We start from the raw sequence: 72089 nt of genomic DNA, 5'->3' as shown, positions 1-72089 counted from the left end.
GAACGTAAAATGATTTACACGTTACAACGGACAAAACTGAGGCTCAATCCAGGCGAAATAATCGTTTGTTTCCTGGGGTCCCAGACTCAAAAGGTGAAACTTGGGATGAAAGTGAATCCAGAGTGAGAACCGTTCTTAAAGATTAACTTAATATAACCCAGGTTGAGGACATGCCAATAGAAAGAGCTTATCGCCTTCCTTGAAAGACTAGCACCCGTCCTATAATTGTGAAATTTGCCAACTATAAGGACAAGTCAATCATTCTTAAATCTGAGAGGGACTGTTTAAAGGGGGACAGAGAGCACCGAGTCTCTGACGATTATACTGAGGTCATGTCTCTTCCCGTTCATGAAAAAAACCCAGAGAACTACGACAAACTCATAATCGAGGGGAAAGTGTTCATTTATGATGAAGAGAGCGAGTCGCTGCTCCAAACAGGTCAACGCCGAAACTGGAAACCCAACAAAAGACCACCAGGGACGGTTGGTACATTACGGAGAAACGAGAAATGGTACATTGGGGATAAACAGCCAAAAGGTGTTACATATTATAAGTACTTAGGGTTGATATTCTCCTAAAGGCTGTCTTGATCAAACGCTTGTAATACTCTTGCTGCACAGGCATCTAAAGCAATGGTTTCTGTATTTCATTTGTTTAATAAGAACAGATATATCTAATTCACTACAACGTGTGAAATACTTGATAAGAAAGCAGTAATTACCATCTTGTAACAGAGCAAGTGCAAAGAACAAATTTTAAACGATACTTAAGGGTGGGAAAGTTTGCATCTAACAAGGGGATGCTTGGTGAGACTGGTAGATGTGACATGCACATACTAACTCAAGTACGATGTATTAAGTATTGGATGAAGTTGTTGCAAATGAAAATAAATCGGATCGGTATCCTAATCAATGTTATGTACTACTAAAAAACTTAGATGAAAATGTAAAATGTAATTGGGTGTCCAACATTATAACTATATTGTTTAGAACAGTTTTTTTATTTGTGTGGATAACACAAACTGTTGGTGATGCTGATATGTTTATACGACAGTTTAGAGAAAGATTAACTGATATGCATAAACAATCTTGGCATGATTCTATTTGTAGCTCGCATTATTTAACACACTACTCTAAGCTGAAAGCAATTCTTGAGCTTGAATGTTATATTTTGCAGCTGAATGATAAGTCTCTCCTGAGAGTAGTTTGTGAATTTAGAATATCCCTAGATAATTTTAAAATTGTTTCTATCAGGAGAAATAAAGACAGCTGTATAACCAGGTGTATCTGTATAAATTGCAGTCTTGGAGCGATTAAAGATGAATACCATGTTTTTATGCAGTGTACAAAATGTAATGGAATTCGCAAAAAGTACTTGGCGCAGCTGAATGCCATGTCTCAGTGTGAACAAACACGTTATTAAATCAGTTGCTCTAGTTTTGAGACACCCGGTTATGCACTATTCCTGAAAATAACACGTGGCATTGTAAAATATGGTATCTGTCAGTTGTATTATAGGCCGTTAGGCCCACATTACTGAATAAATATGTCTGTCTGTCTGCCTGTCTGTCTGATTATGATCAGCCTTTCATAGAGTCTGTTATGGGTTATTGGTTTGCGAGCTAGACTGCAATGCAGTTCGCTTTTGGGCCAAACGGACTATAAAGAACTACACAAACATGACATTTAGGACATTGCATGTCCTTATTTAAAACAACAGGCACAAAATGACAGTACTCTTTTGACCTGTTTGGTACATATCCAGTGAATTCATCAGTGCCACTTATTCGCAGAGTACAGTGTACTGAAGGCACCACCCACTAGTTGCACAGTCTACTTGAATTATAAATTGGAATTCACTTAGAGCATACAAATGTTGCCAGAAAAGCACACTTAAGTGTCAGCAAAAGGACACAAAATACAATGTAATCATCACTCATCATTCTTTCTCCCAAATACCTAACAAACCCAAATACTTTATACTACGATAGTATTACCACATTTTATAGGTAAGAACAGTATTAATTATAACTGTGTGATGAAACAATGAAATCAGCAAAACAACCGCATCAATATTCTTCCTATTCATTAACAACAATGTTCACCGTGCAGTTTGTGCAACGAAAAAACATAATGACTAATTGGCTATTGCACGTCTTTAAAGTAGAAAGCGTTTGATCTCTTCTCAGAATGATTCCCAAGTGTATATGAAACGAAGCAGTAGCTACTCCACTGACATATGTCCAGATAAGTAAAATAGACTCTCTGAAAAACATCACGGAAAGAATGGGGTTAAACGAACATGAAATCTATCTTGCAATGTGGAATCAATATTGTACTCAACTGAAAGGATATCAAACCAAGAGCTAACATTACTTACGATACGTTCCACGGCCCCCTTCTCCAACGTATCCAGGTATCCCACACTCATGTACAGACTTGTCTGCTTGAAATGTTCAATACATGCTATTGTATGTCGAGAATTGCAGCATACTGTTATTTATCTTGCAAACCTTTCAAACAACTTCAGGCTCAGCCCTTATCCTCACCCTGGTGTTTTTGGCTTGTCTGTGCGTCACTGTTGATGTTTGCCACACAACCAAAAATGCACTGCACTAACAGGACGTATGTTTGCATTTTTTACTCTTGCCCTGCATAGCTACAGTGTTGTAAATACTAAACTTTGTTATCACCCAATTGATTCCGCCAAGGGGACAGGTAAGACGGAGGGATTACTGAATGTAACGACGGGTTTTCGTTGGAGGGGACACGACGAACAATGTCGTGGTGTTCCTTATGCTGACATATCTACATATAAAAGTAATCAAGGGTGAATCAGAAGACATATTACAACTGCATGGTTGTTACGCCATTTCGTAAGTGAAAGGTCGACTAAGCAAAAGTTTGTTTTGTTCATAGGCTTCATGTTGTGTCATTGGTTAAGCTTATGAGTGACAATCCCGTGATCAACAACATGAGCATCGACCTGCGCAATGGGCACGATAGGCTTTCAGCAACCCATGCTTGTTATAAAAGGCGACTATGCTTGTCGTAAGGGGCGACTAACGATATCGGGTGGTCAGGCTTGCTGACTTGGTTGACACATGTCACCGGTTCCCATTTGCGCAGATCGATGCTCATGTTGTTGATCACGGGATTGTCTGGTCCAGACTCGATTATTTACAGACCGCCATCAAATGGCTGGAATACTGCTGAGTGCGGCGTAAAACTAAACTTACTCACTTTTCTTCTCAAATGAACATAGCATGAAACACATATTCTTCTCAAATGGATATGGCATCAGACACATTTTTCTTCTCAAACAGACACAGCATGAGATACAATATTCTTTTCAAACAGACGCAGCATGGGATACATTACACAGTTTAACTGAACATAACATGATACATACTACTCTATCCAACTGAACATAAGATGATACATGCTACTCTATCCACCTGAACATAACATGATACATACTACTCTATCCAGCTGAACATAAGATGATACATGCTACTTTATCCAGCTGAACATAAGATGATACATGCTACTCTATTCAACTGAACATAAGATGATACATGCTACTCTATCCAACTGAACATAAGATGATACATAGTACTCTATCCAACTGAACATAAGATGATACATAGTACTCTATCCTACTGAACATAACATGATACATACCACTCTATCCAACTGGACATAAGATGATACATGCTACTTTATCCAGCTGAACATAAGATGATACATGCTACTCTATTCAACTGAACATAAGATGATACATAGTACTCTATCCTACTGAACATAGAATAAGGCCACAGAACGGACATGTATACCTACGCGCGCATATAAACGATATAGAAGTGAAATGATATTGTAGTCTAAAATAGACTTTGTGAAATTTAATCAGATAACGGTGCTTTTGTGTTGTTTTGTGTACCTCTGAACTAATGTGATTGCAAAAAGGGCTGTATATGATCTGTACTCAGTATAATGAATATATGGGCTGGATGGCATTTAACATTTGTCTTATCACCATGACAGCATGGCACACCACTACGTGTAATTGTACCCGAGAAGTCCAAGGTAGCAATGAATCATCTTCTACCCTTGAATGACGAGTCGAGTGACGGTGTCGGACAGTCAGTCTCACTGACTGGGTCGATGGTAAGCACATCACAGTTGCGTGGACCAATGCTCATTATGTCAACCACTATATTCGATCATTTACATGAAACATACCTTCTTATCGGTAAGTATGGTTATAGAAAAACCAGGCGCGTTGCAAGCCAGTTTGTCGCATAAGCTCGATAGGTTGCACAGATATATATTTAGATAGTATTTCGGGCTTGTCCAACCATTTTAGCAGCAATCATGTGAAAACCCGGGCCTTTTTCATAATGGTAGCTACGCCTCTGAAAACAACAAATAACAAAGGAACCTGTTGTTTCATATATACGAGGCCGTGTTACTTGCAGCGTCGTAAAATGACATTGCTAACACCTGGTGCTTGTCAAGCTGAAACAGATGTTAGAATGTACTATTAACATTGTACATTGCAGTACAGTATGATCCTGTATGTTTCAGGTGTGCTTCTGCTGTATCGAACACGACAACAAAGTATGTTCTGAGCAATTGTATATTTATAATGCAAGGGCACTGAAGCCTCAGTAAAAGAGCCACGAACGTATTCTATCACCGGACCGTCTACTGTTGAGCTGCACATTGCACAAGACAGGTATTCTTGACAGCGACAGTCAGTGTCACTATGTGATATTTTAACTGCCATGGATGATATTTCACTCATATTATTCTGCGACAGCTTAATGGGAGTCCCAAAGTGACATAGATCTAATTAAACTGGAAAGAAACAAACAAAACAAACCCAGCGGCGGCACAAACACAAAAAAGAAAGAAACAAACAAACAAAAAGAACACGATAATTCGAACAAAAAATCCCCCAAACCATAACTGCTTCATATAAAGTTCAATAAAACACATGATATTTCTGAATGACATAAAAATATGTCTAAGGATATTGATACAGACGTTCCTGATTCACAATGTGCATGTTCACGCTGCGCAAGCTGCTCGTCTGTTGTTTGTAGGTGATGTGATGCTCTCATATATGGCTTTTAAAAAGTAAACAGTGCTCAGTGTTATGAATAAGACAGTGGAATCCACAGAGTCAGGATGGAAGGATGGGTAGCTAAATGAGTGACTAGTTTCGCTCCTGGGTGTAACTCATAACACTGAATGCTGCAGACGTGTGTCCCTTGCATAGTGGAGAGGGTCTGTAAATGTCATTGTCACGGCATTAGAATTGTGCCGGTTCAGGCACTTTATTGCAAGTATCACGTTGTGTATGTCTTGTTTAGTGTTTAATGCTAGTTTAGTTAATTCGTGGTAATAACAAGACCTTGGCTTAAAACCTCGTCCTGTGTACAGGACATGTGCAAACTGATTTGCCAAGGCGATATATGCATGTGTGCGTTTGAGTGTGCGTGCGTATGTATGTCAAATGTTTACACAATAAATAACAGACTAAATTTGTACACAAACAGAAAAATATAACTGCGTTATATAAAGTTCAACAAACCATAAATTATTCTTCAAAGACATCATACTTTATTTAGACATATTTATTTATTTCGTGATCCTGATTCTTAGTATGCATGCACATCTGCATGTATGGTGCATTCTCGACTTTTGTCTGTAGATGGCACAATGCTCTCTTATATGTCTTAAAAAGAACCGATACAATAATAGTTAAGGTATTCTGTGCTAATAAACAATGCCTTTGCTGAAACATCAACGTCCTGTGAACAGTTAATTGGAAGCTGATGAATTCAGATTTCTTCTGGACAACTCGGCAATTTTCCATATGCGTTAAGGAGGGCTTTCCACCATCTTTACTCAACAACATCAGTTAATAGGCTTGGCTCATTTCAAAACACAAATCATCGTAAATTTGCAGGTTGAGTGGTATATGTATCGGGACGAATTCAGTTCGTATTCTTCCATTTGCGCTAATGCCGCGTCGTCTCGTCAGCATCCTAATGTCTGCCCCTATATTGCACGTCTTGCATCAGCCTTTTGGGTGAGCACTAACATGGCCGGATATTTGGCAAGACCCCTCTAAAATATCCGGGTATTTGAACTAGTATTCAGTAACTCTTGTTTATCGACTAGCGAGATTTGTGGTCAGGCCCCCTGACTTGGTCGACTCATGTCATAGGTTCCCAAATGCGTAGATCGATGCTCTTGATGTCTGTTGTCACACTAGCACCTTTTTACACAACTTGAATATTGCTGTGTGCGGCGTCAAGCAACATCTAATGTGCATAAAGGGGAGATCTTGAGCAAACGACTAGACTGACTGAAGTGTCGTAAAAGTACGATGCAAGTATCAACTGCTCGTAAACCCCTCAAATGGGTGTAATATGTTACCGACCATACACTAGATATCAGTCACGTTCCACAAGATATATACGTCCATCGTCATACAAACGACAACAAAGAACTTTGAGGCTAACTTGAAATGTGTGTGCCTCAAGAAATGAAGCTTCCATTAAATCACGTGAGAGTTGGTGACAAGCAACCTTGAAAATTAGTTTAGCATGTATTACCAGTGTAGACTTAATGTGTGAGAAAATCCCGATGTTAGATTACAGGTGTTAGACGTCAAATGTACATAAAACCCTTGTGGTTACGGTGCTGACAACGTTTGAGTCACTTCTTATGAAGGTGAAAACTTGATTTTTTACCCGTTTCAGTTGTTTGAAACTGAGATAACTGATTTCTCTGAAATTCTGTAAGCATGTGAGTGAGTAGAGTATATTTTTACGCCGCACTCAATATTCCAGCTATAAAAATCGAGTCCGGACCAGGGATCAACGTCATGAGCATGTATCTACTCAATCTGGATACGAAGGCATGTGTAAATGTAGGAATAGTTCATACCGGATTCATCTCCCGAATGTGACAGTTCACAAATGAATAATGAGAATAACAACGGGCTTAGGGCGTATCCTTGGCGCACTCCATTTGGGGTTCAAATAAATTGGTGATATCCGAAGGAGAACATTTTACGCAAGCTTGTACACATATGTAAATTGACCTCAACGCTGACATACTCCCCCTACCTCCCACCCCCAACCCTTGATTTTAAAGCAAAACCAAAGAGTATTGCTTTTCAAATTATCAAACGCCTTGTTGGATTCGTGAAGGCGACAAAAATTTTGTTGTTGTTTTTTTCCCCCATAATTTAGAATGAATATGTCATCTGTGGTTGAATGACCAGATCGGTGGGCCGCTGTGATTCTGAGGCTTTATGTCAAGTCAAAACATTGACAATAGTCTTGTTGCCTGTTGACTGGGTTCCATCTTATTGGTCAACTTAGTGCAATAACCTAATAACCTATACTTTATACACTAATTCATTTAACGGATTATATAATTACATAACTATTAATCACTATGATCTGATACCTCTAAGCAATTGTATGTTGCACGACTACGCTCCTTCTAATCTTTGCAAACATGTCGTACAGCGTGCTCTATCGTAGAGCGAGCAAACAAACGACAAACGGACGCCTGAAAATATCAAAACGAGGTTCTGCTGCTAGGAAAGTTTGGCGGTCTGGTACTTATATAAATCTCATTGTGCCTTACACAACTACACTGAATCAGCGCGAACAACACACAGCGGTGTAACCAGTGAGCCAGATGCATTTTGAATCAAACAGGGTGACGTCTTAGTCAAGGACATGATGCCCACACGTCGCCATGAAATATGAAATATAGAAATACGATGTTATTAAAGTGTTAACATTCATATTAAAATTAACATTGATTTGTAAATGCCATTTCCTTATGAAACAAGAAAAGGGAATTCAATGTAAACAGAGTTGTTTATGTTGTCTATTTTCACTTTCACACGAGAAAGTTCGGATCGGCTGAAATAAAAGTAGGTTATGGTCTGAATAGGTTAATGAGACTCACGTTTCTGTTTGTCAGCTCTATCAACACTTTCAGTCTATTATCGAGCACATCAATATAGATTTTGCTTAATCTATGTCACATACATGGCCACTTACAGTCCGATTATTCACAAAAGTTCACATGCCCCCCGTAACGAATTCACTGTCACTATCTTGGTCAGGAAAAGTCATAGCTTGATCGGCACGGTGTTGCTACCGAATTCCATAACGAAATGTCAGTGCCAAAACACACAACCTTGCAAGGTTGGACAGTATGATCTGGGTATGGTACCTCGTTGCGAGATGGAAGTAGTCCGCACATGTGTAGAGTGTCATCGGCACAAAAGTCCCCTGTCTGGAGATCAACAGAGACTGTACAGCATCGGTAATGTCAAAACGATTACAGGAGCCAGGCAGTGTTGTGGCGTATGCAGTGCATGTGCTCAGAATATAGCTGTTATAGCCGATCGCATGCAGTGTTCATCCAGACGATTGATGTTGAAGGATCTGCACGTACTCTGCCCCAACAGAATGTGGACCTGAAACACGTGAAAAATGTATTAAGCTACGACAAACATAAGTGTGATATCAGGCGGGTGCAAAACATGTATTTAGGCATGGGTACCATGAAGTACAACTACAGAATATTATGGAGGTAGGTATTAGAAAAGACCAGCTTTATAAAGACGAGTTATACGATACTGACGGCCAGTATCGAATCATCGGACGACTCGTTATCCACTTCACACTTGTCATGTTCATAATTTTTGAAATCACATAAAGTGATACAAGTACTAAGCCATATAACGTGATCTGTAATCGTAGACGAAAGGGTTCGGGATATAAGGTACAACTTCCAGTAAATGCCTTGTGATGTTAGATAAGAAGGAAACTGCATATATGAATGTGTGAGGGACTGAGGGCATACACTGGATTGAAACGCGGATGAAAACAGATGTTCATCATTCTCCTACTGAAAGGAAGCACAAACAGAAAGATGTAATATACGTAACTACAAGTTATCCATAATATGTGAGAAAGCAAGTATTATCTCTATGGAAACGTAATGCAATATTGTCATGGGAATAGATAGTATCATATGGCTGAAAATCCATGTTGTGGGTGGTAATAGCGACAAAGACATGATCGTATTTATTGTTAAAACAGAGAACAATGTGTTAATGTAACTTACGAACATGGAATATTTAACTGCTACTATCACCCATCAAGTTTTAAATAGTCTTAAATGTTCAACTCTCCAAATGACAAGTGTTTAAAACGCTGACAAATGACTGGTCGTTAAGAGGTTGTCGAACTCCATCACAGTATAACTTATGAAGTGCGCGTAAGCATGAACAGCAGGGACAAAGAAAACATGGCACAAATGGCAAAAACTGAGCGTTCGCTTTAATAACATGGACAGGATGCTGCCTGCGACACGGATTATGTCAGAGGTAACGGGCATGTTACTTACCCCACAATGTTGGAGGACATTGGATTCACCTGTCGTAGAAGGAAGTAATACTGTTTCAACTGAAACGTTTCTAAATAGCTGAACTAGAACTACATAGAAAGTCTGCCTTTGATGTAACGGAAAAGCTACTCCACAATTTTGGAGGAAAATGAGATCATAATTTGCAAGAAGGGACAAAAGAAATGTGCATTTGTCCACACGTGATAGATGGCAAAGACTGAGAGGTAAAGGCTGTTTTCATATGATAGGCACGATGCTGACTGCCTCTAAATGTGTCAGAGGTAACGGGAAGAAAGCTGCTGCACAATGTTGGAGGACTATCAATCAATCACCTGTCATAGTAGGAGCAAAGGCTTTTAACCAACTGATATAAATCGTTCCAGGATTATATATGAATTGTGTTGGGTTGTGTACTTGAGACTGAAACTGCAATGGCGCAATATTCGCGCACCTAACAAGTTTCGGCGCGGTATGGGAATTAACAAGACACATGAAAATCAACAATTACACAAACCTTCATCAAGGTAAAATGTATACACAAAAAAAATCAGTTTTAACCTTTGACCCATCTGTATCGAAGCGGGACAAAGCTATCATACACATGACAGTATCAAGGTCAGCTGTGAGCTACTCCATCATTATTTGCGATAACTAGCCTAAGAATTCGGACAATCTGCAGGTTATGTCAACAGCTGATAAAGACGAAATATTGAAATTCATGCCTCACAATGCTGATAAGACGTCATCGAGGCCAAACGTATGTCTGCGCACGTAACATGAAAGGTGAAGTAGCAAGGCATATAAGTAAAGTGAAGCGTCTGTACAATATCCATATTGCCCTTGTATGGACTGTTTCATAGCTAGCTTCTTTTTCGTCCGAGACGTGGTAGAGAAAAAAGTCTCCCTGATTCTCTTTTATCTCCTACCATTTGTATTTTGTTTTGCTGGCAATGCAAAAAATCACATTCCTCATTCAATTTACATTCAAATGTTACATGGATTTCATTTGCGCCGTATACCACGTAGCTTATGTACATATCGTTCGCCCGTCTCGCCAAAGGCCCGAGTTCGATTCTCCACATGGGTACATTGTGTTAAACGCATTTCTGGCGTCCTCCGCCATGATATTGCTGGAATGCTATAAAACTCTAATAAACTATGAATATAAGATCTTCCCCAGTAGTGTTTTTGATGAAGAATGTGTATTTCCCTATTCCCAGATTTAAATACGCATGAGCATGCGCAGTCTATTTTTCTTGATATTATAATGTGAAAACATGCTACAATACTAATACAACATTCGGGAATATCATACTAAACAAAATCTTGATATAGATGATAGTTCTGTGTTAAAGTAAAGAATGATGTTGTGTGAGTGATGTAGAATCGCATTCAACTTCGTATTCCGTATTTTATTTGCCCAATTTAAGAACGCATGGGCATGCGCAGTCTGTACGATGTCGTAATTTTCAATAAACCTTTAATGAGAAGCAGCAACCCATAGTTTGTCCTATACTTTGTCCTATAGTTTGTCACAGGCATACATGCGAACTGGAGACATAACTTGCAACACAAGTGTATTTCACGTGCTACATGTACAGAAGTTGACGGTCTTTAGGCAACTGTGACACTGATTGAAGCGTCGTAACATTATGATGCGAATGACAAACGCTCGTAAGACCTAACATGGATATAACAGGTACTTCCACTGTAAACAAACGACTTCAATGAGCGTATGCGCCATCTGACATTTATTGACCAGGGCGTTGTTCCTAAAACCGATCGTAGCATAACGTCTGTCGTAAGTCTATGTTAAAGTATGGAAGTTACCTTAGGGTTACGAATGGGGAGCGGGGTCCTGACTTTGGAACCGAAGAGCCAGTAGAAGCGCTACTGATCACAACAGAATCCTCTGGCAGTCGATAGATAACATACAAACGTCCGTGATTTTTGAAAGCTGAATTACAAGAGTGAATTTGATTAGCGCAGCTTTGAAGAGTAGTTCGTTAAATGTCAGGTTATTGCGTGAGGAAATCCTGATGTTTGACGTCAGACCCACGAAAAACCATCGGGGCTGACGACCTTTGATTCACTTATGAATATGGTGGTGGTCTGTAAATAATCAAGTCTGGACCAGGCAATCCAGTGATCAATCACATGAGCATCGATCTGCGCAATTGGGAACAGATGACATGCGTCAACCAAGTCAGCGAGCCTGACCACCCGATCCCGTTAGTCGCCTCTTGCAACAAGCATAGTCGCCTTTTATGGCAAGCATGGGTTGATGAAGGCCTATTCTACCACAGGACCTTCACGGGTCAAACCCGAAGAGCCAGTAAAAGGGCTGCTTACCACAACAGATTCCCCTGGCAATCGATAGATAATTTTCAACTGTCTATGATTTTTGACAGCTGAATTACGAGAGTGAATTCGATTAGCGCAGCTTTGAAGAGTAGTTCGTTAAATGTCAGTTTATTGCGTGAGGAAATCCTGATGTTTGACGTCAGACTCACGAAAAACCATCGGAGCTGACAATCTTTGATTCACTTATGATAAGAAGATTGAAATGTCTCGTTAGTTGAACACAGTTTACTAAAACCCGATCTTACAACTCTATTTCTGAATGTCTAACAGTTATGTATTCAAAGGCGGTCTGTATGGTGAAAATGTTTCAAGGGTCGACATATGAATGAAACAAATCACATGTATACACAACAAAAGTTGCGACGCCACTGAAGTGAGTGAGTGAGTTTAGCTTTACGCCGCAAGCAGCAATACTCCAGCTATATGGTGGTGGTCTGTAAATAATCAAGTCTGGACCAGGCAATCCAGTGATCAATCACATGAGCATCGATCTGCGCAATTGGGAACAGATGACATGCGTCAACCAAGTCAGCGAGCCTGACCACCCGATCCCGTTAGTCGCCTCTTGCAACAAGCATAGTCGCCTTTTATGGCAAGCATGGGTTGATGAAGGCCTATTCTACCACAGGACCTTCACGGGTCAAACCCGAAGAGCCAGTAAAAGGGCTGCTTACCACAACAGATTCCCCTGGCAATCGATAGATAATTTTCAACTGTCTATGATTTTTGACAGCTGAATTACGAGAGTGAATTCGATTAGCGCAGCTTTGAAGAGTAGTTCGTTAAATGTCAGTTTATTGCGTGAGGAAATCCTGATGTTTGACGTCAGACTCACGAAAAACCATCGGAGCTGACAATCTTTGATTCACTTATGATAAGAAGATTGAAATGTCTCGTTAGTTGAACACAGTTTACTAAAACCCGATCTTACAACTCTATTTCTGAATGTCTAACAGTTATGTATTCAAAGGCGGTCTGTATGGTGAAAATGTTTCAAGGGTCGACATATGAATGAAACAAATCACATGTATACACAACAAAAGTTGCGACGCCACTGAAGTGAGTGAGTGAGTTTAGCTTTACGCCGCAAGCAGCAATACTCCAGCTATATGGTGGTGGTCTGTAAATAATCAAGTCTGGACCAGGCAATCCAGTGATCAATCACATGAGCATCGATCTGCGCAATTGGGAACAGATGACATGCGTCAACCAAGTCAGCGAGCCTGACCACCCGATCCCGTTAGTCGCCTCTTGCAACAAGCATAGTCGCCTTTTATGGCAAGCATGGGTTGATGAAGGCCTATTCTTCCACAGGACCTTCACGGGTCAAAACCGGAGAGCCAGTAAAAGGGCTGCTTACCATAACAGATTCCCCTGGCAATCGATAGATAATTTTCAACTGTCTATGATTTTTGACAGCTGAATTACGAGAGTGAATTCGATTAGCGCAGCTTTGAAGAGTAGTTCGTTAAATGTCAGTTTATTGCGTGAGGAAATCCTGATGTATGACGTCAGACCCACGAAAAACCATCGGAGCTGACAATCTTTGATTCACTTATGATAAGAAGATTGAAATGTCTCGTTAGTTGAACACAGTTTACTAAAACCCGATCTTACAACTCTATTTCTGAATGTCTAACAGTTATGTATTCAAAGGCGGTCTTTATAGTGAAAATGTTTCAAGGGTCTACAAGGGTCATAATCCTGTATTAGTCACGTTTGTAAACGGTACCATAGCCTTGTGAGTGTTGATGGGCTAAGATGGCAGTTCACACAATTTCGGGCATGACCACCAGTGGTGGTGGATCACTGCGGGGACGGCCTCTCCATGACCGGTTTGCCAATGTCGGCCCCTCAGTGTTCCTGTACTGTCAACCAACGAGCAACGTCTTGTTGTGCGATTCCGGCTTGGCGCATTCCAAGCGACATTCATTTTCACACTCACAGACTGACTCATGTTTCCCGAAATAGCACGTGCAAAATCAATTTCACGTGTTTTTCAAACATCCACTTCAACGTTGCGTTTGTACGCTCTCTTGTCTTATTGTTGGTATGTATTTCTAATGGATTTGGTTAAACGTGATCAAATTTATTCATTCTTTCGGTTGAATGAAATGAATTGGATAGAAACTATTTTCTCCTTTGTGGTATGCGAATTTACCAAGACAGATAATATTGTCCGATAGGTGGCGTTGTCTAAGGCATAAATGAAAAGAGAATTTCAAATATTGTCTCTCTCGCTCTAGACACTCCAGTGATCACGTCATTTCAAACATGGATGACAACACTTCTACGGCGGGGAAACTGGACACCATCTTAGAGGAGTTGGATACTAACTGACAAGAGATCGAGTAGGCCTTCGATCATATGATCTTTAATCTAAGAGAAGAGTTCATCTAGTACGTAAGTACGTCTTCAACGAGTTAGAAGACAGTAGATATAAATTTCATTCTACAGCACAGACAATAGAAACTATGTGAAAACAATGGTAAAACAATGCGGTAATTAGCTAAAACAATAGCCCATGACCCACATCCCTCATTTCGTGCTCCAATTAGCAAAGACAATGAAACCAGTGACCGTAAATCCCCCATCCCTCATTTATCCCTCATCCCTCATTTGGCCCACATTTCATCCCAAAAATATCTACACGTGACAGTCATTATCTAATCATATCAATTTCATTAAGCCTAGTGATACATAATATCACCACGATGAAAAGAAGTTAATGATGTTTAAGGAGAAATTATCAATGGATGTTTCACGCTATAGTTGATGGTTATTTGTTACAAAACGATTGGAATGCTGTCTATTCAAATAAGTTGTTTATACAGAACAGTCACGACAGGGTGGCATGACCGGTTGATACCCAGTGCATGGTGTACTCTGTGATATAGAACAACCATGAAAGGTGTCATGTGACTGGTTATCTTGGCGACGTCTCGACAGTGTCTTTATGATCTAGCGTTTTTGATCAAGTCACATACAAACCCTAACCAATCGCGATCCCATTTCATGCGTTGTAATGAAACTTAATCAGCAGCAAGAGAAACGCTGTGTCATGCTCATGCACCACTTTTTCCGCCAAAGTAGGTTTGATCTGTAGGTCAGGATGGTTTGATCTGTAGGTCAAGATGGGTTTGCTTTAAATTACTATTTATTTAACTGAGATGTGCAAGACCCTCCCTGCTACGTTTTCAAATTCAGTAGAATTAGTAATGAAAAAAAATTGTTAGCAGCAGACAGCTCGTTTTCCACATTTAAGAGTCTACTAATTCGATTACGTCTTAAAAAACACCACCGCTCGCAACAGATTTAGTTGGAATATTTCACGTAATGCCTGTTCGCGTTTCATTTAATGCTCAAAGAACAGAGTACGAACTTAAAATTATAAAGAGTACTAACGCTTCTGATTTAATTACTCTGTAACACTTTACCGAATCAAAAAAGTCTGTTATGTGATGTGTATCCTCAATGTTTCCACTCTTAATGAAATTCGTTATGGTAATCATGCTGTAACAAGTGATAGATCGTTAGATAGAATCGTTAGAACGTACCTCGACTTTACACAAATGTGAGAGTGAATTCACTAGCAAAGTGGGAGAAATTTTGATCATTTGATCATTACATGTTAAACCATGTGATTAGTGTTCTGTTGAAAAGTTGCAGAACCTAACGCGCAGGTACTTTGTAACTTTGATCATCATCTATGTTACCACAATCACGTATTAACTATCATGTGATTACTTTATCTGATTGATAAGTGGTTCATAATTCTGTTCGTGCGATCGCCTGGATTAAAGACGATATTCACAAAATGATACATGTTGATAGGTGTACTGATAATGACCTTGTATCCTATTGTAGGCGACTACGAATTTTATGAGAACCAGAAATTCACAAAAAGTGTTCTTACCTACATCATAGTGTTGGATAAATTATTACTAAGATGTGAGAAGTACAAGTTTTAAAATACGTTATTATCACTGCGCTGTTAGTATCATGATGGGTGATAGATATTCTGCGAAGCAATCTAAATGGACACATGAATGGCGGTGCTTGCGCAATGTTTCTCACCAACGGGAACACGTGCTTACCCGCTCACTGAGTTTGTTTAGTTAGTCTTAAAGATATGCGTGAGGCGATTTCATTCTAGTAAGCATATCGTCTTGAATGAAAAGCGGTGAAGGTAGACGAGGGGTGATAGGTTAGGTTACTGCTGTAGCTATGTCTTGACTTTAATCATATTGTTCGCTCAACACCCCTGGTTATTAGACTCGTCCGACGGGTTCATTCCGGTTAAAGCGGCGAGCTGGTGATAGTGATCTGTCAGGAACAGAAACGTTCCTCCGGCTTCGTTAGTTGTGAATGAATTTACTCATGTGTTCACCAAAACCAGCTTCTCACAATGCGGTGTCTAATAAATTTATATAGATTACTGTCTTGAGTAAGTCACATTTTTTGTCTTAAACAGTTCACATAATTGTGTGTGTAAAGTCTAATTATAGCAAGAAGGTTTTTTTTTCAAATTATTTGCAAATCCGATTTAGAACACATTGATATACAGTGCGACGTCACTACCACTCGCCCAATCACGCCCCTTCTCATTAGTCTTGCATGTAATGATGTAGTACTCCTATCGTAAAGTTACTTAACATTAATTCTGTTAAAAACCGTTTACACAAATGCGTTCTTCTTATAATGTTTATTATTTCAGAAGTGGTACGAGTCAGCACAATCACGTTGTCGCTGATTGTGCTGAATGTATGACTGTGTTGAGTGTATTCGCAATCGATGTGGCTGTCTTGATCCGTGCCATCCGAGATGATAAGATCCCTTGTAGTCTGTCTCACAGCCCCTGAACCATATTATTTCCCAAACACCATAGCCCTAGCTGCAGTGCTCAAGCCCTATAATCTCTGGTCTCCCTGATGCTCCTTTTGAATTTAAATGTGTTTGTGTGTTACTATCAAAATGATATGTATTCAGAAACTAAGCGTTAGTCTACATTTCCTGTTGCTGTCACAAGGTATCAAGGGATCTGAACGCGGGGTGAGGTTTGGTCGTCAGAACTACCTGACAATGAAGTCGACGGAGCTCCCCAGCAATTTCTAACTTAATGAAAAGGAATTATTAATTTAACAAAACGAATAATTACTTTGAAAAAGTCTTGTTCTTATTCTTTGTTGGACTTACACCCATAGTCTAGCTGTGTCGACTTCTCACTCTGTGTGCGTGCATGTGGTTCGATGGCTTGTGTGTGTGTGTATGTGTGTGTGCGCGCGCGCGTAAGTGTCCATGTGAATCCGCGCATATACAAGAATATCAGTGACACAGTGTCAGGCACGCATCCCCTACGCTTTCCCCACACGTAGGGAACAACGTCCTTGTAATAACACACGTACCACACTGAACGCGGGGTGAGGTTTGGTCGTCAGAGCTACCTGACAATGAAGTCGACGGAGCTCCCCAGCAATTTCTAACTTAATGAAAAGGAATTATTAATTTAACAAAACGAATAATTACTTTGAAAAAGTCTTGTTCTTATTCTTTGTTGGACTTACACCCATAGTCTAGCTGCGTCGACTTCTCACTCTGTGTGCGTGCATGTGGTTCGATGGCTTGTCTGTGTGTGTGTATGTGTGTGTGCGCGCGCGCGTCAGTGTCCATGTGAATCCGCGCATATACAAGAATATCAGTCAAGACAACATCATGAGTGATGGTGAGCAGTATATATAAGCGACACACCCCTCTATCATTTCCAAAACACGTTGTATCAACGTCCCTGCATGTACCGAGCAACCACGTTGTACTGTTGAAAAACAGAAGCGAAGTAATCGTGACACTTTTTCAAAACGTGGCGACCCCAGTCGCATCCCTCTTTCGACGTGAGAAATAGCAAGCAACATAGCGCACTTACACGGTATAAAAAGGATAAGGTTATGCACGACGGGAAACACACGTCAACAGTCTGTCAAAGACTAGAGACAGTCAAGACTCGACTTCTTCAAGCTAACGTACAAGCAACAGAGAAGTGAGTAACAATCAGAATATTTAGTCTTTGGCCTTTTTTGTGTATCATTTTTTAAAACATTGTTCGAAACGTTTTATCATAACTTTAATTATTTCAGATAAACAAAGTAGAAGTTGGCGCAGAAAAAAGCATGCAATAGTGAATCGTATTCAAATTTTATAGTAGGTGAATAACAACAAATAACAAAATGTCTGAGCAAACTACATGTCCTGTCTTCCAATGTGAAATTTGCAGACATTGTTTCAAACAGAAATGTCATTTGTTAAGACATCAGAGACATTGCGAACTAGTGGGCATATTGTTTACCTGCAACCATTGCCATCGATCGTTTAATCGGGAAGACAATTTAAAACGTCATGTCAAAAGTTGTTCTGAAAATGTTTTTTATTGTCGTCAATGTCCACATTGCTTTGAAAGGTTTAACAGCAAATTCGGTTATCAACGACATTCATGTAACTGTAAAACATCTGCTCCTGATGAACATATTTGTCAAACTTATCATCAATCTTTCCCAACCTCTAAAGCATTAAGAATGCACACACATAAAACTGACCATGACATGTCGGGTGGTGGCAGAGGTAAACGTAGGCAAAGGGCTAAAACGGCTACGGTATCTGTACCTCCCCCAACTTCTCCCCAACCTTACGTCCCTCCCGCCACCAATATCGCCTCACGTCCATGTTCAAGCCACTCCTTACAGGGAGATGTTAGAGACTATGGCTTTGACGGACGGAATAGCACGGACCCACTGAATTTCGTGATCAGTGAACAGAGTCAGGTTATTGATACAATTGAGGATGAAATTCGTGAGAAAAAAGTCGTAAAATGGGGGTTGTGTCTCCATATTAGAATGGCCAAACCTAGTCGGGAAGATGAGAGCACAAGTTACCATAAGGCTTATTTCAGAAATGTCATGACTATAGCTACAGAGGGTAGTGACCTAAATGAACAGTATCTTGAAGCCGTACACAAGATGCTTCAGACGCTGGATGATTATGAGGGGGTTCATTCTGGTTTGAATATCTCCGCCGTCGTACTTTTGAAACTCACTGTGGTAAAGTTTGAACCTTTCAAAGGTGGTAGTTATATTCCACTACCACAAACTCTTGTCAAGAAATCCAAAAGTATTATCAACATAAAAAATGGCGATAATCTTTGTTTTGCTTACAGCATTTTAGCAAAACTGTTTCCAGCTTCTCATAACAAAGAACGCGAGGCAAATTATCGTCCTTATTTAAACCGTTTGAATTAAGAAGGATTCACCTTTCCCATGACTTTAAAACAAATTCCTCGATTTGAAGAAGCCAACGAGTTGAGTATCAACGTGTATGGGTTTGAAGATAATACTTTGTATCCCATGTACATCAGTAATAGGCTGGATGCAGATGAAAACAGGAAGATTGATTTGTTGTTGCTTTCACAAGAAAGTGAGTCGGATGATTTTGAAGGCATCTTAGGGTTAGAAGAAAATGAACGCATGGACGTAGACGTTAAACCAAACACACATTACTGTCTCATTACCAGTTTAAGTGGGTTAGTCAGAAACAAGCAACGTAATAACCGCACTCAGTTCATCTGTCGCAAATGTCTTTGGTGTTATACATCACAACAATGTCTGGATAAGCATAAAGACTACTGTTATGACAAAGCACAAAGAGTCGTTATGCCTAGTCCAGAGGATGCGGTGTGTTTTGCGATCAGTTTGGATTACGTTCTCAAAGCAAAACAGAACGAGCCAAGTTTGTTATCGTGGCTGATTTTGAGTCCTTGCTCATTCCAGAAAGCAACCCGGGTAATTCACGACTGAATAAACATGTACCTTGTGCTTATGCTTACAAAGTGGTGTGCACGGAGGAACGGTATTCGAAACCTGTACAAACCTATATAGGAGAACAGGCAGCTGAGCATTTTATTGAAAGTATTTTAAGGGAATATGACAGCATCCAGACATTGTTGGATTCTATCAAACCCATGCAGCTCACTGTCCAAGATAAGATAACCATCGCCAATGCTACTCATTGTGGTTTGTGTAGTGAACTGTTAGGTACTGATCGAGTGTTAGACCACGATCACCTTACAGGACGTTTTCAACAAGTTTTGCATAATCGATGTAACCTGAATTTTCAGTTACGCAAGAAAGTGGTTATCATGCTTCATAACTCTGAACGTTATGATTCTCACTTGATACTGGAAGTAGCACAACACTTTGGTGACAGAGACATTACAGTCATCCCTCACAACTCAGAACAGTTTCTATCGTTTACAGTAGATAACAATTTGGTCTTTTTGGATAGTTACAAATTTCTGCAAAGTTCCTTAGATGCACTGACACAAAACCAACTGAACAAAGGCGTGGATTCATTTGTCTATTTGAAAGAACACTTCCCCCATCATGGAAACATGTTAACAAGGAAACTTCCCTTTCCTTATGAACACGTGGATGACTGGGGAAAACTGAATGAGACTTGTTTACCTTCTCAAGCATCCTTCTTCAGTTCTTTGTCTGATCAAAATATTAGTCAGGAAGACTATACATTTGTTCATGAATTATGGAAGGAGTTCGACTGTGAAACCATGAGCGACTTTGTTTGGTTGTATGTGAGTGTTGATGTGCTGCTATTAACCGACATCATAGAGACCTTCAGAACAGGGTGTTTGACTGACTATGGTCTTGACATTTGTCATTATTACTCCATGCCAGGTTTTTGTCTGGATGCTGCTATGAAAATCACAGATGCCAAACTTGATCTGTTCACTAATGTCGACACTTACAATTTCACTGAAAATTCCATTCGTGGTGGGGTGTCTATGATTAGCAAGAAATATGCAGTTGCTAACAATTATCACCTATCAGGTTTGATCCACTGAAAGACACCTCCTTTCTTCTCTACTTTGATGTTAAATCTCTGTATGCAACAGTCATGCTCCAACCGCTCCCCATTGGAAACTATCGCTTCATCAGTTCTGAAGAGTATGACAGCATTGACTCGACAACTGTCGATACAGAAGGAGATACAGGTTACATCCTTGAAGCCGATTTGTTGTATCCCAAACACTTACACAAAGCTCATGCTGCTTTTCCCATGGCTCCTACACATGATGACATTCCCTATGATGAGTTTTCACCTGCTCACCAGAAACTGTTAACTCATTTCAACCCACTCAAAAAATCGTTGCGTAAAGGTTCAAAGAAATCATCCGGTAAAAAACTCTTCACTGCTCTAAAAGATCGTTCCCACTACGTGGTTCACTTCAAAACGTTACAGCTGTACTTGAGACATGGATTGATATGTACAAAAATACACAGAGTGTTAAAATTTAGACAAGGAGCATGGTTGAAACCTTACATCGATCTTAATTTGAGTAACCGCAAAAATGCCAACGATGACTGTGATAAAGATCGTTATAAACTCATGAACAACTGTGTGTTTGGACGGTTCTGCATGAATAAACGAAAGCATAAAACAGTTCAGTTGGTAACACAGAGATCTAAACTTCGAAAATGTGCAGCTAAAAGTAACTTCAAACAGGTCAAAATTTTTTCAGAAGACGTGACTGCAGTAGAGTTGGAGAAATTATCTGTACATTTAGATCAACCCATTGCTGTTGGCTTCACCATCTTGGATTTAGCCAAATATGAAATTTACACTTTCTATTATGATGTCATGCAAAGGCAGTATGGGCCAGAAAGACTTGACCTTTTGATGACGGACACGGACAGTTTGTTTATGCATGTACATGCACCTTCACATGAACCCCTTTTGGATCCTTATGTGTTCATGAAATACAATCAACATTTGTTTGACACTTCCAACTATGCACCTGATGATCCAAAGGGGTTATATTCGGATGAAAATTGCAAGGTAACTGGTAAAATGAAGGATGAAGCAGGCGGGGCATCATATTAGAGTTTGTAGGACTAAAAAGCAAAATGTACTCTTTTCTGATGCAAAAATCTAAAAACGTCATTGAAAAAAAGACAGCTAAAGGCATTAAGAAATCTGTCATCAAGAAATTTCTGAGACATGATATGTATAAACAATCATTATTTGAACAGAAGAGGTTCAGTTGTTCCTTTCACTTGATTCGATCATACAATAACACTTTGTACACTGAGAGACAAAACAAAGTGGCATTGACACCAGTTGACGACAAGAGGTATCTGTTAGATGATGCTGTTCACAGCGTTCCATATGGATGTTCACCAATCTAAAACAATTGTATACATTCACTATGTATGTGATAACTTCTTTCCACAAGAAAACAGTGCTCAACAGGTATGTGCTTCCTTCACGCATTTGCCATGTATTGCTTCCTTTACTCATTTTATATATATATATATATATATATATATATATATATATATATATATATATATATATATATATATATAAAATTTATCTAATTATATATATATTGCTCCTTTTATCTAACTATTTATCTAATCATTAATTTATTTTCAGCGTCAAAATGAATGTTCAGAGATATGTGTACAGGCTGATCGGTGCCAATGGCGAAATGCTGCACGAAGGACAAACCTTAAGAAGAACACGAATGGCTGCTTATCAAGCAGCACAGAGGGTTCTGCCACGGCTCATGGAACAGGGTGTGATCCCTGCTAACACTGTATATCCTGTGGAAGTGGGTGAAATTAACACCACAAGGCGGTCTCTTGAGCGTGCACGTGACTTGAGACACCATCGTCAAATGTTCGAGTCTATTCTCGAAACGCTCTACCTGAATGAACTCCAGACAAAAATCACCAAATTGTGTGAAGACAATTGCTATGGATGTGAAATTGATCATCCGTCTCAAATCCATCACCAGTGTGTGATGATGAATAGTGATGAAAAGGTGGAGCGCTATTTTGAAGAAGCTCTGAGTGGAATATCTCATCAAAACATGTTAGAAAGTGCACGTCATCAATGAACACAACTCAGACTAGACTTCCATGATAGGTACACCGTCTGTTATGAAAACATTAACAGTTTGAACGCTGGTTTGCTTTCCAACACAGGAAAAGAGAAACTGCTGATGCTGACCAAACTCAACATGCACTTACGATAAACAACAAGACCAACTAGTCATTTAGTAATCCATTTTTTATTTCCTTGTACATAATATGTATAGAAGAATGGATGTACATTAAAATGGTTCGATTGTTTTCCTTACGTTTGTCACACCAGGCACACCATGAGACGCTTTGCGTTTTAGATATAAAGTATTTACAGTCTTCATCTTTTTGTCTTTCTTTTGCCTGCTTTTCATGAGATGTTTAGGAACGTGTAAATGTCTCAAAAGTTTATAAAACTCTCTATATCCCACTGGTCCGTGACTCTCAGCACCTGCTTTCATGATGAGAAAGCGGAGCAAGTCCACTATATTTGAACCATGTAATACCGCACCATTAGGTAACACAAGTCTTAGATCTCCTGTAAGTCCTATTTTACCATTCAGAATTTTTTCTTTCACAAATATCCACAAGCTCATTAACTTCCCAATGGTCTTTGTAGACGAAACCCCTCGAATGATCTGCTCAGGGACACGAAGCATAAAGTCCATGTTATGTTCCATGACAGATGCAACCGTTTCATCACTAGAACCCTTATTATGATTCATCATCTTCAGATCTTGTCTCGTCAGAGGATTCTGATTCAGTATCTGATTCGCTGTCTGAGGAAGAATCTGTTCTTCTTGATTGTTCATCAACCTCTGGTAGGTCTCTCTTGTCAGAAGAACCATAGGCTTGCTCATTTTGAATCGATGAGAGGTATACTTGAAAGGATTTTATGCAAATGGGTAGAACCGAATGATGTGTCAGAATCAGCTCACATTTCTCGCGACTACTAACTGTCTTGCTGGCTAAAGATCGAATGCACTTCTTGTAGCGTGAGAGACGTATTTTATCACTGTGTGGTAAGGGCATGATTCCTCTCAAAATGTTAAATATAAGAGTAATCACTGACATAAGCTGTTCCCGTGAGGCATGTATTAACAAAGCCTTTCTTTGCCTGACACTAGCTTATTCCAACATTATAAGAAAAGCTGAATGTTTTTGGAGCAGACCACTCATGTTGATGCTGTAGGGTAGCTGTTCCACTTTCAAATGAAGACACACATCTTTGGTTAGTGTTATTTATCTAGAAACCCAAAATCGCATCTTCTTTGTTGTCATCTTCTTTGCACTGACTACAATCATGAGGAGGATCTCTTTGCCAACTTTCCAACAAATCTTCACCCTTAACAGACACAGTGGTACTGTGTTTTGAGTCTTCGTAATCTTGTAAAGACATAACCTTTTGAAAAATATTATTAGCAACCACTCGCTCGTTTTCACTACAGAAACATTCGTAGTCTACCCTTCCATATGTCTTCATCTAATATGTTGGGGCACAGTCTGTTATTCCACAAGAAGTCTTTAATGACTTCAGTCCATGAGTCATAGTGATGTTCTGTTTGTAAAGCAGCGTAATCGTCTCCCCACACTGACACTGTAAACAACATTCGAGAAGCTGTTTCTTTCAATGTTGCATCATCCTTTCTGTGTTTTTCGATAATGTTGATCAGACAATTCCTTTCTTCCACTGCATACATTCTGAGGGAGAGCTGACTGTACAATGGCTGAAGTGACGTGAATTGGTTGTTTTATAGAAGGTTGTCTATGGTGATTAATATTTATTCAAAGTTGCTCACGTCTAACCTTTCTTGGTATCCGTGGATTCAGACACCATGTGTATATAGTTACAGTGTGGAGACAGTCTGAAGTGTTCAGTCATGGGATCATCATCGGGTATCCATTGATGTACACGAAGCCTACATTTGAAGCAGTAGACTTTATCAGATTGTCCTGTGTAAATAAATCCTGCTTCAGCCATGGCTTTTGGCGACTGTTTCATTTGAACAGGCCAGTTGTTGAACGACTTCAGTCTGTCACTAAACTTATAGATATGCTCCTCAGTGTAACGCTCTGTTTCAACACAGTCTGCGAGCACATAATTGAACCGTCCGCACACATCCATGGTTCTGTTCAACTTCAGCGGTGAGTGTGAAATGATGAAAACACTTATAGAGAGACGAATATATCATTTCAGTCCTACTTCTGTGACTGTTGTAAGTAGACTGTACATACTTCATCATCAGGAAATATGTTTGTGCGTAAACGTCCATAGCGTTCATCAGCATGGGGTGAAGCATCCAAAACAAGATACCCATATTGTTTTCTCCCAACTGCATCTTGGAAGGATTCCATAAAATATTTAATTTGACCTGGAAATATTTGCGATGCCAAAATTCTGTATTCGTGTGTTGGGTTAGACAACAGAACAAAGTAATGGGTGTTTAGAGACATGATTCTGTTACATTCGCCTTTAGGAAAGGCTGACTGTTGAATGTTAATGACAGTAATTCCCAGATGATGAGATAGTGTGGTATAAAGATGTAAAAACAGAGGGTTCTTACAAATGTCTTGCATGAAGTCATCTACTACCAGTACACACTGTTTATCGGATTCCGAAGAATATGATTTTAACTCCTCTTCTGTAGGTAGTGCATCTTTAAATCCTCTCAAGTTCGCTGTAGACATCCTGCCACACAGCATAGCAATACACAATCAGGTTGGGTGGTGGATCGAACATGCAGCTAGCTTGTTTTAAGAGCTGTGCAACCCAAAAGGTTTTCCCACTTGAAGATCCTCCCACAACTGATATTGTAGTAGGAGTTTGAAATGGTAACACACATTCTCCCATGATGTAGGTCGATCGCTCTTTAGTACAGAACTGCAATACTAGGCTTGATACCATGGTATTTATACACAACACAAACCTAATCTCATCCAAACTAATTTTATTGATTTATTTTTCATACATATATATAACATCAATTACAATCTAGACAAGAAGCAGAGCAGTATTTGAAATAATTACAAACATATTCAGATACAAAGGCGTCATTCCACATGAAGTTGTGTACATCAAACTGATGAAGTATATGGTTTAGACTCTGGCATGCTTTAAATTTACATAATATATAGTACAAACAATAGAACCCACACACATTTGAATTCACAGATTTTAACCGGTGATTACTGCGTAAGTAAGAACCAGCATAAGTCTTTAAATAGCGAGCAAATGTAACATCAACAGGATCTGCTAAACTATCGAAGAATTCTGCTGTATTGTTTTTCAAGTACATAGCAACCCAGTGGCGACCACTGTTCTGACTGGACTCAGTATTCACAATAAATCCTACACCTTGTCTTTGCATGAAAGGTGCGATTATAGGAAGCGTATCTTTGGCATACACCCCCAAGACGTGAGTCTGTAAGGTTGAATCACACTGAAGGGCGCACATCAACTGTGAAGCTTTCATCTCTGTGTTTACTTGATTAAGACGTTTCGCGCTTGATCGATTTCGATGATGGAGTTTCTTTCACTGAGAATGATGCAGCTCAGCGTTTTGGTTAGTGCGGCTTTGAACTCGATTTCCAACCGCACATTTCCAGTCTTCACCAGATTGAGGTACTCGGATTCTCCACACACCTCTTCCAGTTCAAAGACAAACAGTGCATTTCCTAACAAAAATTCTCCCCTGGATATGAAATTTCCTCGATTTTCTCTCCAAAACCCCATGCCATCAAACATGTTTACTTAGCTGTTCACATCATCAGCTCGAGTTGGACGTCCAGGTACACTGACACCATTCACATAGAGACTGACAGTTTTGAGCATGCTGGATTGAAAGTTGAAAGGATTCTTGTCATATGACCCATTCAAACTCTTGCTTTCCACAAAGGCGATGATGTAACGATTAGCAATGGGGTAACACATTATCAATGGTATGCGTCAGTTGAGAAACAGGGATGCTGTTGACCTTGACCTCAGACTTGGTGAAAGGGTAGAGTGCATTGGAGTTATTTTGGAACAGGGTGTTGTGAGCTAGAATCAGCGCCGGGTTGACTTTGAGTTTGCATACTTGAAGATAAGCATCGAGTAGCTCAATGGTATACTCTTGGTTGGCTTTACCGCTCATCAAACAGAAAGTAGGTGATGATCTGTACAATTTCAAAGTCAAATCTACTCCATTGATTAAATGTCTTTTCATGGTAAACACATCTTCATACAAAGGTCCAGACATGGTCAGTTCATTGCTCTTCTTGATGTAGGTACCACGTGCAATCAAACCGTAATTGGTTCCAGTGACACAATCAGTTGTTTCGATGTCATCATTATCTTCACCCTCATCTTTGTAAAACAGCTGTGATGTCATTTGAGAGCTTTTCGCATCAGCTGCATAGTATAGCAAGGTCTTCATCATGCTCTTGTAAGCATAATGATTGTTGGTCGAAGACACCAGCTGGTTCTGCATATACACTGAAATTTGAGAAAACAGTGCCTGCAAAAGCAAATTGACAGGTGCCACGTGTTCGTCTGCATCCAATACCGATCCATCCGCATGGGTGACTTTGAGTTTTACGTGCAGTTTTGTTCGCTTCAAATCAATGTAATCACTACCCGAATTGGATATGTGAAAATTCCAGTGGAGAAGAGTCATTAATTTGACTGAGCGGGGGTACATCTACAAAAGAGTGTTGCTGGATACTGGTCTGATATGGAGGTAAGGTAAATAGGTTGAGCGAATCCGGTACCAACTCTTCAAAAGTTTTGCTATTCAATAAAGACATGAGGCTCAACTGAAGATGTCGTTTTCTTTCACAGGAGTACACTTGAGCACTTCAGCTGTCTTGGAGGCGGTGTTACTTGCCTGACGTATCTTCTTGGTTGTGGCAATCTGTTCACCTGCAGCTCTTTTTAAAGACCTATGACGCTTTGTTGTTCTGAAGTCATCTGCAGTTCGATTTTAGGTTCTTCCGGTTGAGAAACAGATCGGTGAGATGGAATAACTTTAGGGGGGAGCTTTTCCATTCACAACACGAGAAGTACTTGCCATGTGTTTCTTGAAGTAATTCTGCCATTTGCTATAATCTGGGATATACAGAGGGAGGGAATCCATGTTCAGTGAGCAAAGGGATAACGTCTCAAGTGAAGTGTTGCATAAGTCTGCTCTTTCAAGAATGACAGTGGTGTTCCACTGCTCGCTTTTATACAGATTTCAATGTCAGGTGACTCTTTAACCATCACATGGATATTGTATTCATTAGCAAAGGAAACGTTGGGTCCATTCCTCAGATCAATGCGTCTTAACAGTGGTAACTGGGTATTATCCACCAGTGAACTATCGCACAGGTTACACAGTATATCTACATAAGGATCGTTCACATGAGTGAGGTCTATCTTTCCAAAGTTTAACTCGGATAAAGACACGACCCAAAATCCTTCAAACACCAGTCTTTGATTGAGCTTAATGCGAAAATGATAAGGGCTGTTATCCTTGAAATAAGAATTTTTTGTGTCAGAACTCTTGAGAAACACATATTTCTCCATCGTAGGTTTTTCAGTTGACTTTCTTCCACATATGAATCAAAAGAACTAGGCCAACCTAACCAACGAACCAAAACATACGTTTTTCCTCTCATGCGTTTCTTCTTTAAGATCATTTCCACTTGCCACTCAATATCGTCTCCTTTGTTAACCTTTTGCAGTTCGGCAGTGTAAAAACTCCCTTTAATATGTTCACCGTGAAAATCTTTAATTCTCTACAGAGGTATGTCTTGTTTTTTTAAACGTTCTGTAACTTTGAAAGGTTCTTCCGTCCACTTCAGATCAAGTTCTTTGCTGAACGGTTTCCTCAGGTATGGGATGCGAACAAGATCACCAACTTTATATCTGTATTTCTTTATCACGTGACCTTTTTTTTCCTTTGACTTCAACAAGGGTTTGATATACAAGTGTTGCCAAACTTTCAATTCATTGCTTTTATTGACTTGAGCAGGTGATAGAAGGGGTAAAGACGAATGTGGGGTGTTATTGTAGTTGTACACCAAATCAGGTAGAACACTGAGATAATGCTTGGTGTTCTTACGTGTCATGTAACGTGTGATCAACGACGTCAGTGTTCTGTTGAAGCGTTCCACATAATTACTTTTAATGTTTTCGTTACGTGCAATAGTAATGGTAATATTTTGTTTTTCAAAAAAAGATTTGAACACTCCCTTAAACTCACTACCACCATCTACGCATACTTTTCTTGGTTTTCTTTCTTGAAGTATTTTTTTAAAGGCTTTCAACACGGACTCTGGTCTTTTATTTTCCAAAGGAAGGACAAAAGTAAACCTACTCAGTATGTCAATCACGACACGCAAATACCGGATACCCTCATTTTCTTTGCTGTAGCGTGAAAGATCAGCAAGGTCCACATCCCACATTTCGTCCATGGAATTCACTCTGAATTTCATCCTTTTAAATCTATGCTTGACTGGTTTATGTAAACTGTAAGGATCTTGGTTGTTGACAAACCATTTCACCTTCCTGAGCTTAACATCAGGTTGAGGTGTTGTCTTCAATACCTGTCGGAGTTTGGACGGACCATAGTAGGCTCCTGGATTGTGAGGGTCACAATAATACTTTTCTAATGCTTTTTCGTGCCTCTCTGACAATACCTTGTTCATCTTTTGTGAACGTACTGAACGAAACCAGTTGTAACAGGCAATATATAACATGAAGATACGAATAGGAAGGAACATATGCTTTAATTAATAGAATGCATTCATGTATACATTCACAATTATTGAAAGCGATTTTCTAACAACAGCATCTTAACCACACGTTGCTTCAGATCATGAAGCCACTCTGATGTTTTAAAATGACTGTCCCGAAAGTCTTTGCAGCGGTATGAAACTATGTTCACGTAATTCAGAGATGAGTCATCACTAAATACTTCCAACCATTTATCAATCACGTGTTCATCATTTATTTCACTCATGGCCGTCATGAAAAGACCATCAACGTGATCCTGTTCTAGCATGTGCTTACACGTATGCACCAGTTCTCCCTCAGGTTCAAACATACATCCAAAACACAAATCACAGGATAACCGTCTAAGAATCTTAGTCAGTTCCAAAGTGTAACACAAAGTGAGAAGATGTTCTGCATGCTTTATGTGATTTCCACTATCAACTTCGTCGACACACAAGAACAGTTTTCTTGTCTTCTTGATGATGATTCTTTTCGTTGACCTAGAATCATCTTGAAACTTTCTCTTAACATCCTTGACACATTCACTGCGATCTTGAAACCATTCGTTAGATTGCATGACAACTGTTTCGTGCAAGGTGTGTGATGATTGTAGAACTTGCTTCCAGGAATAGAAAGCTGCTTTACCATTCAGTTGACTGTAAACCAGAATTTAACACTTTTCAATCTCAACAACTTTGTCCATAAGCTCTTGTCTGACCTCCATCAAAGCTTTCCCCAACCAGTTTTGTCCCTTCCAGTTAGATGGATTTAATAGCTTGGGATCGTGAAGAGCGAGTTCAACACCCCACCGTCTATCATATGGACTGGCTTCAGCTAATATTTTTGTGGAGGTGTTCATTAATGCATGTCGAAGAGTGGAAGACTGAGTAAACTTAGCCAGGGTAACTTTCTTCACAACATGGTAACTCACAACATCCCATTTGTGTTGAATAAAGTTTTTCACACATCTTCCTAATGTCTTCTGCATAACAGCAGAAGAGGCTCTTAAAATGTGATGGGCTGTAACCACATCGCCAAACGTCATTGCCTTCATGTACATATAATACTGCTCAGCACAGTTGAAGATTTTACCATCAGCTTCAATCCTAACAGGATAGTGCTGGCTAAATGGTGAAGATTTTGTATAAAAGAATACGAACCGATCTGTAACTCTTGTTCCCATGATGTCTGTTCAGCAAAGGCACACCTTGTCTGTTGCTTGTACTCAGTTGGAATAACATTGCTGTAAGCAGTGATGGATGCGAGCATGCGCACATCTATTGGTGAATTCAAACTATGTCTTTGGACAACACACAATAATCATCATCGCTCATTGGTAGATTTATAGACGTAGTGGAACGTGTGTTTTTTTAAAAAAAAGAATGTGAAAGGGATGACTAATCATGACATGGCACTATTCAAAGGTTTAAGTTTCATCATCCAGTCATGCTACTCCTGGTTTGTTGATTCTATATATAGAGTACACCGTGCACTGGGTATCAACCGGTCATGCCACCCTGTCGTGACTGTTCTGTATAAACAACTTATTTGAATAGACAGCATTCCAATCGTTTTGTAACAAATAACCATCAACTATAGCGTGAAACATCCATTGATAATTTCTCCTTAAACATCATTAACTTCTTTTCATCATGGTGATATTATGTATCACTAGGCTGAATGAAATTGATATGATTAGATAATGACTGTCACGTGTAGATATTTTTGGGATGAAATGTGGGCCAAATGAGGGATGAGGGATGAGGGATAAATCAGGGATGGGGGATTTACGGTCACTGGTTTCATTGTCTTTGCTAATTGGAGTACGAAATGAGGGATGTGGGTCATGGGCTATTGTTTTAGCTAATTACCGCATTGTTTTACCATTGTTTTGACATAGTTTCTATTGTCTGTGCTGTAGAATGAAATTTATATCTACTGAAGACGACTCGGACGATAAGAAGATTGCTGAGGCAGACTTTAAAGCTTTAACGAAGTTAAAGCAAAAGGGAAATAAGAATGGCCCCGATGCATCCAGGAGTGTGCGAAGATCGCAAGCTACGCCATTGTCCGTGCAGTACAATCGTCCTGTTAGCAGCCCTGTACACACTCAACCGATTCAACCCTTTCGTGGGGTCAGACGCAACAATCCTGCTTTTCCTGCGGCGACTTTTCACACCACTGTAGAGAATATTCCTACCGAGCAAGTAACACGACCTGTCACACATGCAGGTGCCACGTAAACAGTCAGTTCCTATGGACTCTGTGGGTCAAGATTTCGAATATGTCTGAGATCGATGTTAATCATACACATGCTATGCTTACTGACACATATTTTGAATATAAATAGGACACAGCTGGAATCATTGTCAAGGGTTGTTTAAAGGCTAACTTAAAACTTGTGGATTGATGATATTGGTACCTCAGATTACATTCTTGATATATCTGGTAATGCCTACAAAATACCGTGTATTTCCAGACCGTCAAATATGTGCATGTGCAGTAACAGTTCAGCGTTAAAGAATGTGGAGTTTGTGAATGGAGCCATAGCTGATTTAAAGAACAAGGTTTTGATATCGGAGTGCACGTTTCCTTCATACGTCGTTGATCCATTGTCTGTTGTCATTCAGTCATTTTAAAAAAACGTTTGATCTTTGATTTATCTAGAGTTAACACCTATGTTCAGAAATAGAGTGTCATGCATGAAGAGCGGCTCGTGAGTACATGAACTTGAATGGCTGGCTTATCAAATTCGACATGTATTCACACAGAGTATCTCTGCTTTTTATGTCAAGACTCGCCATTACACGTCCTTGGTTACGTCATTTGGGCTTACATCTGCGTCATATGTATCCACTATACGTATGCGTCAACATGTTTAGAAATGGCGGTATGAGTGCAAGAAACTAGTGACATATTTAGACGACAGTATTTTGTCTGTTTCCTCTTTTGTTAAAGTCAATTATATTCTACAGGTGAGAAGGTGAAATAAGATTTGACGGAGTCAGGCTTTGTCCCTAAAGTTGAAAATTCACCACGGTCTCCCTCCCAGTCTCCATATGAATACCATTTCTGTGGTATTGTCTATTCCACAGAGGAAGGGGAGTAAGTTAACTTCAGATCTTCAGTAGCTACTTATGCATAAGCATAGATAACAGAGAGTTATGTCTTCGGGCATGTAGTCTCACTGCAGATAGTGACAGCCTACCTGCTCAACTTATGACTAGATCGACCAGTATGGATATTATATCTGTGTCATCTTGGTATAGTAAAGTGAAGCTGTCCTCTCAAAGCGTTGATCAGTTGAGATTTTGGTTGTGTCGCCGAGCGGCCGTTTCAATATTCTGAATGTGTTGTTTCCTGTTTCTATTTGGAATGAACTTCGTTGGGAAGAAGAGCGAAATTGCACGTGCAGAATTATTTTCATGTGTTTTTAGTCACTTGAACTTTAGGTTTGTACTGTATCATATCGTATTGTGGGCGTGTTTTATACTGTTTTGGTTAAACGTCTGTATGGTATGTGAATAGGTTTAGTTTCAGCAATATTCCAGCAATATCACAGGGCTTGGCACAAGAAATGGGCTTCACACAGTTTACCCGTATGCGTAATTGAACCCAAGTCTTTGTCGGGACGGACGCCTCAACCGCCGCTCGCTATGCGTGTAACAATAAGTATCGATAAAAAGCAAAGAGAGTCAAAAGCGTGCAGGTTATGTTTATTTCACAAAGATTGACATTGATTTACTAAACAATACATTATCACATGTCTTTGAATTATTCAAACTAGATTTTTTGTCACTATAAGTAAAAAGTAGATGACATTTACTCTGTGTCAGTGGTCACTGGGGGACAGGTCCACGTCATTAGTAACATGTCATCAGCGGTCGAAAGTATACACGGGAATTTTGTCTTTTTACCTGTAGTGAGATGATGTCAATCCTGTCACAGTCAGTTATCAATTAAATTATCATTATGAAAAAAAAACCACAGACGAAAACATTGCAAACAAATACGAAATAACTAGAAAACCAAATTAACTTAACATTTCTAATCGTAGCAGCTTTTTCCATTCATTAATTCATAAACTTTGCAATGAATAACAGTTTTGCCAGTTAAATGCATTGCCAAAATTACCACGAAAGATATATCGTATTAAATGGATTGATTATAGCGTTAAGCAGAATGTTGTCGGGTTGAAAGGAACGCGTCAGAGGATGAGGAAGAAAGTGAGAACAGTCATCCCTATTAGGTATGTGGACATCTTCACCGTCCCTCCACCTGCAAGAGAAATCGTGTATAGATAAATGGTAACATTAGAGTGAGGTGGAAACGAAAACACCCCAAACTTTCCACATTCATAAGAAATGTCTCGTCACAATGACATGGACAAGCGCATAATATGTCTGCATGAAAAACACGCTGACAAGTTGAAAAGCACGTTGACATTCTGCAGATCAAAACTGGAAATTGCATTGATTTGTGTCAGAGGGACAATTACATGTCCACCTTGAAACATTGAAATCTTCACTAAGGCCTTTTTCAAGACGACTTTTGAGTTGCAGATGCACCCTTTAAATGCTTGCTTGATTGTACCTCGAAAGTTGAGAAATGTTGACAGCAAATATTGGAGCTGATTTAATATTGACATAAAGGGAAATTGTAATTAGTCTACCATTCTGGCAGGTGTCCCCCGTGTAACCCTCGGCACAGGAACATGTGGTGGGAGTCTTGCTTGTGTCACATGTTCCACCATTAAGACATTCTTCCCCGTCCTTAGAACATACACCCTCTGAAACACGAGGAAAAAAATTTGGATTAAATGTAATGTTCTTGTTCTGGTTATATACGTATAACATGAAGTTCTTTAAATATCTGTCTTCAACTGGACGTGTTTAGAGAGGATGATTCCACAGATTTCAATGTCATCTGTTGTAAAATGGTCAGTACGACGGCATATATACAGGGTAGATTTTATTGAATTGTTGTCTCCATATAGGATACGACGAAACACAGAATTTTCTCTATCTATCTATCTATCTATCTATCTATCTATCTATCTATCTATCTACTACTACCTCCACTGCTGTTTCTGTCTCACCACAATCTGTCTCTCTGTCTGTCTGTCTATCTATCTACTACTACCTCCACTGCTCTTTCTGTCTGTCCACCACAACTGCTACAATCATTAGCACCGCAACTTCAATTATCATGACTGCTTATACACTTACTGTTCTGCTAACATTACTACTGTTGCAGATACTACTCCTGTTGGTGCCATTACTGCTGTACTTACTAATACCACATATCATGAAATGTATCACAGAAGAAGTTCTATTGATCTGGGCCCCGTTCCTTAAAGAGATCGTAGCGCTACGACGATCGTAACTTCCATACTTTAACGTAGATTTACGGCTGTCGTAGCGCTACGACGATCGTAACTTCCATACTTTAACGTAGATTTACGGCTGTCGTAGCGCTACGACGATCGTAACTTCCATACTTTAACGTAGATTTACGGCTGTCGTAGCGCTACGTTTGCTTTGAGGAACGGGATACATATACGTAGAAGTACTGTAACATATTCCAAATAACTGCTCTACTATAACTTTATGATAACCCTGAACCGGGAAATTGCTATTTAGTTATTTGAAAATTGTATACCTACAGTAATCAAAAACATTGCACTCCATATATTCCCGAAATATCGACTATGCAATTACGATGCTTCGACAAGACTGTCTTCTGATATTTCGTTCATGGATTTCATGTATTCACATTCACAAATCATACTATTTCACATCTGAAACGTCAGGCAGATCTTACTTACCCTCTGTATTGATATCGATACTGACATTATCTTGCAATATGATTCAATAAATGTACAAATCGGAGAATCTCTCTGTTCTTCCATCCAAACATTTCTGTTTTTGGATTTTGACGAAAATGTCGTCCCACTCACTATCCCTCGTTTCGGTGTACATGTTTTCGTTTCATAAAACACTGCATGATGGTGGACGAATCGTATTACAATAGAACAATATCTGACACTAGAAGGCATACAGCCCTTCCCATCTATAAACAATCTCTGCTGAAAGTAGACTGAGTCGATTGTACAGTTGTACATGTAAAACATATAAATGTATATTTACCTGTGCACGTCTTTCCATCTCCTGCATAGCCAGACTTGCATGTGCAGGTAAAGGATCCAGGTGTGTTTGCACAGTCTGCGTCTTCATCGCAGGCATCAGGGGCTTCACATTCATTTATATCTAGAGTAGAGAAGTCACATCACAAGTGTACAATTGTTATTGTATTATTTTGAACTCTACATCTATACATTCATTCACACACATGCGGCACATAATGGTCGACCTCAAAGTTTTAATCAAAGGGGAAGTTTACACGACAATTATATTTAGCTTTTTGTCTTCCACTTTTTCATAGGAAATGTTTGTCAAGTAGTTCTAAAACAAACAAATAAAAAAATCTCCCAAAACCCCCACCCCCAAAAAAGAAAACCAAACCAAACCATAACAAAACAAACAAAACAGTAAGTGAGTATTTTTCCCGTATCTTAATTTCAGAAAGTGAATTAATGCGAAGTCTTCTGTACAAACGTTTCCATCTCGTCATATACCTAGAATATTGTCGAATGCGCAAAGCCAGATTTGCATTTTCAGTTGTATGTTTACTTTTTAGAATTATTTTGAATAACTGTATTGAAATCTGACAACAAAGGTCTACTTCTTACCTGTTTCGCAGTTGTCGCCTTTATATCCGGTATCGGAACAGTCACATGATGATGACGATGAATCGCATTTTCCTGTATTACAATCACTATCATCCGAGCACGTTCCATAGACGCCATCGAGAACTGCCCAGCATGTTAAAACTGAGGAAGGGGACACAGTGTAACATTTCATATACCTTTATTTGTTTTATTATATTCAACAATGGTAATGTGTTATGTAAGTTCGAAAGGGCTAACTAGTTTCACAATATACCGTAATGTCAAATGTACATAACTTTATGTCACTTTGATGTAAATGAATTCAACATTTCTTGCTTGCCGTCACAAATTACAAGACCCGGGTTCGATTCTCCACATGGGTACAATGTGTGAGGCCCATTTTCTGGTGTCCCCCGCCGTGATATTGCTGGAACATTGCTAAAAGCGGCGTAAAACCAAACTCACTCACTCACTCACTCACTCACAAATTAAAAACAAAAAATAACTCTCCATGACTGATAACTTACCTAGCAAAGGTGCGAAAAAAGGAACTCTGAATAGCTGCATGTTCTTCGCCTTCGTTGTTCACTGTCTGTTGTCTACTGGGTGTTTGTCCATTTATACCATGATGTTGTCATAGGCGCCAGTGTCTTGCATGTGTATTGGCAACGGATAAGTGTGGCAACAAAGCATACTGAAAAAAGTGTTGAGATAAAATATAAAAAATTAAGAGAGACTCCCTACTGAACTTGTTACTGCTTGTTTCTGTTGAGATTCTGTTTTGCTCTTTTCGTGGTCGTAAGTGCACCTTACATAAAAGTTTAACGAATCTTGAAACATACATATACTACCTATTATATTTTTGTTCCTAATATCTTATATCTGACTGATGTCCCGTACAGTTCCCTATTGTGGTTTGTACCAATTATTTCAGGCGAACCATTTATTTTTTGCTACTTGTGGGTCAGGATACCCTCGCTTTATCACCGGTATTCCATATGGCTTCGTAAACACATGCTCTCGACTAGATGCCCACTGATACAAGGACATATACCCGATCATTGTACTCCTGGTCTTTCATCTCATCACAATGTTTGTAGATACTTAATTATATCTCCTGCCCTACTTATTTACATATCTGGTTTCCTGTACATAAATAAAATAAATATACTGTACTGTTCATTTTGTTATTGTACACCTGACGAAGGGGCAAGAACTAGTCCAGAAACGTTGTGAAAAAAAATCAAGAAGTTGTTATCAATAAGATTAGAGGTGTATTATCACACCAATTTCTAAATGCCCTTGAAGAATCTCAAAATATTCATTGCTGTCATTTTTCATTTTTTTCAGATTGGTTGGTGGCAATGAGATAGCCTAGTGGAGTTATTTGGTGGCATCCGATTCTAAATCGGATTTTCACGTTAATCAATTTGTTTGTCGTTACTGCGATTACATTTCCCAATCAAAATCACCTCTTAAAAAGAACATAAAGTCACGCCATTGATACATTTCATACTGGTAATGAATCATGGAATACGTAAATGTATGTGAATAAGGTCGACAGAAACAAACCGACCTGCTAGTTTGGACTGAAACTAAAGGAAATAACTCGTTTTCCTCTAATTGTGCTACGTTTTAAACATCAACGAACAAGAAATATGTACTGACAATAAATACTTCCTGGTTATATGGAGGTAAACACGTGATAACTGCCAATTATCAAACGTATATCGCATTGTTTGCAGTGCATCGCTTCTCTAGTAAACAACAACAGACATAGCAGTACGCGTTGACAAGAGGAGAAACAGAGAAGAAGAATAGTGTACACTGGGTATTTCAACAATGGAATAACTTGATGGTGTGTGGTCCTGTGCATAGACCCCAGGTCACAATCTGTTGAAGTTAAGCAACAATGGGCGCAGATGGTACTTGGATGGTTGGCAGTGTTTGGAAGCTTGACTCCTGAGTGTTTCTTGGACGTCAGTCGTGCTCCACCACGAAACACATATGATACATGTGATCGCACCTCAGACAAGTGAATTGGTTCAAAAGTGCCTCTGTTCACACAACAGAAAATGGGTACCAGGTGGGATAAATCGTGAGACTTTTAACCTTCTAGCTACTTGTGGACAATTCACGTTATAAGAAGAAATAGTGATGAGATCGTGCGCTTTAAACAAGATATCTAGTCTTGAATAGACGCGTTATGAATAATGTCATTATTATTACATAAATAGTGATTTCTTAATCATCTGATGTCTGCTTTATATGCCACCAAATGAAATCCTGTCAGTATATAGGCAATGACACCGACATTATTTCTATTAGATTATAAAATGTGCATGTTTGGTTGTACTTTTAGAGGGAAACGCACCGATTGTTGACGAGGACGGGACCAAAGCTCATGTCCAGATTTCCTCAACAACATGGCAATTTTATTTGCCTTTTGAAAAACATAGACGGAGGCGATTCCACGAAATAGAGTCATGAAATAGAATCCCCCCCCCCCCCCTCCCCCGTGCGACGTATCTGGGGAGTGTAAAGCCATATTCTACACAAGAGGTACAAGAGTCACGTTTCAAGGGTCACGATTGTTAAATGAGTCATCCTGGCTGTGCCCAGCTGTCTTCTCCTTCAAATTCCAACATAAATCGTAATAGATCATTGATCTCCCAATATTGTTAGGAAACCCAGTGTTTGAAAAAGACCATATTTGACATTATGCAGTTCTTCAAAACAGCCGTGCAACTGACGATATGTTTGTCCCCTCCTACATATGACACACCAAGCCCATGTCAAAGTACTTAGTATCTTCTGAGTTACAGGAAACATTTAGAAACCAGTGATAGGGTTTTGAATGAACGTGCACTAGAGATAAGATATACATGGACTACAAGACATAATCAATAGTTACGTCACATAACCATGCCACACATCAGAAGACTGAACCATCGAGAAAGAAATGGTGCAGTGGAACGGCATTCGTTATCACGGGGAACGACATTTTATTTTTTGATGTATTTACGTGTATATGCTATGTTAAAGATGACTTTATGTCTGCAGAGAAAAAGCTTATCACGCGAGTGTGTTTGGAGATGGTTATCCTGCTTTATTCATTTGTGTTAAAGAACGCATTGTTGTCAACAAATCAGCTTACGTTTGAAAATAACAAAAAACACTTCGTGTGGAATTTCCGAAAATTTCAATTACCCTTTTGAACAGCAAATGCACTGAATGTTCGCATGACATTATGCACCTAGATTCCTCTGCCGTCCTCTCGCTAACACTGACAGTCGGTCGAGAAACTGTCTTTGGTATCTTCGCAAGCCTATGGATTTCAATCTTCGCTTCATAATCTACTCAATCCATCATAACCAGGCACGAATGTCCTGGGATCAAAGGACTGACAGTACCGTAACCACTGCAGACACTCCGGACACGATCACAGACCCTTCACCCCATGTTTGCTTACTCTGTGAAAGTAGTCCCTAAAATTTGCATATGACCTGTCTAATTTGAATCGGTATCTGTATATGACCCCAACGGATACCGAAAATATCCGTTGACTTTATCCTGCTGAGAACACTATCCATCGTACGATAAAAGCATATATCTGTTGGTATGAGTGTTCCATAGATGTTCGATTGAAAAATCTCTTCCTTGGATGGAGTCTATGACATAGTAGAGAGAGAGAGGCCCACGTTGACGCATGAATTCCACTGCTCCTTTACGACGAGATGTGGCCAAACAATACATCAACAATGTCAAATTCTGTCTTAAATAATCTCAAGAGATGATTACACAATGCTATCTGGAAAGTGGTCAAATGTAACATATGTCATATTTGGGATTCACAGCTGTTTAGGACCAGGCATCTTAGTTGATACACACAGCGTGGCTGGCTGAGTCAGGAAGGCAGAGAGAGACAAGGCAGTGCGGTTGGACTGTACATTCCTGAGCCCTGATCTAGACCGCACATGCTATATAAAACCTGCACGTGTGTTGCGGGTATTCCCTTTAGGCACTAATATACAATGGAATTTGGTCAAGGTTGTCACATACATCACTGCTATCTACTGTTGTTTAAGAAATGTATGGATGTATTGGATTTATTCAGGCAGAAAGCTGACATTCCGTACATTTTCAAAACATTATAATAAGAAGAATCTGTTCATTTTCAAATCGCTTTAAGAGGTCTTTGTAGAGATTTTCCTGCAATTCAGTATATATGCACATTGAGTGTGTTATCTAATTCTACCAATACAGTCATGCAGTCATATTCAAGCAGGGTATTTGGCCTCAAAATTATAAGGAATTTGGACTCACTGTTTTGAAACTGATAAATCCATCCACTGCAGTTAATAACACACTTTCGGCACAGTAATTCCAGTTTTTTAAAAGTTATTTTCACATATTCTTTCCATTTTGAGTACAAATTCCAACGAAATTAACACTTAAACTTGCTCCATATAGAATACACAAAATGCAGCTTCAAACCTTCTCGGAAGTGCTACTAGAATGTTCAACAACCAGCGTACTCTGTCTGCCACACTGTATGAATGAAACCTATGTTTGCGATAGATTCATGTGAAAACAAACCCTGCTTGAATAAACTGTGTTAATTTCATCTGAAAGATGGTAATTGAGGCTTTACGACAGCGTAAACAGTTTCCTGTAGAAAACCCAGATAAGATAATTGTGACACTTCAACTAAACATACTTTTCAGTTTTACAGGATTCCAGACTGGGTTTGTTTATTGTGACCTCCCTTGTCAAGATTTCTACAGTCATTAATCTTCATTTATGGTTTGCCACAAAGTAAAGTGTTAAGATAACACCAATTATGTTAATACAAACAATGTTAGAGTGGAGAAATAGTGTGAGTTAAGCTTCAGATGGAAAGGGTTGCTAACATGGCCGCCATCTGTAAATGATGATGCCAGCCATAGCAACAGTTAGTACACGCATGCGCAAGCCATGACTGATTACTCTCCTCGCTCTCAGCAGAAGGCAGACTAAAGAGCCTGCCTGGGCTAGATATAAACAGCTGTGGATTGCACTTTCTTTGTAAAGTACAAATTTTAGTGCTTTTTTGGTTGAGTCCCATTCGGGATTCGAACCCGCACCCTCAGATTCGGACACGTAATCACCAGTGCAGGGAAGGAATCCCGAATGGTACTCAACCGAAAAAGTACTAGAATTTTTACTTCACTAAGAAACAATCCCAAATATGACATATACTAACTCAACAGATATCTATTACTCTTGCAAATATGTCCACAGAGATACATTCAAGAATCCAGGAGTCCATTTCCAGCCTAAAAGATTTAGCATAATCCTTCATGCAGTGACGGATAATATAGATAGTATGACCAGAAAATAGTGAGAATTTTCAAGATTTTTTTTATATTGTTTTCACCTATAACTCACGTATTAAATTTGAATATTAGCAGAAGATAACTCCAGATTTAAAGACAGGTGAACAGTAGTATTTTGTCAAATCACCATGGGCAGCAATGCAAGCTTCAATACTACAGATCAAAGAAGTCAGAAAGTCGTGCTCCATGCTGTCCCAATATCGGACCACTTTTTCGTTCATTTCATAGTTGTCATCCATATTTGCTAATGGACACTTTGGTGTCAGCATGTTTGCTCCAGAATTTCAGTGTATAAGGAATCAGCCACACACAACTTTCATATGAGAAAATCACATTGTCACAGTTAAAATTTATATGCTGTAAGCACCAGTTCAACCTTCGCTCCTTTAGTTCATGTTTCGTTATCGGTGATGGAATTCCTCGATTTTCTGCCAAACCACTGCATGCAGCTCAGTTCTAATCTTCTCCTTACAGACAGCCACAATTCCTCTATCAATCATATTTAGCCTTAAGTTTTCTAAACTTCTTTTTTTGTTTCTTTTTCTTAAAAAAAAGAATACCAAGCCGCCTTCTGTCAACGACAGTCAGTTTTCTGGGCCTACCTGCACCCCCTGGTGCCCAACGTCATATCCATTTGCAAAATAAGATATACAGTGGACAATGAGATGCCTGGTCTAGTTGATATCACTGATCTGATATCTTTTGTAACAATACTCTGAAATCAACTACCACGTTTCTGTATCATTCATAGTGATTACTCCTCACAAACTAATGAAAAAGGATTAACGAAGTTGTCTCTCTTGAATGAAACCAAGCACTTGATAGACTGTCAAGGCTGTTTAAAGCAGAAATCCAGTTAAACATATTCCTAGAATTCTCAATAATTTACTATAAGTCTCAGCAGATTTAAAAATTTGAGATTTGGAGAAGCAGCATCACATTTACTCCACTTGACACCGTGAATTAAACTAGTAGTGTTTATAAAGACATTTTTATGATAGAGTCAAAACTGTATAGTACACGCTGTTTTCAGAAGTAGTTTCGACTGTAGAAATGTTTGTTGACGCTATTTTTGCATGCATATTTTGATCGTCGATCATCCAGAGCTAGTTGATAAGACATCCAGTTTGATTTACGCGAAGCTTCAAGCTATACTTGACGTAACCACTATAAAAATGTACAAATTGTATGAACAATACATTGAACAGGGCAAATATTATTAAGAGGAATATAAGTCAGCAAATAGATCTATGGTCATTCGGGGATGTCAGATCATCATACTCCCCCTCCCAAATCTGTCCACCTGGGGGACACAGACGTTGGCGAAACGTTCATGACAGCGTCTATAAACCTTCATCCTTCATTGCGTCGTTCCAACAGAAATCTCGACTCATCGCTGAACCAGATCCGATGCCAGTTAGGCAAGGTCCAGTTCTCCACATTGTTACACCACTCTACTCGACATTGTCAATGGCGTAGACGTAAGACAGGGCCAAAATAGGGTCTTCGTGCTCTTAGACCTGCTTCTCGAAGCCTGTTCCTGACGGTCTGAGCAGAAACTCGGCGTAATCCGGGTATGTTCATGGCGGCACTGGTTGCCTTAGCAGTACGATGACGTAAGTGATGTACCCGGATGTACCGATCTCTGTTGGTCCCTCTAGGACGTACGCTCCTTGGCTTATCTTTGAAGGAGTTCTGTTGGCGTCATCTCTCCCAGAGACGAGAAATTGTGCTCTGATGGACACCCATACGGCGGGCGACGGCATGCTCGGATTGTCCTGCTTGAAGAAGTCCTATGGCGATGTTTCGGTTTGCACGGCTTAGTCTCGGCATTTTCATTCACGTTGAAAGTGGCGGAAAAGGTGAATGAATGAGAGACAAGGGTCGACCTTTTATACCCATCAGCGACGCGATGTGCATCCCACTTCTCACGTGCATTTCATGCACATTTTGCGTTCGGTGACAATGCATGCCCAAAATCAAAATCATGCCTTTAAGTAGGCGTTATGCAGGGTGGGTGCGTTTGGATGCGATGTTTTGATACAGAAACACATACGAAATTACAAATCCATGGAAGATGCTCGGAAACGTTCGCCTGCATCAATACAAGGAAAATGCAAAATTCAAATTCAAACAAGAGGATTATCCTTGCACGGGGTAATCCACAAACGGCAATAACATATTCCAATGCGACACACAAATCTTACAACACTGTTCAAAACTCTAGTTATCTCCCAAGCGTTGTAGACTGAAGTTATAACCTTACTATAATTAAGAAATACAGTTCGTTCTACCACCATGTATGGTGTAATAAAGCACACTTTCGCCCTGAACTATTATAGTTAAAGCACGAGGAAGCTTGCGAATGTGTGCTTGATCTTTTCTAAGATGCCGTATTTAATAATTTCTAAGCCTAACTTTGATTAATCTATGGCAGAAAACAAACGACGGTGTCTGTGACCTAACTTAAGAATCCTCGCACAGGGCTAATTGACGCGCTGTTCTTTTGACGTGTCAGCCCCCTACGTTAAAATAAACGTTACCAGAAACACAAATGATGAACAGTTTGGTGACCGTTTATGTTCGGGTTAAATATCTTCTCTAGATCATTTTTATCACATCTGTGATTCTCTTGAACCATACAAGGCAAAACGACTGTCTTATTTCTACTACCAACGAAAGATTAGATCAGTACATTCAGCTGAAGCTGACCAATCATGCGACATTCCACGATTGCATTGTGGGAATGTAAAGATTGCAAACTTTACCGTGTCTCTGTAAAGTTTTGAGTAGAACTACGAGGCATTTTATCCTTCAGAAAACATTAACATAATGTTTCCACCGGTGATGTTAGCTGTTTGATGCAACTGCAAATCAAGAAACGGGATGCGACGAAGCAGTTTACTGTGGGAGGCTGTACGAGGCGATGGAAACTGACATCCACCGTGACGTCGGTTAAATTATGACGTAAAGCTAAAACGTTCGATTACGAGTGGGAAGACTGGAATGGCGCAGCGACGTCAACAGATTGTGACGTAATGCAAACAGTGCACATTATCGTCTGATAAACCATTGTAGGCGCCTTTGATCTTTCACAGAAGCATCTTAGAAACAGACATTTAACGCATAAAGAAAGCTGCTTCGCGAACACGTAGGGGATATGGAAACCTAATAAATCCCACTGATCTAAACAGTATTGACAGTTCAATCCCGTTGTCATAAAAATGAAAACAAAATTCAAAATGTCAAAAGACCATACCACCAAGGTTGTTATCATAAAGCTACGAGACTGAGACTGTAACTGTAACTACTATCATATTTTCTAGATTCGTCTCTGGTAATATGACAGCTTTTGGGGGCCATTTTGATAGCACAGTATTAGGTCAGAATTCCTCGTTATTTCAATGTTGTTAATGTTCATCGAAATTTTCAATATGTATTTGTTCTTTAATCATAATGTATTGACAAAATCGTCCCATATAAACCTGACTAGGAACACGCTTTTCCAGACTGGTGATGTTTCACGGAAAACTCACCCACAATAATATGTCCATGAGGCCTATGTATACACAAAGACCTGCTAATGTAGAATGGAAGTGAAAGCGACCACTAATGCGCCTCCTTTTGCATCACTTTGAAATCTTCCACGATGACAAAATATGAACTGATGAACTAGAATTCTGAGGACCATTGAACAGGGCAAATATTATTAAAAGGAATAAAAGTCAGCAAATATATCTATGCTCATTCGGGGATGTCAGATCAGCTTCCAGTGTTTAGTGCTTCCACACTTAGTATGACGAAGGTCATAAGCCACACGATAAAGGCCAGTTAATAGAATATCGTAAAGTAAACCACAAAGTACATAATATTACGGAACCAGCAAGAATAATGTACCTGGAGTTTGATAGATTTTACGGTATTAAGTACCTTGAAATAATGATCTCTCATTAATCAGATCTCTGATTTGTGTTACACCAAGTGAAAGCCCCGTCAACATGGCTGCCTGTTACGGCAAAGGACTCTTTGCATCACATGTTGCATGATATTGCAACAGTTATTTTGCTTTCGCGAGGAAACATTGATCCTTTAACGAACGCCTTTGTCTATTTTCGACACCACGGCTGTGGTATTCCCTTATCGTGGTGACTGACTCCCAGTAAGTATCTCAAGAATGTGAACACCCTTATCCTCCACTGGAGGTAGAAGTTTCTAGAGTTGGTTCTTGAATATGTCATTCTCATTGTAACAGCGATGATCTGTGGCTGGTTTCCAAGAAACTTTCAACATACACATAAACCACTGATCACACAAATAATGTTTGTAAACAGCATGGACCAAATAGTGTAAAAACCCCTAGATGTATTGGATTTTCGTATATGCATTGGTCAGTAGTAATTGAGGTTATCCTAGAACACAGCCATACAACAGAGGACAAGTCTGCCCCTTTATAAATATAACAAACCTACCCATTGTAGCAGCTCTTAGCACGTTCTGAGTTGCAATACATGTTGAGACAAGTGTCAAGGTTAAACAGGTACATGTATTATAGACAGTGTGAAGACAGAATACAAGAAAAGCTCATTGTCACACATATATCAGAAGACTGAAAGCCTAGAGGTTCAAGCGTTCGCTCCCAGGTTTGATTCCCCACATGGGTACGATGTGTGAAACCCATTTCTTGTTTTGCAGATATTGCTGAAATATTGCTAAATGTGGCGTACAACTAAACTCACACTCATTACGATGTATAGAGAAGCATATATAAATAGTGTGAAGTGTGAAGTTGCAATAAAGCAATAACGTCCTCACTACCTAGCGTCACCGTATGTCACAACACAAAATAGTTTGGTTTTCGAATTTTACATGTTCAAATTCCAACACTGTTAATATATCGGAACAACGATATATTTTTATCTTTGTATATTGGGCTGAAACGGAACTTGAGTAACTTTGTAATAACAGGAATATGCAACGCACATGCGATAAAATGCGCATGTGCTCTAGTTGTCTAAGGTCGTGTATTACCGCCTGTGAATATGAATAATTTAATAATATAATTATTATACACATCTAGTGTAGCGCTCTATATGATTAAAGAACTAAAACTCTAAGGTGCGTAGTTGCTTTGTATAAGCCAACAGAAATGTTCTCCTAGCATTACAGTTTTTATCATAACAAGTTCAGTAGAACGTTACTTATAATGGTGCTTTTACACACCCAACAGTACTATTTTCAAAATCTTCGTTTACATGTACTGTTATTACGCAATATGCCACATGAGTTCAGTCACAATTACTGACGTCATGTACAGACAGAATGATATTGATTATTTTGAATGTCCGTTAAACAATGTGTTTGTTGAGCAGTATTTGTTTTTCTACATTACCAGTAAAATTTAAAATGAAAACGAATAAAGTCAAGCCTTCTGTAAAAAGATTTCCTGACAGTAGGTGACTTTGACAGTAATATTTGCTGAGATCTTAGTATCTGACTCCGTGGTATATCAAATATGGTTGTATTTACAAGAGATGAATGTCTCGTTGATAAAAAAGGATGGTTGTGTGACGACAATTCATAAAAATAGTTACTGAACACAAATGTCCTGGTGTATTTTTCAGTTATACATTGAATATTAGTAAAAACAAAAACTAGAAACACGTGTTGTTCAGTCCAGGCAATCTTGGTTCTCTGGCAAGGGCATCAAATAATAGGTCTCTGCTGGTATGATTTTGGATGGTTTTTTGTTTGTTTGCGGGCTTGTCGGCTGACTCTGTTTGCTGGCGATTAGGTGCCTGACTCTGAGGGCGTGGGTTCGAATTCGTGATAGGACTCAACTAAACAAGTACTAGAATTTCTACTTTACTGAGAAAGTGAAATCCCAAATATGATAGATGTTTCATTTTACCACTTTCTAAAAAGGCATTATGTAATCATGAGAGATATTTAACGTTAGAAGCAAGACACATTTACACTGGTCCTAAACACAACCTAAACATTTATGGCTTGGTGCTATTTGTATGTCGGATATGAAAGACAAATGCCATATCTTATTTATGTGAAGACATTGCCGATTTCAGGAAATGCCTCAGAAATCGACCCTATTGGAAACCACATTAGAGCTTAAGCATCAGTACACCATTCTGCCCATGCTGCCTTAGTTAGCCTTGATTCTAGAACAGCCGTGGGTAATCGGAAGATCAAAATGTCGGTAAGTAATGACATAATTTTATGATGCTTTCCTCTAAATCTATACTTTGCCTATCTAGTGGCAGTATGCATAGCGGTTGGTGGTGTTAGGTACAGGAAACTATCTTGATATTTAATAGATGCCATATGCTGGAAATTGACTTGGTCATGCTTATCGATTACACCCAACAGACAGAAATATAATTGTAAGAAGTAACTGTTGTTTCTAAAATCGAAGGCAGATCGAAGTACTTGGTAACTTGATACATATTGGAACTATCTAAAGTTAGATCATGATACCTATACATCCATACACACACACACACACATACACATACACACACATACACATACACATACACATACACATACACATACACACACACACATACACATACACATACACATACACATACACACACACACATACACATACACATACACACATACACATACACATACACATACACATACACACACACACATACACATACACATACACATACACATACACATACACATACACATACACACACACACATACACATACACATACACATACACATACACACACACATACACACACACATACACATACACACACATACACATACACATACACACACACACACATACACACACATACACATACACATACACACACACACACACATACACATACACATACACACACATACACATACACATACACATACACATACACATACACACACACACATACACATACACATACACATACACATACACACACACATACACATACACATACACACACACACACATACACACACATACACATACACATACACACACATACACATACACATACACATACACATACACATACACATACACATACACACACACATACACATACACACACATACACACACATACACATACACATACACATGCACATACACATACACACACACACACATATATATATATAATGTGTGTGTGTATGTGTATGTGTGTGTGTGTGTGTAAGTAAACACATCGTGACGTTGTATTATTTGTCTAACGCTGCATTCCAGTATCCCCCTTATATGGTCGGTACAGAATCGAATCTGAACCATACAATCCAGTGATCAACAGCATGAGATCTACGTATTAAGGGCACGATTACATATGCCATCAAGACTGAACATCCGATCTTCACGGGTCACAACACTATTCACTTAACCCATCAGCATCAACACTGAGTTAACAGAGGCCACTGTAGAAAACAACCGAAAGAAGATTGTGCAGTTGAAGTTTTCACATCTTTTGATTATTTAATCTATTTTGGACCGAATCCAGTGTGTACGGACCCGTGAAGTTCCCGTGGTAGAATAGGCCTTCAGCAACCCATACTTGCCATAAAAGGCGACTATGCTTGGCGTAAGAGGCGACTAACGGGATCGGGTGGTCGGGCTCGCTGACTTCGTTGACACATGTCATCGGTTCCCATTTGTGCAGATCGATGCTCATGTTGTTGATCAATGGATTGTCTGGTCCAGACTCGATTATTTACAGACCGCCGCCATATAGCTGGAATATTGCTGAGTGTGGCGTACAACTACACTCACTTCCAGTGTGTACGCAATCTGTAAATATGAATGCAGTCAAGGGAAAGAATAACAAAACCAAATTACTTACAGTCCTCCTTCAACATAGTCACGTATCCAACAACCATGTACAGACTTGTCTCGTTAAAGGTTCCATACATGCATGCCTGCTTTCTGTTTAAAGTTCAAACCTGCTGTTTGTTACTTTGCACTTATCATAAATTTAAGGATATCCACCGTATCTACGAACTTCAGGCCCAACCCTTATTCTCACCCTAGTGTTTTATGTTTGTCTGCGCGTCACTGTTGAAGTTTGCCACACAACCACAAATTGCCCCGCACTAACAGGACGTCAGTTTGCACCTTTCACAACTTGCCCTGATGAGAACAAGTGAACAGGCAATAAATTTTAAAAACTCCTGTTTCAGCTGACAAGAAATAAACACACCCGGAACAACAAAAAGGTGACAGCATTACACAGTGTAGCAACAGTTTATTGTTGGATTCGTTACCCGTGAAGTATTGACTCTTTTAGGTGAGGCTGTATGAAAAGACGTGAGGGCAATCCCGGCAGCACTTGAACTAAAAGCTGAAGTGGAATTTTATGATGATAAAGTGATACCTTGAAAACCCGAGTAAAGCATAACACCATGTTATGTAACTTCAGTGTTCTGTCTCTCAGCTAAGTGCATTAAGTAAACATTTCACACTGACACGTTATTCCGATCTTGATTGTATGAGTATTGGTTTGACCTTCATGTGGGTTAACTGAACCTCTGACAAGGTCAATTGTGATTTCGAGGCTTGATTTTCTTATCATAACAGAAAACATAATTTCATGAACGCTTTGGTTACAAATAACCTCTTGAAAATCAGATAACTGTAACAGCTTGTTTAACAATATATTGATGTGTCAGAAGTGAAGTCTACAATTGAAGCTTTTAGCAAAACAACAAGTCAACAACAAAAACTACAAGAATGACTTTATCTCGTTCCATTTATTATAACCTTCGCCATGCTTCACCAACAGAAGCAGCATGCCAAAGATATGGCGGGGTGTTGCACGGGTGTTGACTCCAGTAATCGGAGACACCTGTGAATAGGTTACTTTCTTGTCAGTTCGTGTCTCGATCCATCCATTACCATCCTCACCGTTCTTCACCAACACGGTACCCCGAGATCGTGTCTCGATCCATTCATTACCACTTTTGCCGTGCTTCATCAACAAAAGCAGCATGCCACAGATGTTTCCGGGTGTTGCACGGTTGTCGACCCCAGTAATGTGTGGAGACACATGCGAAAAGGTTTTTCTCTTGTCAGCTCGTGTCTCGATCCATTCATTACCACCTTCACCGTTCTTCACCAACACGGTATCCCAAGACCCTGTCTCGATCCATTTGTTACCCTTTTTACCGTGTTTCACCAAAAAAGGCAGCATGTTACAGATATGGCGGGGTGTTGCACGGTTGTGAACTCAAGTAATCTGTGGAGACACCTGTGAATAGGTTACTTTCTTGTCACTTCTGAAAAATATGTACTATGGGGATGGTTTTGGTTTCGATGTGCATATTGTTGTGAGTGAGTGAGTGAGTGAGTGAGTGTAGTTTTGCCCTGCACTGAGCAATATTCCATCTATATGGTGGCGGCATATTGTTATGAGTAGAGTTTGTTTAATTGAATATTTATCATGCTGCTTTGTAGTTATTAAGGTAGAGCTGTATAAATATGGGTATTTGTTAAATGATGATTATGTTATCATTCTGTCAGTCACCAGATGTTGCATCGATAAATGTCAATTTTCACAGTTGAGTTGAAATTCAGTTACTAGCTGTCAGTCATGTGTATTACATTGTAAACCAATGACATGATTAAATGTTTTATCAGCATATTCACTTGCCCGTGTGTGGAATAACGTAAAAGATGTCCTGAGTGAAATGTTATGCTCTGATATTCATTCTATACAATAAAATATCATTCTGAGTGTGTGGTGGTCTTAGTTCATTGAATGATGCATCTTATCATTCTGAATTCGTTATACTCGTTGTCAATCTGTGTGGTGACCTCGCTGGGTGTGTAAGGCAGTATCTGTGTGGTGACCTCGCTGGGTGTGTAAGGCAGTATCTATGTGGTGACCTCGCTGGGTGTGTAAGGCAGTATCTGTGTGGTGACCTCGCCGGGGTTTGTAAAATGCAGTATCTGTGTGGTGAGCTCGCCGTGTGTGAAAAATGCAGTATCTGTGTGGTGACCTCGCTGGGTGTGTAAGAGGCAGTATCGGTATGGTGGCCAGGATCTGTACAAGGTGGCGTCTGTGTTGCCTCCTCGTTCGACTGACCAGTGAATACATCGTCATGATGGTTGACCGAGACAGACACTGAGGTCACCATGACCTTACATGTATGTACTGTAAAAACAAACTACAACTATAAATGAACTGTTATCGGTGAACATTCAGTTGTTTTCTGTCTTTAATATACGTGTTGTACGTTCTGTATTTGATGTTGTGAAACAGATTTATCAGACAAATATATTGTTTTATTGGTTCTGGGTTTTTTTCGTGTAGAGTATGTATAAGAGAGGTTGTGTGTTGTGATTATGTTTGGTGAGAAATGCGGCATGAATGAAAGGTGATTTGGCGGTATGATTTAAGGGAAACGTGTTCCATTGTATAAACAATATCTGTAATATTTCATAAGTTACATTTCTGTCTTTGCCTTGTTCATCTCGCATTGTGATGGTACTTAACCAATTTCCACAGCCATATGAAATCTGTAATAAATGCAATGTTAATCTTCTGAGAAATATGTCGATGTTTTAAAATTTTCGAGAACCGTCAACGGTTTCCTACACCTACATCAATTAATTCATATTGTTTATTATTGGAACGTCACAGCTAATGATGTGAATTACATTTTTCTAGCTGCCAAGACTCTTCAAATTCATGCCTACATATTGGCCATATATGGTCACAGCTGACTTCGGTATTGGGAAATCTGGCCTATCTTGATGATAAGTCTATGTATTAGTAACGAGGAAAGCACTGGGTAAAACCACAGGCATCCCTTTGTGAACCAACTGCACATCCCTTCTCGATGGTATTATTTATGCATATTTCATGGTAATATATATGCATATGAGTCCAAAGTCCTGAGAAATGAAGCTCCCAAAAATATTACACAAACAGAGGTATCCCTCAAATACCACTCAGAGAAATCCTTTAAATGATTGAGTCGAAGCGATTAAAGCGTTTGAAGATAGATGAGAACAATGTGTGAAACCCATGTCTGGTGTCACTGACCATGATATTGCTGGAATATTGCTAAAAGGGCGTTAAACCAAAGTCATTCACTCATTTACACATAAAGGAGATCATTTTTCGCAAGATCGCATGGTACGTGAGATATCTTCAACTGTCCCTTTTATGTCGAGCACTATGTCACCAGCTTCAACCATGGTATTTCTCAAACAGTTCACAAAGTGGGTGATAAAAACGAGCATGGTGTTTCTTTTAAGGATTTGTTCGAACCTTTCTTCAAGGTTCTTCCACCAAGTTCCAAGCCATCAACTTCAGAAAAACTTCAGAAAGATTTATTGTTAGCCGGTGAAGGGCCTCTCCAAATTTCAGACATCCGTGATAGTAGCTATAGTGATGGGATATATTTTATATTTATTCCATATGTTCTGTGTTGCCATGGGAATGATGTACTTGCATATTGTGAGTCAGGATACGCTCATCTGCTCCTCAACACATCGTCTTCTTAGGACTGGATAGTGATTCACGGATACATTCTCCATGACATGTAGCTAGATACTAGAAAGGACAATGATTTCATCACATCTGTCCTGTTATAATATTGAGAATCACCAGATTGCTCGCACCAAAGATAACATATATCATCAAGTTACTGTTTACTATTATAAAGTGATTCACTAAGAAGCTGTCATCGGAATGTAAGTTTAAGTTCATGTTGTATGAACGCTAGCCACATTTATTAACTGTATTCTAAAGTTGGGAGTCTCTATAGCTACGAATTTCCTGTTTATTGCACAGAGAAACGTTTTGGTGTGCATTTTACACGCTTTTCGCTTGAAAGTCTCATGCTTCATTATTTCCAGCCACAATGCAGATTAATGGCATATGCAGATTAAAGGTTATCATAACAACGTCCAGGTAAATTGTATTCAAAATGCAAAAACTGTGTGGACGGCAGTTTAAAATGGTAAACTCATACGCATAAGCACTCACTTATTCCACTCATTTCAGCGACCTACTCATGGACAGAGCATCTAGTGCCTTGAGAGTCGTGATAATCACGGATATTGTCTTGCGTTGACGTCTATATTAACCATCAAAACCAGTTTTCAATTATTTAATCTAACATCTTGCAATGTGTTACATACACGTGACTTAATAAACAACTGAATTTCGATTTCTTCCTTCCTCGTCTCTCACCACCTTGCATTTTGATCAAGGATCAGGTTGCTGTTTGAGGCATGCTTTATTCTTACTCGTTGATATTCTTCTTCCTCGAGTCACTGTTAAATTGTTATATTTGCCTAATCTTAATTATTTACAGGTCCTCAGGCTATTGTCGGGGTATTGCAGACTTTGAAGTTAAACAACATTACGATATTGCGCCATATTTTTAAGAAAAGACATTTCTTTAAACGGATTTCCATTTCTTGAATATGTGAGCAAAACTAGCAACTAGTAAATGCTGAGTGACTGTATTTCTCAAAGATCAGAACTGAAGAGAGAGAGAGAGTTCACATTTAAAGTTACATCGGCAACATTTCAGCTATATCGTGACAAAAACGTTGTAAATCCACAAGAATACATGTAAATAATAAAAAATCTGTCAACAAAGGACACTAAAATCAACTAGTATATCACAGTAATTTATAAGTAAAACTAGCGTTTATCTCTAAAACGTGATTGCAAATGTGGACAAGACGGTATAAAGATGGGCTATAGATTGCCAACAACTGAAGGTAGATCACCATACTAGGGACCATGGGGACGTACAGTACACTTGCTTCCTGCATGGACCCTAGCTGGATGTACACCATCCATTCAGATGTTAGCAATTTAGACACATCTAGCAAAACATTAAAAATACACATGTACTATGATTAAAAATAGTGGGAAGTTTAAACGTACTTGGAATGTTTTGGGAGTTACGTACCCTCTCAGGAGGACAATAATTTTACGGTACTTTAACCCCCCTCGAGGATCATAACTGATAAGAGTTTGCGTGGAACCATCCATTGAGACGAAGACGAACAGTGCGTGTTCATGCCGTGAGGAACTGCAGATTGGGTACATGTACGGGGTGGAAACCAGCTTATTTCACTACAAATGATTCCCGAGGTTTACACATTTTGCTCAGTCAAATCAGTAATCACTAATGTAGTCTCGGAAAATAATAGAACTTTAAATGTGAGTTCTGTTTATATAAAGTATTTAAATACTGGAATACTAGTTGCCGTATGTAGTTTCTAACTCAATTTACTAGAAGATGTTAGATGTAAAAACACGATTTAATGTTGCGCAAAAGATCATTTGAGTACACAACAACGCGTATCGATGTAGGCAAATCTGGTGTCATCAAGTTTGTTTTGGTGATCTACCTTTAGACCATTTTTGCGTGGTACGAGGGTTGGCTGAAAAGTTCTAAGCCTCACTGTGAAAAAAAGTTACAAAGTCCACGTTTGTAATTTATTTTTCTACATATTCCTCTTCCAAGTTCACACACTTTTGCCAGCAATGCTGCAAGGCCCGAATCCCGGTCAGGAGGAAATCTTCTTCAGCTACCCTAAAAATCAGTCACAGCGGAAATGACGTCATCATTACTTGCAAAATGGCGACCGGCGAGTTCCTTTTTCATTTTGGGGAACAGGTGGAAGTCAGAAGGAGCCAAATCAGGTGAATAAGGAGGATGGTCAATGAGTTCAAAGCCACAATCGCGGATTGTTGACACGGCCACCACCGATTTGTGAACAGGCGCATTGTCTTGGTGGAAGAGGACACCTTTAGCGATCATCCCTCGTCGTTTGGCTTTGATTGCTTCTCGCAACTGGTTCAGTAGATCAGCATAGTATCTGCCGTTGATAGTTTGACCTTTTTCAAGATAATCAATGAGCAGAATACCCCTGGAATCCCAAAAGACTGATGCCATCACCTTTCCAGCTGAAGGAACAGACTTGGCTTTCTTCGGAGCTGGTGAATCAGGATGCTTCCACTGTTTTGACTGTAGTTGTGTTTCTGGTTGAAAGTGATGTATCCAGGTCTCATCCATGGTTACAAATCGTGCCACAAAATCATCGGGATCTGCTTCAAAACGACGCAAATTGTCAAGGGACTTCTGGAACCTGACACGTTTCTGTTCTGCTGTCAAGAGCTTTGGCACCCATCTTGAAGAAACTTTAGTCATTCCTAATTCGTTGGTGATAATATGCTCAACCCTCTCATGAGAGATGCCCACTACACTAGCAATATGTCGAGTAGTCAATCGTCGATCATCCATCAACAGATCGAGCGTGGGTCATCATCAAGGCTTTGTCTGCCACGCTTAAATTCTGCAGCCCACTTCTTTACTGTGGAAAATGAAGGAGCATCATCCCCTAGAGTGGAGACCATGTCAGCATGTGTTGGGGACATCCCTTTCTTTTGCAAGTACTTGATGATGTATTCAGTTTTGTCCATTTCTGATGATTTCAGAGGGTAGGTTTACCAAAAGAGCTGTAGTTGAGATAAAACTATTAGTACGTTTGTAGTTCTTGTGTCTATGATTCACTAAATGATTGTCCTCATTGGTGGCAAACACCTGTCTCTACCTGGTGGGGAAAAACCACTCAGGCTGAGAATTTTTCAGCCGACCCTCGTATTGTCCAACGTAGTTTATACAATGTATGTTAGCTATCTTTCTGTAATAGTCTAGTTATTATGCAGTCTTACGCAGATTTTGGTATGAAACTCATCAGAGAAATACTTGCTGTAGTCAGGACATTGATGAAATACTGCCGACGTGATTAGAACTCGTAACTCACTGTGATTGTAATGAAGGTTTTTTCTCTTCCTTTCAGGTATAAATGAGTATTGTACGAGCGCTTCATGTGATATGAAATTAAATCAAAAGGATGAAAGGTCACATGGTACATAATTTACTTGTCTGCATGCAGTGTGTAACATCATGATATTCCAGTAGAGCAGGTTGATGCTCATGATGTTAATCACCGGTTTAAACGCAACCATTGACTAACCGCACAGTATTCATGAGTGGTAGGATAAACAAAGAATAAAAGCACATTTCACTTTTTCGTGTGTTTGCTTTCACTGTATCTGTTACGTTTACATTTTTATTGCTGATAAGGGCAAATACAAAACTTATTATTTATTATTACAATTATGAGTTATCAAGTAAATGTCCAGAAATAACGAAAGGGAGAGAACTCGTGTTTTCTTATTCGTATGCTTGGTAAACGTCTATACGGCTTGTAAACATTTGGGGGAAAATATACCAATATAAAGATGCTGTATTAAACAACAATATCATGAATGATGAACTGTTACTGATATTTGTATGTACGAAAGCAAGATATTCACAGACTACCACGTTTTCTGGTGCGCATTAAAGTTCGTGGTAGTTGACCCACCCTCTCCATCACCAATGAGATTTGCCCGTATTAAGGTGGCACATACGTCCTCAAGCCTCACCAATACATATACCTGTTTTACGTTTCGGATTTTCTGTATTTATAGTGCTCAGTTTACGAGGCATTATATACTCTGTTAGAACAGAAACGCATATAAGAATGTTTATGTTTATTTTGAAACATCTTGTAGGCTTTATGAGTCAATGAAACACAACAAAATTGCACACTGTGAATGCAGACCTATCCGTCTTTGGCACCAACTAAATTTAGACGAAAGTCAGTTTGAGTGTCACAAGGAGACGTGTGGTGGCGCTGAAGTCAGTACCTAGTGTGACCACAGTGGGCAGCCAGAACTGCACGGCATCGCCCCGGCATCGAGCGAATAAGTCTCGAACGAATCTCGTGTTTCCCGATCGCAGCCCACTCTGTCTGTAGTGCCTGTGCGAGTTGGCTGAGGCTGAGAGTAACGGCGTCGCACCCGTCTGTCCAGAGCATCCCACAGATGTTGGACCGGGTGAAAGTCCGGTGATCTTGAGAGCCAAGCACGTTGATGTTGTGGTTTTGTGGTGTGACGTGCTGTGTTGGGCCTGGCACAGTCGTTTTTGAAACAACTCCCTCTGACGATAAATGATTGCAAGTAGGCGTTGGCGTAGGATTTTGTCACAGTACCGTTGAGCTGTCAGGTAGAATTCTGCCGGCGATATCTCACCCGAAGCCGTGAAATGGTGCTTTGGTGAACATTCATGCGCTGGGCGGGTGCACGTTGATACCGGCCAGAATCTAGAAGACCAATGGCGATTTGACGGTTGGTTTCACTTAGACGTGGCATTATGTGTTATTCAACAATATTCCAAATACAGTGAATAATCGACAAACAGCGATCATCCTTTTATATCCACCAGTGAGACTATCTGATCCCCTACTTTCACGTGAATTGTGCATTCTGTGATACTACACGCCAAAATTGAAAATTATGCTGTTAAAAACGGGTATTTTACGTATGGTACTTTTTGTTGTGATGTTTCAAGAGCAAAACCTTTTGTAACATGGATAACGTTTTAATTCATTGCTAGATGAAGTTGCAATTTTCATTATGCGGTTTTTTTGGGGGGTCGAGTATATGTGATGTATTAAGTGAGTGTGTTCAGCATTGTGTGAAGTAGGCCTGGCACTTGCATGTGTCCATCTCCTAAGAAGGAGGGAGAGCATGTGCTGGATCTGTTACCGGAGACTGCAGGCTGTAATAAGCTTCACGTCAAAGGAATGTGAACAGCGTTTGTATATGTGTATGCAAAGTAAATAAGACACTTTACTATAAATACAGCTCTGATATAAAGAAATATGTCCTATAAACTGGACCGAATGGTCAGCTACTACCAGCAAATGTTACGTAACAAGCAGAGGAGAATCTAGAACCATCATTGCGACCAGAGTGCCCTTGTGCAAAACAATGATAGCGCTAAGGCTACCTCACGTCTATGTTACGCTATGAGAGTTACAACAGCTACTATGACCAGGACCAACAGAGCTTCAATCAGGTCTGTTTAGGGTCCTGTACAGAACAACACATGAATAACTGCAACACTCTTTTATCTCAAGTTACAATATGGCCGGATATTAATGTGTTCATGCTCTAGATGTTCGCCATTGAAAATAATATTCCAGATACATTAGCAAACGGGTAGATGTTTCAGTACTGAAGTTTCGACAAAACAATCCAGCCGAAGGTACAATGGGCAATGATTCATAGCAACGGGGTGCAAAGACACGCCATAAATTCATTTAAGAAATGTAGTTTATTTGATACATGTCTTGAGACAACGGCTAGGCTGCTTGAAGCGTAAAATGATGATTAATGTATAAGCAGATATATTTTAAACAAAACACAATAAAGAAAGTTAAGGGCCTTCTGAACTGAAGCGTTAGTAAAAGAACAGTTGACCGCAACTGCGTCCTCTGAGTATGGTGGACAAGAATGGTTCTCACATTTGTGAGGTACATACTTTGCACACTGCAATATATATATATAAACAACGTAATATGAATGTATCGATCATAAATATTCAGTGGGAACATATGCACTATTGTGCAATCGTGAGGCAAATGTGATTTTTTTCAGCCAGTGTAATTTCTAAGGATTACTGATGTGTATGAAAGAGTGTAATCATCTGTATGAGCATAAACTAATTTAGCTTTAATAGTAGTGTATATGACTTTAAACGTGTATTGCTGTACGTTCTCTTGCATTTGGGATTACGAGTTGGTCCTCAGTGACCTATTTATGGACTCTCTATGTCTTGTCATCGTATCCTATCGACTTGACACTATGCTCATAACACCATTCCCTTGTCCAGACTTCTCATGTGCATTACGTGTCGCTGTCATTCTGCTTGAAATTTCGGATGGTTGTATTGGTATTAATTTCTCATCGCTGAATACGTTACATGTACTGTTCACTAACTACCTATAGGCGACTTTTAAAACATCAATAAATATACTCAAAGACATTCAAAAACATTACAGTTGTTTATTCGCAAGATTTACAAAACTCAGGAAATATTATATCATCATATATCTTCAGATGAATTCAAACTTGAAATATTTGTCACTATAAGTAAAACGTAGATGACACTTCCTCTGTGTCAGTGGTCCTTCAGGGACACCTCCACGTCATCAATATCATGTCATCAGCTGTCGAAAGAATATGGGTGGATGTTATATTTTCACCCAAAGCGAAAATCAATCAGTATCATTTAATGACTGACAGTCATCAAATCAGGCATCAATATTTGTGATAATGGGACACACGAACTGAACACTACAAACTAATACAGAAATATCGAATAATATGATCAAATAACATCTCTAACCATAGAATTTCCAGTCTTTTATTATAGAGATATTTTTACGAATTACATCTAATTTGGTGAAGATAACACATTAATTACCTAAATTATTATCTTTCCTCTTATTAATTACAATTACATGCTCAAACCAAAATCGAACGCGTCACACTATCACGAAGACGATGAGGACAGTCATCCCAATTAGGTATGATAAATCTCAAAACTCACCGTCCCTCCACCTGCAAGAGAGATCGTGTTTAGACAAATGATAACATTCGAATTACGTGGAAACTGAAAAACACTCATTTGCACATTCATAAGAAATGTCTCGTCACAAAAACATGGACAGGCATATCAAATGTCAACATGAATCACACTGACATATGTTCTGCTGTTCAGCATTGGAACATTGACTTGTATGACAGGGACATTCACATGTCTATCGTAATATTCTAATGTTAATGTGGTAGAATTTGTGCAATGCGACAAAACCCTTTTCACTTTCATACGAAATGCTTGGTAAAAGCAGAATCTTTTTTGCATTATTCCCACTATACAATAAACCTGTGGAGAGGAATCACCTCCAGCAAGGATAATACTCGATGTTCGCAAGTAGTTGAACACCTGTCACCAAAGACAAGGCAAACGTAGCAAATGTCTATATGATAAATACGATAACATATCCTGTACACGTCAATATAAGGAATTACAGTAGCATATGATAGATCACTCGAGCGGTAAATTTGCAAATGCTATCCACATATCTACCCTCAACTGATCGAAAACTAATACTAGAGCACTGAATGTAACTCTTGCAATGTTCACGGTAAGGAAATGCGCGAATGTACATGAGACATGTTGACAACAAAGATTGGAACTGGTGGAATATTGCTCGGCATAAAGGGTAATTCTGATTATTAACATATTTAAAGGATATTCCGTACCATTCTGACAGGTGACCACAGTGTAACCCTCGGCACATTAACACGTGGTGGGAGTCTTGCTTATGTCACATGTTCCTCCACTGAGGCATTCTTCCCCGCCCGTGGAACATACATCTTCTGGAAAATGAGGAAACACCAATTGTAGCCATCTTATATGGATAACTATTGATGAGATTTGTTTCAAGATTGACTGAGAGGCTGTGATGGTGGTACTATATCAATTTGTGTGATATTGGGTGATCACAATAATGGATGTAATTCTGCAAATTACATTTTCACTATTTGCATGTCTACTCTGACTTCACGCAAACTAATTTCAATTTGTTGCCTGAAAGAAAATAATTCAGGGTATGCCTTGATTATACTGCAAGGCGTCCAAACCCTCAGTATGGATAAATTCAATTTTCACATTCGAAAACTGGGAGTTGTGGGGCCGTCTCCATTCAAATATATCACTTACTTCACCATGTGTCCCGTTGTCAACACGACAGCCAGCCTTTATATACAAAGTCACTCATTCAAGAATATTCGAGCACATACAACCATCGCCATCAACGTAGAATTCTCTAGTACCCTTCCGGAAGTAAACAGTTTTTCAAGGGAGGCCACTCTAGAGCACTCCGTTAAATGCCTGCAGCCAAAACACTAAAAGCACTGAACATTATGATGACCCATAATAACATTCACTTAAAACTTTAAAGATTGTGATCCAAGTAATAATTATTACTTAATAAATAATACAATTTACAGCAAATACACTCTCGTAACAAAAATATATTACAGACCCCTTCACTTTGTGGGCATTTCCAACTTTTTCTCATAACAACATTAATACAATTAATACAATTACTACAACCGTTCCCATTATCATCTCGTAGTTAATAACAATGGTCTATGACCGGTCTACTGACACCTGCTTTTTACAACTATAGCTCTTAAAGCTTGTAATTCTGTCTGTGTACAAATATACAAAGGGAAACGTTTTTCATTACCTTTGCAACATTGCAATTCTTGTTCCGACCCAAATGTTCTCTTTTGATTTATTTTATATGCGTTCAGTCAAAAACACGGAGATGCCTAATTTCGTTTCACGGAACCTAAACTATAACAAAACATCAGATGTAACAATAACAACAATTCATAAACCTGTGCGTTGTATTTACCTATGCGGGCCTCTCTATCTCCAGCATAGGCTCACACATACAGAAGAAGGACCAGTCAGTGTCTGTGCAGTTAGCATTGGTATGACAGTCACCAGCATTACTTGCGCACTCACTGATGTCTGGAAAAACATAATAGAAGAAAATATTTACAATTTTTTTTGTTTTCTGTTTCTCATTGAAGTTGACAAGAAATTTGTGCGTTCCCACAAAGCGTTCTATCCTAACACAGCCTGGTTCCCTGGGTTTGATGCGCCGGCACTAACGCTCCGACACTGACCCAGACAACCACTGCCGAAAGACGGGCCATACATTTACTATAGAAAAATCTGAAAACGGGTGGTTAGAAGTTTTTCATGGCATTTTCATCGATACTATGGCAAAGTGTACGCCACCAGAACAACGGCCATCGTTACTTTCAGTGTTGGAAAACGTTATTTAAGCACTTTCGAGACACGAAAATCGTCGTTACATGGGCGATATTTAAACAATGACACTCCCTACTTTCATCACCGACATGTACTTTGATATTTCGTACAACAGACATTTTACTGAACGTGGTGTTGAACGGCAATTACTCACTCAAAGGTTACCGATATAGCTTACAAAATGAGTGCTCTCAACTTGTTCGGACAGACAAAATGTATATAAACACCCAGCGTCTTACGACTTGCAAATTGGACTTTCCCCGCTTGGCCCTGATGTCATACTGTCTATAAGGTTCCAGATTTATGTGCGCAAAGTGTCCGAAATTAAATGTTTCTTTAATACAATATCTGACCCATCATGTAGTCATCTTCATTGTGAAATGATTAACTTTCATATCTGCAGGTAACCCGTTTCGCTTTTGGCTCCTGTGAAGCCAGGGTTACATGTGCAGACAAGGTTTGACGGTTTAGTGGCATCAGGCTTGCACGTTCCTTGATTGTTACAGTCTCACAGGGGTCAGCTGAAACAGAAAAAGTTCCATTTTACGTGGCTGGCTCAATCCTTCCTAATATTTCCTGGGTAATACTAATATGACCCTTTGATTGGCCGATAAAATGTTTCTTTTAGAAATTGTTTTATAATTATGTCTGTAATGGATCTACATCAGGCACCTGGTGTATTTTCATATTCAACTATTAAACGTGATGCCTGTGGGTTTACCCGTTTCACACTTGGTTCCTATGGAGAAAGCATTACATGTGCAGAGTGCTACAGGTGGGTCATCGTTGCTTGGTTTACATGCCCCTTCCTTGTTACATGTTTCACCTATGCAAAACAAAGAAATGGCAAGGGGAATAATCATGTAAGCATACCTGATACCTTAATGATCGTGCGGCGGTCTCGTGACCGTCGACAGAAAAGCATATTGACTACAACCAGGTTTGATCAAAACCCATATTAACTTTGAGAGACCCAGATGAGGACTTCCCTATGATTCAACCAATGAGATTGTTTTGCTTGACGGCATTCCCTTTAGGCTTATAGTTAAACATAACTTAATTGCTTTGTCATGAAAATAGAATTTCTTTTCTTGGCTAAATGGGAATGTTTTGGTTTTTAGAAGCTTTCTTTCTCTTCCGTAATTACATAACAAAACGTCCTCTGAATATTGCATTTCGCGGGTCCATAAAAACAGGTATTGACTTCATCACCAATCAGTAATTGTATATAGTACTTAAATGAATTTGCTATTTGTCGTACACCATACATGTAGTATGCATGGCCAGGAGCATGTTCGTCTTTATTTTGCTTTTCTTCGTCTCCAGGTCACATAATAAACATGATATTATACCTTTTCGTTGTTTTCACAAAATTTGCTCGTTACAAAATGAAGGAGAAACTTACTTGGAAATATCAAGAATTGCCTTTGCATATCTATATGACGAGTACTATTGACGGGAAAAGGTAACATGCTCAGCTTTATGTGGGCATCTGTTATCGTCATTATAACAGTGTGATTCCTAATAGCCTGTTCCACATTCAGATAATGTACATAATGTTACATGAGTTAACAGACTCTGATTTTAAAAGAGGTTTGATGTGGGTATATTTTGCTGCATACACGCTGATGAAAAGTACATGTCATGTAGTATAACAAGAACCAATTACTCTCATGCCAAAAGACATTGATGACAGTGTGACCATTCTACATGAACAAACAGGTCATGAATCATTCATACGAACATAGTCAAAGTCTGTGAAAACAATTCGTCTGTTGATTTACTCATTTCAATTAACAATAACAATTAATATCAACATATTTACATGCATATAACCCTTAGATATCATTCATAAGTAAGTGTACTATGCCAGTATATATTATGTATTATAGCTAAAATGGATAGAATCATCGTTAAAACGCCTGCACGGTATCAGAGATGAGCGGGCCACTGTAACTTGATAATGCCCGGAAATCCTTGACGACGGGCCATTGTCAAGCCCGTTGTTAGGTGACGTCAGAAGTAGCTCAGCTGTTGAAGTTCAAACACCTAGGGCTGGTTTGAACTTGGGTTCATTTTTGACCATATATCTGGCTCACATTTGTCAAATGTACCAGTGCACTTTCTTGCATGTGCCAACCATAACAATTGTACCAAAAATTACAACATACAGCAATGAAAATAGCGACTGGAACTCGAACGTTGTTGAGAACTGAAAACAATGGCGGCTGGTAGTATGGGCAAAGCTCAAGGTCGAATGTCGTCACTCTCAGTAGTGCCGTCATCTGTGTTGTTCTATGACGTGTCCATATTTGTAAATAGTGTGTCAGTGACCTCCGTCCTTTGTTGTTAGCAGTAAATGCTTCTAAACCGATGTCCTTGTTTTTATTCTTATTTTATTAAAATTCCATTCATTTTAGCTATAATAACGGCAACGCTATTTTTCAGGGCATTATCATTTGCAGGAGCCCTCGAACCTTTCAACTGCCCTCCTTTGTCAAGCACTTAATGAAAGACCTCGGGCTTCTACAAATGATAATGCCCTGAGAAATAGCGTTACCCTTATAATACATTCCAGCGAGCAATGCTACATCTAATTTATGTGAATGTGTTGTATTTACTACACGTAAAAGGACATTAAACTTACGCTGAAAGACCACATACTGGCGAAAGTCCTTCATCTTTGGATATGTTTATGGCTCTGTCCCAGTGCGCTGAACTGTGGCTTAAATCAGGCTGATTTCGTATATATACACATAGTAATAGCAACAAGGGTAGATCGTCACGTGACAGTATAATGTGACCACAAACTCACTTATGATGATTCGTTTATACTTCATTTATATACATGAGGTACTGTCAAGAGTGAGTGAGTTTAGTTTTGACGCACTCAGCAATATTTCAGCTATATGGCGGCGGTCTGTAAATAATCAAGTCTGGACCAGAAAATCCAGTAATCAACAACATGAGCATCGATCTGCGCAATTGCGAACCGATGACATGTGTCAACAAAGTCAGCGAGCCTGACCACCGATCCCTTTAGTCGCCTCTTACGACAAGCTGAGTCGGTAGTGTCAAGAAGGTAAAGGAATGTCCTAATATATTACATCTACATGTACAGATGCGAATGTAACCTGATCACATGTCATCAATCATTATCAACTACATTTGAGTGTAGAGTGGGTTTTGGGGCTCCTATCTATCTGTATGTAATCCATCTGGAAGTGAAGTAACAGTTAGTTGTAAATGAAACACCTACAACAATGTGCAGGGATTTACAGATCCTATGTGGTTAGGTTAGCTATAGGTTCACACATAGGGTGAAATACGATATTTTTTCATGACTGTAGGATTCCATAATGGAATATTTCTATGACTTTTATTTCTATGTTGTCAGAAACACGTCTTGCTGGTTGATGTCATGTACGAATCCACGCCCCCGATGTTGGCTATCCTCTATGTCTGCAGTGGTCTGCAGTGGATCATGGGCTACCTGGATTGTTCATTTTGATAAAACATCCCTACGAATTGTGGAAGCATCTTTAGAATACTGCACCACAACTTCTTGCTCGGACGGTCGCTGTCGTAGGTCAGTGTCACTAAAACATTTTTGTGAGAATCCGTTGGACGCGAACCCAACAGCCAATCGACTGAGCTACCTTCACACTGTTTAAAAAAATGCAACTTTGTGATTTCATTCCCGAGACGTTTTGGAAATGAACGGAAAGATTCGAATAGATCACGGAAAATTACGAAGTTTACATGAAGATTTGGTGTCTCTGGATTTAAAACTTCGTACAATTGACGAATGGTCGCAGTTCCATTTGGGGCACTCGTACCATTTCGTAACCTCTACAGGATACCGTATGGTGCTGAATGAGCAGATACAGCGCCACGGACTGACAACTGTTTCCGTCAGGGGTCTGACGTCGAATTCACGGAGTATGCATGAACATGGTGCCTCTAAAAAGTCATCGAGTGATTTTGTGACAGGGAAGGGTTTCATGGAACACTGCAAGGATAATGAATGCCGACGCTACTAGGTTGGATTACCGTTCGAATTATGTAGCGTGATAAAGTGGCTCAAGGGGAGGTTCGAGGAAATGCCCATTTGCCCAAATGAAACCAGTTACAAAACATATAATCAACAAAGCGAAACGAAACTGGCTAACTTGATCTATGTATTGCACTCTTATCGCTGCACAACACATGATTGAAATTGAACTCCACTCCTAAATCACATATTTATCAATTCATTTAAACCTAAACATAAGTAAATATCGAAATATAAAATACATTTCAAAAAAGGGCTCGCCGTCTATGTGTATAGAGACGAGGGAACCTTGAGAAGAGATTAGTCACAGTCGATAACTCAGTAACTAGGTTTCACAAATTACGTCATAGTAAAGTGATGCTGTATTCTAAAGGAAGGCACACTTCAGTGTACATACATCTGTTTACATATTTGCAATAAAGGTATAACGGGATAACATCAACTGTTAACTTGAAGAATGTTTGCCCCAGTACGATGTATTCCTTGCGCTCAGTGTCTTGCAGTGCGTATCTAATGTTGCTACAGAACAAATGGTGGTTCAAGACAATTTTACAGCAAATCGCTACATCGACCAAATGCTGCGACCTCACCCTCTCTTACGTTTTAACAACCAGAGGACGCTCTTTCAACACGACAAAGCTCGACCAGCTAGCAGGTGCCTTATCGCACCAGTTCAAACGTGAACGTCCTTCCCTGATCTTCCAAATCCGATCGAGCATCTACGGGATGAGCTTGATGTACACTTCAGTGAACGTCACCATCGTCTTCAGACACTTGCAGATTTTGCACGCGTTGCAGCAGGAATGGTGAATTCCCCAAGAAAAAATATGACGACTTCCGATGCGGTGCCAAGCAGTGACGGCTGGAAAGGATGATGTCACCAGGTACTGACCCTAACGCACTCTTGTGTCCACTTGTGCAGTGAGTGGATTGAATCAGTGCTGACAATGACATATATTCATCCTTGCTTCGGATTCCATTCATCTATGTTCAAGCTTAATATACGTTAGAGTACTTAAATAGGTTTTGGGCTATGCGATTACATCGCATGTCTTTTAAATCTTTAATGTAAGTTTATGATATCAAGTGTAGGCCATCTCTAATTGGGCAAGACCTGCACAGCATTATACAATGATCTATACCGAGGTCGGTAAGCTTCTAATGTTACCAGGGGTGGGGGTGAGGGGTGGGGTGTAGTCGTGTTGTAAGATCCCTCACTCGGGACGACGAAGACCCGGGTTCGATTCCCCACATGGCCACTACGTGTGAGGCGCAATTTGGGCGCCCCGCGCAGCTGGGATATCGCTGAAAATGGCGTAACACTAAATTCACTGACTCACTTACTCTAATGATACGTGTCTCCACAGGGAGAATGACGTAAACCAATGTCTTTTGTGCATATTGTATATATGGCGAAATTAATAGAACAAACTGACGTTTTCAACTTCAGGTATGAATAAAAGGAGCATGTGGCTGCAACATGCCTGATTCACGTCAACAGCGACAATCGAAAACATTTGCTCGTGAACACATTTTATGAAACCAAATGTCAAACTAGGTATGCATTGAGGCGCACTTCAGATGAACTATTTCTAAATACCTCATGATCAGTGCATCGATAAAAAACTGTTGGCTCCAGGCTTATTTGTGGATTACTCGTGCAATGGTAATCCACAAACGATAATAAAACATTCCAGTCCGACAGCTCTAATCTCCAGATACTCCTCAAGGTATCTTGTAAGGTATGGACTTACTGTAAACACCCTTTCTTACGCTTGGAGAAAGTTACGTGCGTTCTTATGGGGACGTGACATCCTAATTTAACTCTACGTTGATTTATAACACATAACTATTCTGTCAACACGATTGTTTTCATAGACTAGCAAGACTGGATAAACTGTCCAGATTAATGTACCTGGAGTCCGCCTGCAGCAGTTAATGACATATTCTTCTGTCAACAGTCTTATATCTGGTCTGTGCAGCTCTAAATGAAGTCCTGACACTCAGTGAGACGTATTCTAAAGAATGTAAAAACCCCATTCTCCACAGGGGGTACACATTTCCAGGATCATGGTTGTTGAATATGCCGTTCCCATTTCCCAGAAAATTGCCACATATACTAAACGTACTGATCACTCAGATTATGCTTGGTAACAAAGTACTAACCCAGTGGTGGAAGACAGGTGATAACGTGTATGTAGTGGTATCTAGTAACAGGTCTAACCCTCCAACACAACCACGCAACAGAGGACAAGCCTTGTTCCCTCCTAGATATGACAAGGCGAACCCATGTTGAAGTACAGGAAACATGCTGAGATAAGGCACGTCCCTCTCAGATAGTTTTGATACAGAATACCAGACACTATAGTGGCCACAGATATATCAGGAACAAATAAGTTTCATTAACATTTATCCAGAAGCATGCGTCACCCAGTAATCTAAAGTGGCAATATCCTACTAACTATCTAGCATCACCCCTTGCCAAAACTGTCAATATTTCCATAACACAAAAGGGCTTGTGTTCAGTTTTCTCATGATCAAAGCCCAAAAAAACAAAATACTATTAAAAAACAAAAATAACAGCAACAAAAAAATAAAATAAAACATGAACCCCCCAAAAAACAAAAGCAAAAAAAGCGAATAAAACAACCCAAACCAAACCGAACACTACACAAAATATATAAAAAAACCCGCATATGCCACAATTAGAATGATTTCTTGCGTTAGTTTAAGGTCAATTATTACATGTAATTCCAATGGTAAAAAAGTCAATATTCTTACTTCGTTTACACAACAGCTGCCTTTATTGTTGTGTTTCTGATTAATTCATCCCACAACACAGCGTCATACTTTGTATGGCCACCACTGGCAGAAATTACTGTTGTCGGCACAGACTGGACAAGTCGGCGACGTCGTTCTTGAGGAATTCTTCCCCACTCCTGCTGAAATGCGATGGCCAGTTGTGTAAGTGTCCGACGCGGGTTTTACTGTTGACCTACATATTGAACAAGTTTATCACATAGGTGCTGGTGATCGGGAAGGCCGTGGCTAGACAGTGACGTTAGGTTTGGTAAGGTAGCGGACCGTCACGCTTGCTGTATGCGGAGAGGCGTGGTTGTGCTGGAACAACTCAGGCATCTGACGGTCAACAATCGGAAGCATCTGGCTTGCAAAGACCCCGTTGACGTGCTAATTTGCTGTCCACCACTAAATCATATCTCTGTGTGCTGGGTATCGTACCCCATAAAATGACAGTGACTCCACCGAAATCTGTAGACCTTTCGAGTGCAATTAGGGACGAAACGTTCATTTTTCCGACGGTAAACATTTTCCATCTCGCCAATGAAGAAGAAATTGTGATCCATCACTGAATCGATTCTTGACAGTCTGATCGGAATATTTTCTCAAACTGGGGATGCGTTGTGCAGTCTCCACGGCTGTGGCAAGGCGATGACGGTACTCAGTCGTAGCATGATAATTTCCTCTTTCCGGGCCAAATCGGATGGCAAAGTTAAACACAGCGTTTGCCTTCTATATCGACCGTTTATGGCGATTGATACCAAACTATGCTTTCCTACTTACGTACACGTGCATTTTGCTTTTCATGTTTCCTTGGTAAAGTGTTGTCGAATATTTCTTCAAACGCTTCCAGAAAAGGGCCAAAGTTATTATTGCCGTGTTTTGGCGCTGAGTCTGTTTAGAGATATACAAATATGACATTTTTGGAAATAAATATTATATTTGTATTGTTTTTGTTGCAGCTATATGAATCCAACATTCTCAAAATCACCTATGCGTTTCTTTTTAAGAGTGTATATGCCTCTAACAATGAAAGTCTAAACGTATGATTTATTACAAGAAAAAAAACCCCGAAAATATATACATATTCTCCATGGACATCAATACCATTTTCGATATCTTCCTTTACATTAACATTGTTGATAGCATGTATAGAATTAGGTACGTCATGTCTGATTTAAATCACCGACTATTTAGAATTCGTTTTGTTAAGCCCTAATCTTATTTCCTTCTTAATAAAAAAAGAAAATGAAATAACGTATTGAGTAAAAATGGTGTACAGAACAATCCTGACATTTTGGAGATTTTATACATATTGTTCGCTAACGATGAGATCTTTATAAGGGGTATGCAGATCGGTGAAAGTATAATTTGTTTGCTCCCTAATCGTACCGATAAATCTCTAATTACAAGGAGTTACAAGTGAGAGTCGTCAAGACATTTCACGTCTTTTATTTGTTTTCCTTTACCAATTTATGACGTATATTTGGAGAAAGTGAAAATGACAAACATGACGCATTCGGTCATTCGGTATCTTGTGTACCCTTCTTGCGCGTCCGGGACACATCTTCCTTATGCTGCTTATGAAGTTCATAACAAAAGCTTGCGGAATCACATTCCATTCCTCTAACAGAGCTATATTAATTCAAATGAAATCCGCTGGGTGACGTGCGTACACAATGTTCAGTTCATACCAGGCAGTTTATTCTGTTTTCCGAAAGTTCGAATGTGTTAGTAATGAGTATACACTATTGACATCAACTAGAAGAATTGAATTAAACCAAAAGATTACTCACAGTCCGGGCAACGACTCCTTCGCCAAAATCAGGTATCCCACAACCATGTACAGACTTGTTAAAGTGCTCAATACATGCAAGTTTGTTTTCTGTCGAGAGTTCAAACATACTGTTTGTTATCTTGCAACTGCCATAAATTTAAACATGTTCACGGTATCTAAGAACTACAGAGTCAACCCTTATCCGCGCGTCACAGTTGAGGTTTGCCACATAACCATAAATTGCCCTGCACTAACAGGACGTTAGTTTGCACCTTTTACAATTTGCCCTGCGGGGTGAAAATGACATATGTAATAAATCAAGAAACCCAGTTTCCGCTGACTGGAAGAAGACACACAGAGAAAAAAACCCAAGCCAAATGTGTTACAGTGAGATTTATTGTTGTTTTATTGTATTGAAGTGAGCCGTTTACGCTGAGGCGTTATTCTGTTGATATGTTGGTAGTAACTTGTATAATGCTATTATAAGTTCTGTGACCAGGAGGGGATCTTCAGCGAAGAAACTGATCACCATACTGGCGGGCTTAAAGTCTCACAGTCACGTAGTCACGTACAGACTGCAGTCCTTGGTATCGAGGAGGAAGACAAAATCTGATTTATAAGCAGTTATTTTTTCTTCGGCTATATACAGGTTTATTCCAAAGACGGATGAAAGTATCATTTTCCATGTTTTGGACACATCCCGGGACATACCCCGGTGGATCCTGGGGTCATAGTCGCTGGCATTGCGAAGAATAGAAACACCACGCCATGACATTATGTTGCTTTTTGTGCCAAGGAACGACATTCACTCAACAGGCGTGAATACTCAAGGTGGTTTCATTAGCTGTTACTATAATCTGTGACATTGCAATTGCGAGTGTCAAGAGTTCGGCAGCAAAATGAAAACCATCTGTTTCACTGTTATGAACAGCCGACTTAACACTGCCGACGGAGTCAGTTCGACTACTTTGCTGTTGCACACACTGCATAAATTGTTGGCCTTCAGAAGACCTTGGTTGTATCTAGCGTACGGCGATCGAGAATAGGAAGGCAGGATCTCAGGCATTATTTTTGCAT

General features: G+C 39.5%; 1 pseudogene; it reads right to left on the bottom strand.

Moving 5' to 3' along the window:
* Nucleotides 1-33690: 33690 nt before the first annotated feature.
* Nucleotides 33691-65063, bottom strand: LOC137260872 (delta-like protein C; annotated as a pseudogene).
* Between the last annotated feature and the right edge of the window lie 7026 nt (nucleotides 65064-72089).

This window comes from Haliotis asinina, chromosome 14 (assembly GCF_037392515.1).
Source record: "Haliotis asinina isolate JCU_RB_2024 chromosome 14, JCU_Hal_asi_v2, whole genome shotgun sequence".
NCBI classification, from domain to species: Eukaryota; Metazoa; Mollusca; class Gastropoda; order Lepetellida; family Haliotidae; genus Haliotis; species Haliotis asinina.
Note: the sequence above shows the minus strand (reverse complement) of the source record. Positions and strands in the feature narration are given on the sequence as shown.